Source organism: Pangasianodon hypophthalmus, chromosome 3 (genome assembly GCF_027358585.1).
Source record: "Pangasianodon hypophthalmus isolate fPanHyp1 chromosome 3, fPanHyp1.pri, whole genome shotgun sequence".
Classification (NCBI taxonomy): Eukaryota; Metazoa; Chordata; class Actinopteri; order Siluriformes; family Pangasiidae; genus Pangasianodon; species Pangasianodon hypophthalmus.
The window spans coordinates 508,003-580,091 of NC_069712.1; the positions used below are offsets into that span (position 1 = coordinate 508,003).

Consider the following 72,089-nt stretch of genomic DNA (forward strand, 5'->3'; position numbering starts at 1 on the left):
AACAACTATAAAGGAAACAACAACCGTTCCAACTGTGCCATCCACTACAATATCAACAGATGTTACCACTACAACTATATACATAACAGAAACAACAACAACAACAACAGCACCTACAACAGCAGAAACAACATCATTGACAACTACTACCAATCCAACAAGTACAACTCAGGAACCAACCACTATACAGGAAACAACACCCGGTCCAACTGTGCCATCCACTACAATATCAACAGATTTTACCACTACAACTATATACATAACAGAAACAACAACAACAACAACAGCACCTACAACAGCAGAAACAACATCATTGACAACTACTACCACTCCACCAAGTACAACTCAGGAACCAACCACTACAGAGGAAACAACCTCAGCTGGAATTGTACAATCGACCACAAAACCAACATCAGAATTGACCACTACAACAGTATACACAACACAAAGTCCAACAACCACAACAACAAGAACATCAGAAACGCCTGCACCTACATTGACTACCACTCTAACAAGTACAAGTCAGGAAACAACAACTACAGAGAAAATCACCACAGTGACAACTGGACAATCAACTGCCACAAAACCAATAGGTCTCACCACAAACACTGAATACACAACAACCACAGCACCAACAACAGCAGAAACAACTGCACCCACAACTACTACAACTCCAACAAGTACAATTCAGGAACCAACAACTCTAAAGGAAACAACAACCGTTCCAACTGTTCCATCCACTACAATATCAACAGATTTTACCACTACAACTATATACATAACAGGAACAACAACAACAGCACCTAAAACAGCAGAAACAACATCATTGACAACTACTACCACTCCACCAAGTACAACTCAGGAACCAACCACTACAGAGGAAACAACCTCAGCTGGAATTCTACCTTCGACCACAGAACGAACGTCAGAATTGACCACTACAACAGTATACACAACACAAAGTCCAACAACCACAACACCAAGAACATCAGAAACCCCTGGACCTACATTGACTACCACTCTAACAAGTACAAGTCAGGAAGCAACAACTACAGAGAAAATGACCACAGTGACAACTGCACCATCAACTGCAAAAACAACAATAGGCCAGACCACTAACACTGAATACACAACAACCACAGCACCAACAATGGCAGAAACAACTGGACCCACAACTACTACAACTCCAACAAGTACAATTCAGGAACCAACAACTATAAAGGAAACAACAACCGTTCCAACTGTGCCATCCACTACAATATCAACAGATGTTACCACTACAACTATATACATAACAGAAACAACAACAACAACAACAGCACCTACAACAGCAGAAACAACATCATTGACAACTACTACCAATCCAACAAGTACAACTCAGGAACCAACCACTATACAGGAAACAACACCCGGTCCAACTGTGCCATCCACTACAATATCAACAGATTTTATCACTACAACTATATACATAACAGAAACAACAACAACAGCACCTACAACAGCAGAAACATCACTGACAACTACTACCACTCCAACAAGTACAAGTCAGGAACCAGCCACTACAGAGGAAACAATCTCGGCTGTAATTGTACGATCAACCACAAAACCAACATCAGAATTGACCACTACAACAGTATACACAACACAAAGTCCAACAACCACAGCACCAACAACATCAGAAACAACTGCACCTACATTGACTACCACTCTAACAAGTACAAGTCAGGAAGCAACAACAACAGAAAAAATGACCACAGTGACAACTGCACCATCAACTGCAAATACAACAATAGGCCTGACCACTAACACTGAATACACAACAACCACAGCACGAACAACAGCAGAAACAACTGCGCCGACAACTACTGCAACTCCAACAAGTACAATTCAGGAACCAACAACTATAAAGGAAACAACAACCGTTCCAACTGTGCCATCCACTACAATATCAACAGATTTTACCACTACAACTATATACATAACAGAAACAACAACTACAACAACAGCACCTACAACAGCAGAAACAACATCATTGACAACTACTACCACTCCACCAAGTACAACTCAGGAACCAACCACTACAGAGGAAACAACCTCAGCTGGAATTCTACCTTCGACCACAGAACGAACGTCAGAATTGACCACTACAACAGTATACACAACACAAAGTCCAACAACCACAACACCAACAACATCAGAAACAACTGAACCTACATTGACTACCACACTAACAAGTACAAGTCAGGAAGCAACAAATACAGAGAAAATGACCACAGTAACAACTGCACCATCAACTGCAACAACAACAATAGGCTTGGCCACTATCACTGAATACACAACAACCACAGCACAAACAACAGCAGAAACAACTGCACCCACAACTACTACAACTCCAACAAGTACAATTCAGGAACCAACAACTATAAAGGAAACAACAACCGTTCCAACTGTGCCATCCACTACAACATCAACAGATTTTACCACTACAACTATATACATAACAGAAACAACAACAACAGCACCTACAACAGCAGAAACAACATCATTGACAACTACTACCACTCCACCAAGTACAACTCAGGAACCAACCACTACAGAGGAAACAACCTCAGCTGGAATTGTACCATCGACCACAAAACCAACATCAGAATTGACCACTACTACAGTATACACAACACAAAGTCCAACAACCACAACACCAACAACATCAGAAACAACTGCACCTACATTGACTACCACTCTAACAAGTACAAGTCAGGAAGCAACAACTACAGAGAAAATGACCACAGTGACAACTGCACCATCAACTGCAACAACAACAATAGGTCTGACCACAAACACTGAATACACAACAACCACAGCACCAACAACAGCAGAAACAACTGCACCCACAACTACTACAACTCCAACAAGTACAATTCAGGAACCAACAACTATAAAGAAAACAACAACCGTTCCAACTGTGCCATCCACTACAATATCAACAGATTTTACCACTACAACTATATACATAACAGAAACAACAACAACTACAACAGCAGAAACAACATCATTGACAACTACTACCACTCCACCAAGTACAACTCAGGAACCAACCACTACAGAGGAAACAACCTCAGCTCCAAATGTAAAATCGACCACAGAACGAACGTCAGAATTGACCACTACAACAGTATACACAACACAAAGTCCAACAACCACAACACCTACAACATCAGAAACAACTGAACCTACATTGACTACCACACTAACAAGTACAAGTCAGGAAGCAACAACTACAGCGAAAACGAACACAGTGACAACTACACCATCAACTGCAACAACAACAATAGGTCTGACCGCTAACACTGAATACACAACAACCACAGCACCAACAACAGCAGAAACAACTGCACCCACAACTACTACAACTCCAACAAGTACAATTCAGGAACCAACAACTATAAAGGAAACAACAACCGTTCCAACTGTGCCATCCACTACAACATCAACAGATTTTACCACTACACCTATATACATAACAGAAACAACAACAACAACAACAGCACCTACAACAGCAGAAACAACATCATTGACAACTACTACCACTCCACCAAGTACAACTCAGGAACCAACCACTACAGACGAAACAACCTCAGCTGGAATTGTACCATCGACCACAAAACCAACATCAGAATTGACCACTACTACAGTATACACAACACAAAGTCCAACAACCACAACACCAACAACATCAGAAACAACTGCACCTACAGTCACTACCACTCTAACAAGTACAAGTCAGGAAGCAACAAATACAGAGAAAATGACCACAGTGACAACTGCACCATCAACTGCCACAACACCAATAGGTATGACCACAAACACTGAATACACAACAACCACAGCACCAACAACAGCAGAAACAACTGCACCCACAACTACTACAACTCCAACAAGTACAATTCAGGAACCAACAACTATAAAGGAAACAACAACCGTTCCAACTGTGCCATCCACTACAATATCAACAGATTTTACCACTACAACTATATACATAACAGAAACAACAACTACAACAACAGCACCTACAACAGCAGAAACAACATCATTGACAACTACTACCACTCCACCAAGTACAACTCAGGAACCAACCACTACAGAGGAAACAACCTCAGCTGGAATTCTACCTTCGACCACAGAACGAACGTCAGAATTGACCACTACAACAGTATACACAACACAAAGTCCAACAACCACAACACCAACAACATCAGAAACAACTGAACCTACATTGACTACCACACTAACAAGTACAAGTCAGGAAGCAACAAATACAGAGAAAATGACCACAGTAACAACTGCACCATCAACTGCAACAACAACAATAGGCTTGGCCACTATCACTGAATACACAACAACCACAGCACAAACAACAGCAGAAACAACTGCACCCACAACTACTACAACTCCAACAAGTACAATTCAGGAACCAACAACTATAAAGGAAACAACAACCGTTCCAACTGTGCCATCCACTACAACATCAACAGATTTTACCACTACAACTATATACATAACAGAAACAACAACAACAGCACCTACAACAGCAGAAACAACATCATTGACAACTACTACCACTCCACCAAGTACAACTCAGGAACCAACCACTACAGAGGAAACAACCTCAGCTGGAATTGTACAATCGACCGCAAAACTAACATCAGAATTGACCACTACAACAGTATACACAACACAAAGTCCAACAACCACAACACCAAGAACATCAGAAACAACTGCACCTACATTCACTACCACTCTAACAAGTACAAGTCAGGAAGCAACAACTACAGAGAAAATGACCACAGTGACAACTGCACCATCAACTGCCACAACACCAATAGGTATGACCACAAACACTGAATACACAACAACCACAGCACCAACAACAGCAGAAACAACTGCACCCACAACTACTACAACTCCAACAAGTACAATTCAGGAACCAACAACTATAAAGGAAACAACAACCGTTCCAACTGTGCCATCCACTACAATATCAACAGATTTTACCACTACAACTATATACATAACAGAAACAACAACTACAACAACAGCACCTACAACAGCAGAAACAACATCATTGACAACTACTACCACTCCAAGTACAACTCAGGAACCAACCTCTACAGAGGAAACAATCTCGGCTGTAATTGTACGATCAACCACAAAACCAACATCAGAATTGATCACTACAACAGTATACACAACACAAAGTCCAACAACCACAGCACCAACAACATCAGAAACAACTGCACCTACATTGACTACCACTCTAACAAGTACAAGTCAGGAAGCAACAACTACAGAGAAAATGACCACAGTGACAACTGGACCATCAACTGCAACAACAACAATAGGCTTGGCCACTATCACTGAATACACAACAACCACAGCACAAACAACAGCAGAAACAACTGCACCCACAACTACTACAACTCCAACAAGTACAATTCAGGAACCAACAACTATAAAGGAAACAACAACCGTTCCAACTGTGCCATCCACTACAATATCAACAGATTTTACCACTACACCTATATACATAACAGAAACAACAACAACAACAACAGCACCTACAACAGCAGAAACAACATCACTGACAACTACTACCACTCCAACAAGTACAAGTCAGGAACCAGCCACTACAGAGGAAACAATCTCGGCTGTAATTGTACGATCAACCACAAAACCAACATCAGAATTGACCACTACAACAGTATACACAACACAAAGTCCAACAACCACAACACCAACAACATCAGAAACAACTGGACCTACATTGACTACCACTCTAACAAGTACAATTCAGGAACCAACAACTACAGAGGAATCAGCAACCACTCCAACTTTGCCATCCACTACTACAACAGCAAGAGAATTTACCACTACAACTATATACATAACACAAGTTACAAAAACTACAGCACCAGCAACATCAGAAACAACAGCTTCTACAACTACTACAACTAATGCAAGTACAATTCAGAAACCTGAAACTACAGACACAACTCCATCAGCCACAATTAAAACTGTACGTTCAACTACAACGGCAACAGAATTGACCAATTACATTGTAACCACTACAAAGTCTGGAACAACCACGGAAACCACTGTTCCTTCAACAACAACTGATGAACAAAGCACAGATGTAATCACTAGAAATGTAGCTGAAACCACTCCAATTTCATTCGCAACTACACCTACATTTGCCACACTGTCAAGCACTACAAACCTACTAATTGCAGCTTCTCCTGCAACACCCTCAGTAATGTATGTGCCTTTCAAAAATATATATGAACAAAGAGTTAAATATTCCTGCTGAATTGTCATTGGGAAAATTTGTAATGCTTTATTTTATCAGATCTGGTTCAGCTGTGGTTCAGACCAGGATGGTCTTCAGTTCCTCCTCTCCTGTTCCCACTGAGAGTTTGGTCCTCAGTGCAATTCAGTCTCTTCTGAGTGCTCGACTCACAAACCTCACTGACTCTGTAAAAGTGCTGAACTTCACCTATGAGAGTATGTTTTCTTTACTAATAACACAATTACATACTTTACAAATTATGGTCTCATCAATGTGAATTATTTATCCTTCAATCTACAGCACAATTTATTTGTTCCACAGAAATTTCAGACACCTCCTATGCAGTGAAATTCACATTCAACATCAGTAACATCAGCATGCCAGAGAACCCTGAGCTCAGGAATGACACCTACAAGCAAGTGAAGAGCATCATCAACAACGCTGTGAGTGTACAAGGCCATGTGCATAACACCGCTCTAACTTATTCAGAGATGGGCTCATTACATTTGCAGTGTTGAATAAAAAACACTTGCAAAAATCAAAAATATTCCAAAAGTCATCACAGTAAATACAGGACTATCTGAGGCAGCGCAGACTCACAGTCCAGTAATCAGGCAAAGGTCAAAACACTAGAAAGCAGATGCAGACAAAACAGCAGAGCAGAATAAAAAACAGTAATTAAATATGGGACTGCAATGGGCCGATTGAAAAGGGTCAATAATGCACTATGACAAATAGCGGCACGACTGCAACGACAGACGTCAAATATGCTCCATAAATTAGGACATAAATGAAGGCATTTACCACCAGGTGTGCAATGCAGCTCATATTATAGGATTAGCCTGACCTCATGTGGTCAGTGGGAGAAGTACAGGTAGTGGCTGTTGCTTTCCTGTGTTCAAAATTGATTGTAGTACAACCTGTCTTTAAAAATGTGGTGTATTTCCAAAGCCCAAAATTAATCTAACATTTATACCTTAAATTCATTCTAAAAATCTACTTTAAAATACAACACGATGTCTATATTCTTCAATAGAAAACTTATAAAATAATTTTCAACTGTAACAGGAGAAAGTTTAGACAAACTGTACTACGAATTGTTCCTACATCTCGCATAAAACCTGATTATCTTCCCATCTGCAGCTAAACACTCTTCTAAATGAACCCGGTGCAGAACCATTTGAACCTCAGAGCTCTTTCTTCATGTAAGTTCACAGCAGTATCATCTCTCCTTGGAAATGACGTTCTGTAATTCTTATGGTAAAGTAAATTGTATTGTGAGATTTATACTTCCTTCTACTGATAACAGGAGTTCAGAAAACCAGGTTAATGGTGACATGGAGTACCACTTCCAAGATGGAGACACTAAAACACCAGCAGCCTTCCTCAACAGGCTCATGATACAGAATGGTATGCCATTAAAAATATCTTGTATCACACCTGTTATATTTTCAGTTGCCAGTCCTAGCAGGTTTTATGGACTGTACCTGTTACAAAATTGTTTCTCTTTCAGTGTCGTCTACAACGGCTTCTCCAGCAACTACAAGATATGTCGCTTTGACGTCAGTAGCAACTCCATCAATAGTGTATGTTCATATCCAACATGTGCATGAAATTCAAAATTCAATTTTTATCCTGATTCTGAGAAAATAACAACCATAATAATTGGTCTTTTCAGATCTGGTTCAGCTGTGGTTCAGACCAGGATGGTCTTCAGTTCCTCCTCTCCTGTTCCCACTGAGAGTTTGGTCCTCAGTGCAATTCGGTCTCTTCTGAGTGCTCGACTCACAAACCTCACTGACTCTGTAAAAGTGCTGAACTTCACCTATGAGAGTATGTTTTCTTTACTATTGACATTATACCACTACAACTTCTCACATCAGTGTCCCATCAGTTTCTAATCTATAATTTTGTAACAATTCTAATACTCATTTGATTTGTTCCACAGGAATTTCAAACACCTCCTATGCAGTCATCTTCACATGGAACGTCAGGAACATGAGCATGGCAAAGAACCCAAACCTCAGGAATGACACCTACAAGCAAGTGTCGAGCATCATCAACAACGCTGTGAGTGTACAAGACCCTGTGCATATCAGCTGAACAATATCAAGTTTCTGTGACGTCTATCCTTCACCAGCCTACATTTTTTTAAAATTCCAGATTTACACTATAGGGCTACTGTAGCATTTGAATACTTTATTTTGTTACTAACATATGTATATTTAAGGTAAGTGAATAAAAACCAAAGGAATATTCCTTACACTGACTTACCAGTCTAGTGGGAAGTGTTGTGTTGTTATAGGAAAATGACACACACCGGGGTGATGTTATGAAGTCTGACGTAATGCAGAGGGGTCTGGTTTATAATGGACATATTACTTTGTGTACAGGTGCAGAAGCAGCGGCAGTGCAAGCAGCATTTTTATCTTATTTACAGCTTTCCTGAATTAGCTTAAAGGATTAATAGCAACATTAATTAGATGGCACATGAGAGCCAAACATCCCTGTCTGTTAGGTTTCTAAGTCAAGCTGTAAAATGTGTAGTGATTTCATGTACAGTGCTGTTAAACAAAAGAGATCTGTATCTCATATAAAAAAACTTTCCCCTGTGGTTGTGACTGGTGTTATATAATATTAATTTGTAAAACTTAATGAAACAAAAGAGGAGATTGTGTGTTTTTCTTCTGACCCCCTTTGTAAATCATGCAACTCCACATGATTGGGAATCCCTGCACTAACAAATGTCTAGAGACAAGGTTGGCTCCAACTGCAGAGTTTAATAAAAACAGTTGCAAATATTACACAGTCTGTTATTCAACACTGTACATACAGTGTTGTCTGAGGCAAGGCAGACTCACGGTGGGGTAATCAGGTAAAGGTCAAAAGGCAGACAAAACAGCAGAGCCTATTTAAAAAAAAAGTAATCCAGAATAGTGTCAGACGTGGGACTGCAAATATTACCATGGCAAATTGCCATCAGAGGTGCAAAGCAGTTCAGAATTCAGGATTTGGGTGACCTAATGTGGTCAGTGGGAGAAGTAGTGGCTATTGCCTGTGTTCAAAATTTCTTGTAGTGCAACATATGTGTGTATGTATGTATATACACTTGTGATGTACCGTATTTACAAAAAACAACATGAATTTAACATTTACATCTAAATTTTTTTTCTAAAAATCAAATTTAAAATATAACATGATTTCTAATTTCTTCTATTAAAACCATTTTACTTGTAACAGAAAAGACATTGCACAAATACTACAGAATGTACTCATATCGCACATAAACACTGATTAATTATCTTTCTTTCTCCAGCTAAACAAACTTCTTAATAAACCTGGTGCAGAATCATTCCAACCCCAGAGCTCTTTCTTCACGTAAGTTCACAGCAGTATATATTCCCTTCTGAAAATACCTTTTGGTAATTCTTATTGTAAAATAAACTGTATTGTGACATTTGTGCTTTCTTCTACTGATAACAGGAGTTCAGGAAACCAGGTTAATGGTGACATGAAGTACCATTTCAAAGATGGAGACACCAAAACACCAGCAGCCTTCCTGAATGAGCTTAAAGCACAGAGCACACCTGTGTAAGTGTCCTGATATTAATTTCACCAGTCTGCATTTTTAATCCATGTGTGATATATCTATCATATATAATTAATAACAGATTTGGCTATTTTATTCTAACCTTTCAATTTTCATTCATTGGCTATGATTGGTTATTTACCCTCTTATTCTTGATGCATTTTATTAATTATATCTTATCTTTTCTCCTACTTCAGATTGGGGAATGTCCTGATATACATTCGTCTAGTTTTTAAGAACTTGTCCAGAGTACCTAGTGAGGCTGAGGTTCTCAAAGCTGCAAATGCTCTGCTGGATGCAAAGATCAGAAGAGCACGAGATCTTACAACACAAAAACTGAACGACCCTGTGAGCATACAGAATGTCACCTATCAGAGTGAGTCTCTCTTTTTATTTTTATTAAGCTATTCTTAAATTGTAATTAAAATACATTAAATGTAATGTATTTTCTTAAAAATCTTTTGGATATAATTTTTTTATTATTATCTTCCTTTTAGAAATTGACAACAACTCATACATTATCAGCTTTGGATTCCAAATCAGTGATGTGACCATCTCCAAAGACATTCAGCTGAGGAATGAAACATATGATTTAATCCAAAACACCATCAACAGCCTGGTACGTGTAAGCCATTGTTCTCTTCCCAAAATTACTTTACACAGTAAAATAAGATTTACTTTGACCATATTCATTTCAAATATTTTTTTATCCCCTATTTTTAGCTGAACACTATTCTGAATGATAAACCTGCTACTCCATTTGTCTTCCCACGAGCAAACTACACGTAAGTTACTTCTTTTTGCATCTCAAGTCCAGTGCTGCTTTACAACATAAATTATCCAAAATTGTCATTTTGGATATTATTATTATTGTTATTATTATTATTATTATTATCATCATCATTTTGGATATTGTCTTTAAAGAAGAAAATAAAAGTTATCTTTGATGTACTGATTTAGATAATCTGTCTGTTCTGGAGCCATTACATTAAACTGGAAGGTTTCATTGAGTAATGTGAGCAGATCTTTCATCATTTATGAGAACTGGTGGAACAAGTCTAATTTTAGAATGAGCAGATTGTCAAGAATTTCAGAGATAGAAAGCAAACAACAGAATAGTTTACTAATACAGGTGAAAAAACTGAACATGAACTGTGTTAATATTGTGGGAGAATATAGAGGTTTTTGTACAAGCATGTTGGATGGAAGTGTAAATTTATTGTGTAAATCATCGATACTCAGAAATGTAGAACACAATAAATCTGGACTGGACTGGTCTAAGCTATATCAAACTCTATAACTAGGCAAACAAACTCAAACCCGGGAACATAAGGCACAGTATAAACAAGGCTTAGTAACATCACCCTCAAATGGCAGGAGCAAGACTGCAAAATCATCAGGTGAATGTCTGGGTTATTTAAAGCATTGTGTGTGATTTTGAAAAGGTCTATGTAATCAAAAGCCTGGATGAAAATTGGGGTTTTGGGAATGTCATATGAGCAGTCATGTTAGATGGTTTCTGGTTCTTGGCTGAGGGAGTTCATGGTTTCAGCAAATACATGCTATAAGTGACAAAATACATCAAAACTATGTGAATCTTACATGTAGATGGCTCTAAAACAATTTTCCCATTATATTTTGTCATTATGTGTGACAGACACTGTGTGTATGTTGGAACATACCCGGATCAGCCATAACCTTAAAACCACTGACAGATGAAGTGAATAATGTTGATTATCTTGTTACAATGGTACCTGTCAAAAGGTGGGATATATTGGGCAGCAAGTGAACAGTCAGTTCTTGAAGTTGATGTGTTGGAGGAAAAATGGGCAAGCCAAAGCAGCAGGTCTTGTGGGGTGTTCCCGGTATGCAGTGGTTAGTACCTACCAAAAGTGGTCCAAGGAAGGACAACCAGTGAACCAGCGACAGGGTCATGGGCTCCCAAGACTCACTGATGCGCATGGAGAGTGAAGGCCCGTCTGGTCCGATCCCACAGAAGAGCTACTGTAGCACAAACTGCTGAAAGAGTTAAAGCTGCTCTGATAGAAAGGTGTCAGAACACACAGTGCAGTGCAGCTTGCTGCGTATGGAGCTGCGTAGCTGCAGAGCGGTCAGAGAGCCCATGCTGACCCTGTCCACCACCCAAAGCTCCTACAATGGGCACGTGAGCATCAGAACTGGACCATGGAGCAATGGAAGAAGGTGGCTTGGTCTGATGAATCACGTTATTTTTTACATCATGTGGAAGGCCGGGTGCGTGTGTGTCACTTACCTGGGGAAAAGATGGCACCAGGATGCATTATGGGAAGAAGGCAAGCTGGCGGAGGTAGTGTGATGCTCTGGACAATGTTCTGCTGGAAAATATTGGGTCCTAGCATTCATGTGGCTGTTACTTTTACATGTACCAACTACCTAAACATTGTTGCAGACTAAGTACACCCCTTCATAGAAATGTATTGGCAGTGGCCTCTTTCAGCAGGATAATGCGCCCTGCCACACGGCAAAAATTGTTCAGGAACGGTTTGAGGAACATGACAAAGAGTTCAAGGTGTTGACTTGGGCTCCATATTCCCCAGATCTCAATCCGATCAAGCATCTTTGGGATGTGCTGGACAAACAAGTCCAAGCCATGGAGGCAACTTACAGGACTCACAACTTACAGGACTTGTAGGATCTGCTGCTAACTTATTGGTGACAGATACCAGAACACATCTTCTTGCCAGGTCTTGTGGAGTCCACGTCTCAAAGGGTCAGAGCTGTTTTGGTGGCACAAGGAGGATCAGCACAATATTAGGCAGGTGGTTTTAATGTTATGGCTGATCGGTATATGTGATGTCTCAAGGCAGCTAGGAAATGGTTGCTTTAGTATGTTTGCTTGGGTCCTGGCAAGTCAAGGAGGACATACACTAACAAATACTTTAACAGGAGAGCAGCACCTCTTTCACAGACAAGATCAATAAGAAAAAGTGTCCTAAGAAACCTGCCCCCGTTTGCAAGATAACACTTACACAATATCTTACATTTACATAATATTACACAACATACAACTCAGCAATGTTAACCTGCATTAAATTTTGTCACTGCACCATGCAGGGGTGGCATCAGACCACATTACTGACTGAGATAAAATTACTCTTGGTGATCTCTGATCGATGTACCCAGACGTCACTAACGACATAAATAACTATTTTATTAATGACTATACTTTGAATTTTGCTTTGATGTTGTCACCTTGGCATTTGTAATACCTTGGACTATGGTTGTCTGTGTCTCTATAATCACATTTTGTAAAGTAGAATCACCAGTGTTCATGCAACAGGTGGAAGAGGAGAACCTGCTGGCAATGTGAATTAAAGAGCAGTGTCTCTTTGATTTGGTTTTCAACTATGCAACTGTACACCACTCAGACCATCAGACCCACTTAAACACTTTAACAGCAGTCTAGGCATGAACCCCAACAAGAATTTTATACTGTACATTAGGGTTTGTAGAATCAGAGAAGAGACAAGTAGCGTTCAGGAATGGGCAAAATGTGCCAGATGAATAAATTCATCACTCTGCTTCCAAGACTCTGTGAGAAAGAACATGTTAAGCTTTATATGGGAGATTTATTCACTGATCAGTGGTGCTTTATCAGTGACAGACAGTTCAGAGCTGTAATTTTTAAATAGTTTACAATCAAAGGACTTTGTCTATGAATGCCATGGGGCACAGGACGCCATAGTTAATATATTTATTTTTCAGAACTGAATACAGACTCTTTTTTAAAACTAGAATGGGACAGTCAGTTTGTATTTTTCTTTTCCTCCAGGTTTAATGGTACAGTCGTAGTGGCTGATTCAGAATACATCTTTGTGGAAGGTGAAACCAAGTGGACACCAAGTGGATTTCTTTCTGCAATACTCAACTTTAGCGGCCTGTTGAACTTCACCACTCCTGCTGCTCAAACAACCCCCCCTGTCCATGTAGTCCTGAGGCCCACAGTCCAAGCACACAACACCACCTCTGGGGGAAATGCTGCATGGATCCTGGCCATCATTATCCCCTGCAGTATAGTCATTATTCTCATACCGTGCTGGATTCTGCTCTGCGTAAGTGTCAATTAAATCTCTTCTAAACTCTAAATTTAGTGTGTTATTTGGGAAAAGAATATAAATAATCTTTATATATTTTTGTATTTATCTATATTTGCATCAGTTGCAGGCATTGACTAAAGTTATTTATTTAACTTTAACAATTACAGGAACAAGAATAGCTAATCAGAATCTCTCCTGTATTCCTCCTTGTCTCTCTTTTTTTAACTTTCTCTCTATTTCTCTCAGTGTCTGCTGTGTGGCTGCTGTGCTGGTTTAAGGAGGCGCTACAACAGAAGACGGTCCTACAATGTTCAATACACAACACGAAATGGACTCTTTTAAAAACAGATTGAGTGTAAAATAACAACAAAAACATGACTTGTAAACATTGGAATCTATTTTAACATATAGTTTCTTTTTTCTATTTATTTGTCTATTTTATTTTATTTTATTTTATTTAACCTTCATACCTTCAACCTTCAAATGTATAATAAAGCTTATCAAATTATGTTTCTAAATGGGTATTATTCTACTTTGATTTGTTACGTATGGTCCTCTGAAAGCTCACAGTGACAACTGCTTGGCTAAGGGAGATGTTGAAGATGTCTGTAATCAGCATACTCTCTGAGCACCTGGCCAGTTGTCAGGACCAACAGCTTTCCATTTGTTAACTTGGGGCAGAGTTTTCCTGACATCCACTGCATACAGACAGAGTACTTGGTCGGTGCACAGAAATTGTTCAGTGTGTCTGGGAGTGAGGCATGATCATCATCACTTTCACATGATGAAGCTTTTTAGTCCATGATGGACTGGATACCTTGCCACATACAACAAGTGCATAGTTGCACTTTGCCTCTTTGATAGCCCGGGACAGACTGACCCTTGCCGTGTGAAGGGCTGCCTTGTCATCAGATCTGAAGGTAGCCTCTCAGCTTTTTAGTAGTGAGCGCACGTCACCAGTCATCCACGGTTTGGATGATGGTCCACACCATGGTGCGGTGATGATCCTGAAGCAAGACACATCATCTATGCACTTGCTGTGTATTCCTCCAAGTCTGTGATGTGGTTTGCACTTGGATCAACTTACACCACTGTTTGTACATACTGCACAGCCCTAGAACAGAGACACATATACATTACAGCATACATATTCTTTGCATGTTCTAGCTTGCTAGGATGTTGGAGTCAGCCATGATACAGCACCCCTGGAGCAGAGAGGGTTAGAGACCTTACTCAAGGGCCCAACAGTAGCAGCTTGGCAGTGTTGGGGTTTGAACCCCCAGCATTCTGATCCCTGACCATCAGTCACCCAGAATCATGGCCTTAACTGTTAAGCCACATCCCTATTTCTCTACATGGAATAACTTTAAACATTTTGGACATACTCCTAACTGCACCTTATATTCAGTTGTACTGTTGTGTCTACTTAATTTATACTACTTGCTGTTTTGCACTTCTGATTAGATGACTCTGCTCAATGGCAAAAAGCAGAGTCTAACGTAAAATGGGCAACATATGGGAAAGATTAAGGTTAGGGAAGATAGCCCTTAGAATCAGCCAATACCGAGACATGCTATCAGCCCATTTAGAGCTAAGCCTGCCAATTTGGAGTTATTCTCACATATTTGGAGATAACTGCAGTATCACAGACAATGAATGTGGGCATTAGACTGTACCAGAATGCTCCAAGCCTTGGGGCGCAAAAGCCAAAATAGCATGATAATTAGCTTGTACTGCTCACAAAAAGGTCCTTCACCACGTCACAGTATCTAGCTTAGCAGAGTGATAAGCTACAGAGCATTATAAGGCACCATAATCTCAGGCATGATGTCATGAATCCACAGTCTTTATGTGCAAAGAAAGTGAAAGATTTGTGCTCTGCCTGAGAGAAGGCTGTACAACTCTTTTCTGATAAAGATAGAGACAAACACAGCAACAAATTAGTTTAAAGCAATTGGTTGATTGCCAGTGACTGCTCCACAAACAGCTTTCGAAACTAATAATACCTGTGGTTCAGATATCTCATCCACTGAGCTCTCTTCTGGGTGATTGGGACCGGTTTTTGAGCTGTCTCCTGTCTGCACATGTATAGCAGCAATAGCTGGAGTAGGGTGTTGTAAATCAGTATCAAGATGGTAAAGTTCCAGCTTTTACCATTTGGCCTTTTGCCACTTTGGCACTGTAGTTTCTAGTGCCCAATGGAGATCTGGCCTTAATGAATCAACCAGCTGCATAAAGTAAGGCCCTACCTCAGAATATTCAGTGTTATCAATAATGTAATTTCCAATGATAGAATGGTGGAGAAAAGTTCTCTCAAACTGCTCACAAAAAATCTGTGACCACATTTTCTAATGACTTATTTTCCCAGTACATTCTAATGATATAAAGGTATTCTTCATTAGAGTCATGCTTGATAGCATGCTCTAAACCCTTTTTACACCCATCAAGTGTCCATGCTCTGTTGTTGTTCTTTCAGCTGCTCCCATTAGGGGTAGCCACAGTAGATCATTTGTCCACATATTTGATTTGACACAGTTTCTACACCATTTTTACACCCTTCCTGAGGCAACCCTTCCCAATTTTATCTGGGATTGGGACCGGCACTGGGAGTGCACTGTCTTGTGCAACCCCAGTGTCTGGGTTGGTTTCCTGGCTGGGAATCGAAGCCAGGCCATGGCGGTGAGAGTGCAGAGGCCTAACCACTAGTCCTCCAGGGACCCCAAGTGTCCATGCTCTGCCCATGGGAAATTCTTTAGAAGAAACTTTTTTTTTCCTTGTGAACATGCTTTTTCATAAACCCTATCTATTATCTCATTAAATTCAAACTCAGTCCAATTCTGTGCCTCACTTAATTAATTTACTGGATTTATAGTAAAGAGGCTCCCAAGAATATTCCCCTAAATTCACTGGTTCTAGGCCCTGGTCATAGTGAGGTAACAGCAAACAAGCCTGGCTACAACAGCAATGAGCAGGAGTTAACACACTTCTACCAGAGGATATAACCACATGCCTATTAGGATGGCTGGGCTGAAGCTTTATGATCCAGAACTGAAAGAAGAAGTAATTATTATTATTATTATTATTTTAATTTATACTGCACATTTCAATTGAGGCAAATCCCAAAGTGATCAAAGGTAAAAGATAGTACAGGCGAGACTATAAAACTTGCATAAAAAGGTAAAAGATACTGTAAGCCAGAGAGCAATGCAAATTAACAACTCATAAAAATAATAAATGACATGCCACTGTAAAAAGAAATGTTTTCTAATTTGTGTGATGCCCACAGGTAATCTGGGAGAGATGGTCCACAGGGGAGGTGCTGCAGAATAGAAGGCCCGATCGCCCCATTGTGCAAAGTCTGGTCCTAGGGGTACAAAGTAGGAAGCCATTGTTGGATTGCAGGTTGTGGGTTGGGGTCATGGTGTAAACAGTTCTTTAAGATAGGCTGGACCTTATCCTTGGACACAGTGATGGGTCAAGAGGAGGAGTTTATATTGCATCCTATAGTAAATTGGCAACCAATGAAGAGTGCAGAGAATGGGAGTGATGTGGACATGTTTTCAAACCCTTATTAGGATCCTGGCAGTGCTATTTTGGATGCACTGAATTTTATGGAGGCTCTTAGCAGGGATCCCATTGAATATTGCATTACAGTAATCCAACAGACAAGTTTGTCTGCATCCAGCTGATTTATGATGGGATGGATTTTGGAGTTATTTTTGAGGTGGAAGTAAAAAGTTTTGCACGGATATTTGATACGGGCATTGAAGGTTAAAAGGGAGTCAAACCTTATACCCAGATTGCAGACTAATGCAGAGAGAGGTATATTTTGGCCAGAGAAGTTTATATGTGTAATGCGAGACTGCTGCAAGTGCTGAGGGGTGCCAAAAATAGCCTCTGTTTTGGAGCTATTAAAGAAGAGAAAGTTGTTTTCCATACAGTTCTTTATATCATCAAGGAAGGAGATTAGTACTTTAGTGGTTGCAGTGGGGGTTGGACCAGTTTTTGTGAACAATTGGGTGTCATCAGCATAGCAGTGAAATGAAATGATAATGTTTGATCATTCAATTCAATTCAATTCAATTTTATTTGTATAGCGCTTTTAACAATGGACATTGTCACAAAGCAGCTTTACAGAAATAAATGGATTCACAAAAATATATTGTAAATATTTAAATTTATCACTGTGAATTTATCCCTAATGAGCAAGCCAGTGGCGACGGTGGCAAGGAAAAACTCCCCGAGATGATATGAGGAAGAAACCTTGAGAGGAACCAGGCTCAAAAGGGAACCCATCCTCATCTGGGTGCAACGGATAGTGCAATTATAAATAAATCCCTTCTATTGTGTACTATATGGACAAATAGTGCAATTGTGCAACCAATAAATTCATCACAGTATTTGCAAGAGGTCCGGCTGGTTAAAATCTATCCACTGTCCACTGATGGAGTCCTGAGTACGAAGCTGCTCGTGGCAACTGCAGCCCCAAAGCCACTACAGCAATCGCAGTCCCAAGCCATTACAGTACAGCTCCCCATATGTGATCCCCAAGCCATCTCCACAGCCCCCAGGTGGCACCATCCCCAGCAATCCAAACAGTTCTTCAGGCAGTCCATATGGGGCCACCCCCAGCAGCAGCGAGCGAACTCAACCGATGAGAACTCCAACCAGAAGTAGGGCATCAGGATGGGTCAGGCAGCGAGGAGGAGCAGAAGGGGTCAGGATCACTGGCATCACTGGCATCTCAGAAGTAGCATGTGTAGCTCGACAGAGAGTGAGGGAGAGAGAGAGATGGAGAGAAAGGAAGAGATTGTTAGGTGAGCTTTTGTCCTCTAATGGTTAAGCACGATGTACTTTGCATGCAGAGTGCAAGCAGGGACTCCGGCAAGACTAGCTATGACAGCATAACTGAAAGGGAGAGCCAGAAGCTAACACAGACATGAGGGCACCCTGGGACATAAGGCAGCCAGCCACTCCACCGTCGACAAACCTGAGTGAACGTGTGAGAGTGGGGGGGCGACAGCATCCAAACATCCCATTTCACCACAACACTCTATGCCTGTGAAACCCTCCAGACCTGCCCCTGTACCTAAGAAAACTATTCACAAAAGGCTTGACTAAACAAATATGTTTTCAGCCTAGACTTAAACACTGAGACTGTGTCTGAGCCCCGAACACTAAGTGGAAGGCTGTTCCATAACTGTGGGGCTTTGTATGAGAAAGCTCTACCCCCAGCTGTAGCCCGCATTATTCGAGGTACCAACAAATAGCCTGCATCTTTTGATCTGAGTAGGCGTGACGGATCATAAAAGACCAAAAGTTCGCTCAGGTACTGTGGCGCGAGACCATTTAGTGCTTTATAGGTCAATAGTAGTATTTTATAATCAATACGAAATTTGATTGGGAGCCAATGCAGTGTGGATAATATAGGGGTGATGTGGTCATATCTTCTGGTTCTAGTAAGGACTCTCATGACATGTCTGGGAACATATACATAGAGAAGAGGATGGGCCCAAGAACTGATCCTTGTGGCACACCAGAGGAGAGGAGATGATGAGTATATGTGTAGATAAGAATCTCAGTCACATAAGGAAACACACTCAGGCCTTCCTTCTAAATAGGACAGCAACCATCTCAGGGCCAACTGGGAGAGCCCGGACATATTCTGGAGGTGCTCAATGAGGATTTTGTAAGCGACTTTGTGAAAGGTTGAAGAAATGTCCAGTAAAACAAGGATGAAAGGTGAATCACCATCAGCTGCCATCAGCAGGTCATTTATGAGCAGAGCCTGACTTTTCATACAGGTCATTCAGCTTGAGATGATCCTGCAGCTAAGTGGCAACAGCTTTCTCCAGCAATTTAGACAGAAAAGGGAGATTTGTAGTTGGGCAAAATTTCTAGATCTAATATGTCCTTCTTGAGAAGAAGCCTGATGATAGCAGTTTTAAGCAGTAATGGAACCAAGCCTGATTGTAGAAAGTTGTTCACAATTTGAGTGATGAGGGGACTTAGAATGGGGATAAACTATTTCGATATTGCTGTAAGAAAAGGATCCAGGGCAGAGGTGGATGACTTCATGCTTCAGATGATATGTTCGGTTTCACCCTGTGTAAGCTCATCAAAAGAATGGAGAGGCATGCAACCCTGTGGAGTGTCAACAATAGTATGTACTGGTAGACAGTTTTTCTTTAACTGTGAGCAAATGTTGTTCACTTTAGTAGTAAAAACGTCCCTAGGATTATTACACTGCTCCACCATGGTTTTCATTTTCTGTGCTGCTTGTGGTTTCAGAATATGATTAATATTGGACAATAATTGCTTTGGATTCCCTGAATTATTATTGAAAATTGTAGAATAAAACTGAAAATGTGCTTCTTGGAGAGACTTTGACCACATCTTTTGGTGCTCCTTTTTTTTAATTTGTGGACAGTGTGAGAATGTCTAGCATGTCACTCAAGAACACGACCAGCTGCTTTCATCTTTCTCAGCTTGGTAATGAACCAGGGGGCTGAACAAGAAAACCTGACCATTTGAGGTCTCACGGGGGCATGGAGATCAAGGATATCATGGAGTGGGTTATTGTAATGTTGCACCAAGTTATCAACTGATGTGAAGCTTGGAGTGGAAACAGATTGAAGATCAGATGCTATAATTTCCAGGTTGATGTTTTTTAGATTTCTGAAGGATATCTAATATTTTGGTGGACGATAAATAAATTGTAGTCTTAATGGGATAGGAGGTTTGCTTCTGAGTTCAAGACATTCAAAAGACTACGAGCTTTCTCAGTGTACCTATAGCCTAGTGGACAGGATTCATTTAGTGCTGAGTAAAACCTTTGCTGATGAAGTTTCTTTTAGGTACATAAAGTCAGCTCCTTTGCTGAATATGTAGTCATGGATAAGACATGATTTATTTGTGAATGTTAAGCAGTGCCATAATCAACACAGGGGGACTGGGATGTGTGCTTCGCCATACAGGTCATAATAGTCAAATCCTCTGTGAATGTAGTGGGGCCTATTTCTTCCTTAAAGTGAAAAAATGATTCTTTAGTTATGGCAGCTGTGCGCTCTCATAGTCTCGCAGTTGAAGGGCTGTGTATGAAATCATAGTGAAGTGGTTGAGTAAGTTTCGGTAAAAAGCTGTTGAGCATTGACTGTTGTCAGTTTGCCAGATAAATCCCAGATCTAATGGAGCATGGAGCCAAACAGCAACTCCTCAAACAACAGGACTGCCATGATCACGATGCCAAAAAGGAGTATAAAAGTAAGTCCAGTAAGTCCCTCATTCAGGAGAAATGATTTCAGTGGTCTGCAGTGTGCTGGTGTCAGTTTGGTGTTCTTTCTTTTCACACAAACCAAGCACAGAACAAAGCTTCCTTCCTTATATTGGAAAACACTTCTGTCTATACTAAATGTTTTCATGCTTACCTAAAAAAATCAGGCAGAGCTTTCCAGTTGTCAGCACTTCCCAAGTTCTCTGTTTGACATACTCACACAGCATGTCCTTCCAGCCTCCATTAAACAGCTATTACTCTTCCTAACTACAATCTGCATATGTTGCTGTTCCAGTACTGCGCTCCCTACCTTTCCAGCTTGACCACCTTCTTACATTTCTCAGCTATTTTTTCAACAAGTGCTGCTCATGTCAGATTTCAAGTCTTTGACTATTGTAATATACCCATGTTTATGTATAAAGTATACATAATCTTTAAAATGACCAAAACATAATACAACTTAAGAAATTTTGGATTAATAATGGGTTAAGAATGAAAAAAAATAAATCCTTGAAATATGCAAAATTATCTGCCATTAGAATGAGACAATTTCAAGCAAATAAAAATTATATATATCAGCATCTACATGGCCATGGGTGCGGGAGGTGTGGGCAGGCCTGGGCATTACGGCAAGCCTGAGAATTTTTAATGCCATTCACCTCCATCACATGGCATTGGTCCAGGTCCCTGACATGCCGCAGGCTTCCCCCAAGCAAGCTGGGACATACTATATACCTGTGAATTTTCTAGGGGTATATACCACGCATTGGTGGATTTGGGCTATAATCAAACTTCAATTCACCAATGCTTCAAGGTGAGGCATTGGATAGAGCATGACACGTGAAGGTGAGGTGTGTGCATGGGGATATGCACAAATATCCAATAGTTTGGTAAATGATTTAATTTCATATCTTTATTAATATGTTAATAATTTATCTATTCATTATTTCTTTATTATCATTAGTTAATCCTTCATTATACTCATATACTTTCATATATGTGCACTCTGCACGCAAAGTACATTGTCCTTTATGGGACAATAAGCATACCTAATAATCTCTCCCTCTCTCTCTGTCTCTCCCTCTCTCTCTGAGCTACACATGCTACTCCTGAGATGCAAGTGATGTTGACCCCTTCTGCTCTCCAGACCTGTCTGATCCATCCTGATGCAAGTCACTTGCTGCTGCTGAGGATGGCCCCACATGGACAGCCTGAAGATCTCTGGGATTACTGAGGATGGTACCACTCAAAAACCATACAGATGACTTTAGACCACAATTCATATGAACCGTTATGCTATGATTGCTTAGGACTGCAATTGCCATGAACAGTTTTGCACTCAAGTCTCCATTAGTGAACAGGGGCTAAGTTCAACAAACAGACTTCATGTGGAATCTGTAATGAATTTCATGGTTACACAATTGCACTATTTGACCATGTAGTACACAGTTATAGAAGGGATTTATTTATAATCGCACTATCCGGTGACACCCAGCTGAGGATGGGTTCATATTTGAGTCTGGTTCCTCTTAATGTTTCTTCCTCATATCACCTCAGGGAGTTTTTCCTTGCCACCATCACGTCATACATTTAAAATTTATATCTTGAATGTATTTATTCCAGTAAAGCTGCTTTGTGTCCATTGTTAAAAACACTATACAAATAAAATTTAATTGAATTATATTCTGTAGTTTCACATTTATGTTGGTAATCAGAAGTATACCGCCTCTTGTTATTTAGGCTTGTGTGCCGTTTTTTCATTTTTTCGAAGAAGGCTTTTGTTTTTTGTCTAAAGACAGTGAGCAGAGGCCATCCACAATGTTTAAAATAATATAAACAAATCTTCGACTAAGGTATGTTAAATAACATGGCAAACATTCAGCTTGTTTGGTGCATTGAGTGCGGGATGTTTAGTCATTCTTCCTCAGTCGTTAGTAATAGCTTTATTTGTGCTAATAGTATATTAACTCTCTGACAGAGAAAGTCTGGATGCGTTAGATGGAGTTAGCAATCCCCCTACTCCTGCATTAGAGCCCTCACAGCGGGGCGAATGGGTGACGACTCAGCGGCATGATTGTAAAGCCAAAGGTAACGCTAAGGCTTGCCCACTGGAGAACCACTCCTCTCCGCTTCACGTGTCTAAAAGGTTTGCAGCACTAGTAAGGTGTATACCAGGAGCCAGGGTGCCAGACATAGCAGGTAAGCTTAGGGCAAGAATAGGTTTTTAAAGATAGTTATTCATGTAAGAGCTAATGATATATGCCTTCCTCAGTCAGAGATTACTAAGAGTAATATTGTAGAGGTGTATCAATTAGCGAAGGTGATGTTTGATGCAGTAGTATGCTCTGGCCCCATCAGAATGCAGCATGGCGATGTAGCTTACAGCACCTTATGGTCGCTGAACTGCTGGATGTCCAGGTGGTGCTCCAAAAACAATCTGGGCTTTACAGATAATTGGAGTAGTTTTGTAGTCCTTGTAGGCCTGATTCAAGGCATAGGCCTACACCATTGGGACTGATTTAAGACACCTGTGAGAAGTGAAGTTGGGATCATGTCTTCCTTCACTTGGAGTGGTTTCACTTGACAAAGTTCCTGTGAAGTAGAGGAACTGTTTAGAATCGTTCGCCAGGAGTTTCTTGCCTGCATTGGTGTTTAAACTATACTGTGGGCAAGGCTGGCCTGTTAGGGCAGGACGGTATCCATCCCACTTGGGAAGGTGCTGCTCTCATTTCTTGTAGCATAGCATATAGTCTCAGAACAGGCCTAGTTAATCAGTGGCAATCCAGAGCCAAGGCCAGGGAGCAGACAAGCAGGCTAAACCGACCGTCTGCTAGCTGCACTGAGTCGTCGCTCAGGTTCCAACATATTGAGACGGTGTCTGTTCCCTGAGCTAAACAAAAAGCACCTTTGATCTGAAGCTAGGACTGCTAAATATTAGATCTCTTATGTCTAAAGTGCTTATTGTTAATGAAACTATTACTGATCAGGAGTTTAATGTACTGTGTTTAACAGAAACGTGGAATAAAACAAAGGAGTATGTAGCATTAAATGATATAGTCGTTTATAGATGTATATTGTAACCATCCCCCCTCTCTTTCAAAGAAGAAGCCGCTACAAAATATTTTGAGGGAGGGGACCACCAACCACTCTTTAATATATGTACCTTAAATAATATTGAATCAAGATAGAAGCTTTAAGGAAATATACTGTCTGCACAAAATCCAAATAAACACACAGATGGAGGATTACAAAATTATTATTGAAAAGTAGAAAATGGCATGAATAATAAGGGCAAATGATAAAAAAACAAACAAAAGAAATCAGCAGGCTCAAAACTTGTATAAATGGACCCAGTTGGCATCAAAGCAAACAACATAGCAAAAGATGCGAATTATGGACAGATAAACCTGCACCTTGTCCAATGTGAGACACGACTGTCTTTTGATGAATGTCTATTATACTTATTGTTGATGATGATGATGATGATGAAGATACAAAGGTCAATGAGAATCCAATGGTTGTCCAAACGAACCACCATCCACCATGTGCTTCCAGGCAAACATTTTAGTCTTGAGTGATAGGGTGTGAACTAGAAGTCTTAGCATAGGAATGCTTCCTGTATTCACACAATGAGCATATCATTAGTAAAACTACCAATATAAAAGAGTCCTTATTGATTGAGCTTGAAACACAAACGTTTCTCAATCTGGACTCTTCAGCATTGCAGGTAGCATGAGAAGAAGGCCATGCTTCCTCCTAACCAAACAATACTCTCACTCTACTACTACACCTGTAGTTAAGTTAGAGGAGGAGAGCAGCTCGGAGCCCCTAGAGGGCTGTAGTAGAACTGCAACCTACTATAAATCCACAGTAACAGCACTATGAGCTGTTACAATATAACTGGATACAGTTATATACTTCAGCCCCATCTAACTGGCAGAGGAGGAGGCATCGCAGCTATTTATAATGATAATCTAGGCATCACACAAAAACCTAGTCATAAATTCAATCCATTTGAAGTTCTTCATACCAGCATAACATACGTGGCCACTAAAAATAAGTCTATCCAGACGATTCTGCTAATTATTATTTACGGACCCCCAGGGCCATATTCTGAATTCCTTTCATCTCTAACCTGGTTGTTTCTTTAGAAAAAGCATTAATTGTTGGAGACTTTAATATTCATTTGATAATCCAGAAGACCCTCTAAAAACAGAGGTTGTGTCCATTCTTGATTCAGTAGGGGTTAATCAGAAGGTATTAGGACCCATTAGGTGGCCACGTTCTTTATTTAATCCTAACATTCCAATAAAATATAGAAAATATAGTCACATTTCTGCAGTCTGAAGCTATCTCAGATCATTATCTCATCTCATTTAAAATGCGTCTTAATCATAATATATGCACCTTGACATGCTTCCGTGTTAAAGGTACATTCAAGTCAGCAACTGCACAGAGTTTTATCAGTAATATCCCAGATTTATCAACCACGATTGGATCACCGTCTGTTGCCACAGTACTAGTACTAGTACACAGTACTGCTGGGGGTGGCCCCACATGGACAGCCTGAAGATCATTGGGATTGCTGGTGATGGTGCCACTTGGGGGCCATGGAGATGGCTTGGGGATCACATGTGGGGAGCTGTACTGTGGTGGCTTTGGGGCTGCAATGGAGCAGTTTTGCACTCAGGTCTCCATCAGTGGACAGTGGAGAGGTTCAACAAACCAGACTTCATGTGAAAACTATGATGAATTTACTGGTTGCACAATTGCACCATTTGTCCATGTAGTACAAATTAATAGAAGGGAATAATTTATAATCGCACTATCCGGTGTCACCCAGAATAGGATGGGTTCCCTTTTGAGTCTGGTTCCTCTCAAGGTTTTTTCCTCATATCATCTCATGGAGTTTTTCCTCACCACCAGCGGCTCTGGCTCGCTCATTAGAGATAAATTCACACATTTACAATCTATTTTGATTCCATTTATTTTGAATGTATTTATTTCTGTAAAGGTGCTTTGTGACAATGTCCATTGATAAAACTGCTATACAAATAAAATTGAATTGAATTTTAGCACAGCAGTTATGCTCGTACCTACATAGGAATAACATTCTTGAAATGTATAAGTCAGGATTTAGGCCTCATCATAGCACAGAGACAGCTGGTTAACCTATAGATAAAAGAGCAATGGGCCTAGAGCAGAGCGTCGTGGAACACCAAACTTTACCTTACTATGTGTAGAGAAGTCACCATTTACATCTACAAACTGATAATGATCAGTCAAATAAGACCTGAGCAAGAAGAGGGCCATTACCTTAAAGCCTACAACATTTTCTAGTCTATCGAGGAGAATAGCATGATCAATGGTATCAAAAGCTGCACTAAAGTCAAGAACGGAACAGAAGACACAACCCTGATCAAAGGCCAGTAGTATGTCATTTACCACTTTAACCAGTGCTGTCTCTGTGCTATGTTGAGGCCTAAATCCTGACTCATGAATGCCATGAATGTCATTCCTATGCAAGTATTAGCTGTTGTGCTACAACCTTTTCTAGGATCTTAGATATAAAGGGGAGATTTGCTATTGGTCTAGTTACTGGTTAGTGCAAACGTGTGCAAACAGCACAAGACATTACAACCTGACTCTAAACACCTCAAAAACAAAAGAGCTCATTCTGTACTTCAGGAGGTGCAGCGCTGACCCAGCCCCACGCTACGTCAATGGGGAATGTGTGGAAAGGGTCCACACCTTTAAATTCCTGGGAGTCCATATATCTGATGACCTCTCTTGGTCTGCTAACACCTTAGCAATCATCAAAAAGGCACAGCAATGGCTACATTTCCTCAGAGTGCTCAAGAAAAACAACTTGGAGTGCAAGCTGCTGGTGGCCTTTTACCGCTCCACCATCGAAAGCATGCTAGTATACAGCATTTCGGTGTGGTACTCCAGTTGCACTGCAGCAGACAAGAGAGCCCTCCAAAGAATAATCAATACAGCCCAAAAAATCACTGGCCGCTCACTACCCTCCCTGGAAGACATTGCCTGCTCCCGCTATCTCACTAGGGCCAAAAACATCATCAAGGACACGTCACACCCAGGCCACCACCTGTTTGATGATCCTTAAGAACAAGGACCACTCGCTTTCAGGACAGTTTTTTCTCAAATGTATTAAGGACTATAAACTCATAAATGCACTAAACGTTAATTGTTAATGTACAGTTCAGATGTTGGAGATGGCAGGAGGGTGAAGAGTGTGCGTGAGGGGTGCGTGGAGTCATCCACAATGCTGGTGGCTTTGCGGATGCAGTGTGCGGTGTAAATGTTTGTGACAGAGGGAAGAGAGACCCAGATGATCTTCTCAGCTGTCCTCACTATCCGCTGCAGGCTTTTGCGATCCAAGATGGTGAAATTTCCAAAACAGGCAGTGATGCAGCTGCTCAAGATGCTCTTGATAGTCCCCTGTAGGAAATGGTGAGGATGGGGTGTGGGAGATGGGCTTTCCTCAGCCTTCGCAGAAAGTAGAGACACTGCTGAGCTTTCTTGGTTATGGAGCTGGTGTTGAACGACCAGGTGAGGTTCTCCGCCAGGTGTACACCAAGGAATTTGGTGCTGTTGATGATCTTCACTGAGGAGCTGTCGATGTTCAGCAGAAAGTGGTAGCTCTGTGCTCTCCTGAAGTCAACAGCCATCTCTTTAGTTTTGTCCATGTTCAGAGACAGGTTGTTGGCTCTGCACCAGTCCTCTCTGTATGCTGACTCATCGATCTTGCTGATGAGACCCACCACAGTCATTTCATCAGCAAACTTGATGATGTGATTCGAGCTGTGCGTTGCTACACAGTCATGAGTCAGCAGAGTGAACAGCAATGGACTGAGCACACAGCCCCGGGGGGCCCCAGTGCTCAGTGTGGTTTTGCTGGAGATGCTGTTCCCGATCCGGACTGAGGTCTCCCAGTCAGGAAGTCCAGGATCCAGTTACAGAGGGAGGTGTTCAGGCCCAGCAGGTTCAGCTTTCCAATCACTTACTGAGGAATGATTGTGTTGAATGCTGAACTGAAGTCTATGAACAGCATTCAAACATACATGTCCTTTTTGTCCAGGTGGGTGAGGCCCAGATGGACGGTGCTGATGATCATCTGTTGAGCGGTTGGGATTATAAACGAATTGCAAGGGGTCCAGTGAGGGGGGCAGCAGGGTCCTGATGTGCCTCATGACGAGCCTCTCAAAGCACGTCATGATGATGTAAGTGCAACGGGACGGTAGTCATTGAGGCAGGACACTGGATACTTCTTAGACATGGGGACGATGGTGGTGGCCTTGAAGCACGTTGGAATGATGGCGCTGCTCAGGGAGATGTTGAAGATGTCCGTGAAAACTTCCACCAACTTGTCTGCACATCCTCTGAGCACTCTGCCAGGAATGTTGTCTGGTCCAGCAGCCTTTTTGTAGAATTTTCCTCACATCAGTCGTGATTAGACACAGTTTCCATCAAAACAAAGATGCAGCAGTCTGCGTAGTTTGCTGGAGTCAGATATAGTCCAATTTATTGTCCAGGGAACAGACATTGGAGAGCAGGATGGACAGGAGAGCCAGCCAGCCAGGGTTTGTTTTTAGCCTAGCCCCAACCCCCGCCCTCTTGCCATACTTCCGCTTCCTCGCACACCGCTTATGTCTTCCCCATCGTTCCCTCATTTTAATACAGTTAATACATTTTAATACAGTTGTTCCTTAAGTAGGAATTATATAAAACTCTTGCTGAACATGTGTCACGGACTTGGTCTTCCTTCTTGACACTGACTGCATGCCAGACTCAATCTCTGGCCGAACTCGTGATCCCCCAATGAATACACGGACACAACTGGTTGTTGATGTAACTCTGTTTACTGGTAAAGAAAATAAATCATCCTCTGAGTGGATATATTCCGCTGCAGACAGAGATTATCCACAGCGTGCACTACTCTTTGCAACTACTGTGTTGCCTAATAACAGAGTACTAACATGAAGTACATATAATCCAACATTAGCATCACAACATGTGAATACACTTTGCATGAAACGTAACTATCGTAATAACACACACAACCATACAGAAAAGGACATACTTGGTAAAGAAAATAAATCATCCCCTGAGTGGATATATTCCGCTGCAGACAGAGATTATCTAAATAATATAAAATATAAAATAAAATTAACAACCCTGAGGCCTTTCTAACGAGCGTGCTATCCAATAAAAGGTCATATAAGTTATAAAATATACGTTAATTCTCGAGTTAAATGGTCAAAAGATTAGCTAAACTAAATCACAAAACTAAAATACTTAAAAACCCGACTTAATTTGCAGTATAATTAAACAAATATCACCAAATCAAGACGGGGCACGAATATACATACCCACAGCGTGTACTACTCTTTGCAACTGCTGTGTTGCGTCATCCTCCGTCTAAACATTTTACCTGTCTGCAGTCCCCACAAAAACCACATGAGGGCACTACTACAGAATAAAATTAACTGCTGCTGATTTCAGAAGAATTCACATTAATTAAAAAAAAAAAAGAAGAATTAAAATCCTAACTCTGTTACACGTGTAACAACGTTGGGATTTGTTACACCAAAATATCAGTCTTTTGGACAGAGTGTGATTTCTTTTTCTTATTTTTATTTTCAACCTGGAAAATTATAAAATATTTAATATTTAATTTAATATTTAATTTAAAGTTCCTCTCATAGTGATATGATACAGTCTACAGCACACTCCATGTCCATATCAGTGGCTTGAAAAACACAGGACAAATTTCACTTTGTGAACACATTATTAGTGTTTCAGTATATTCTGAATAGTAATAACAGTGCATGAACATTAATGGATATTAATGATTATTAGTGTTGATTTCATTGTGTGAGTAGTGGCAATGGTGCATGTGACTAAGTTGTCTTGAACACGTGTCCCCAAAAATTTTTTGACAGCTGGATCACAAATGTCATCTATTTGTTTATAAGTAGTTATTTTGCTGCTGCAGATAATCTCAAATCTCACCTAACAGGATGGCAGGTGTAAAATCTGGAGTGACAGCTGAGTTCTTTTGAGATCATGTATGATGTCAGAGAGGATTGTAGAACAATAGGTCTTCTAATAATAAGCTGGGTTGGTTTTGTCTTTTTACAAGTTTCGCTACACCAAATGTTCAACCTTTGTGTAATATTCTACTCTCCTAAATTAAAGCAAAGTGGCCTGTGGTGAAGGAGTTTGCTATGAGAGATGCTATGGTGTTTACAGCTTGGATTTCTCAAACTGTAGCTTTTTTTTTTACCTCACTTGGCTTTTGGGTCATTTTCAAAACAGAACAAAATGCACTTTGCAGTCACACAGTAGGTATAAATCTTCAGAAAGTCAAATAATTATCACTATGAGCATTAAGAGTCATATTCATAGTTGGAGACTTGAGTTCAAAAGTTATATTAATATTTACTCTTGGACAATTTTAAGGCTTGTCTTACACAAGTGCCCCATTCCAATTTTTCAACTAAATTCAGTTTTATTTAAAAAGTGCTTTTAACAATAGACATTGTCACAAGGCAGTTTTATAGAAAACTGAATGTAGCTTTAGATTCCTGATGAACAAACCAGAGATTAGCATGGCAAGGAAAAAATCAGATAGTGGGATTAAAAAAAATTATTTTTCTTTTCCATAGTTTAGTACTATGAAGGAAAATACCTTAAGTCATATTTAAAAATGTATTGTCCTATTCAACTGACATCCCAACTGGCAATCCCTAGAGACAATTAGTAAGCTGCCAGGGTGTGCAGTTTGTCTTTGGAAGAATGCAGCTGTTTAAACACTGTGGTCCTTTAATAGCATTTCTGTCACAGGGAGTGGCAGTGCATCATCTCCCTTCTATTCAAGTGTTAATCATTAATATAAAACCTGTTTTTCCTGCCTGTTGAACTTCTGCCACCCCCATGTTTCATTCACGTACTGTAGTTCTCATAACAGGAAACTTTGATTGTTGACACATGTACAGGTTCAAAGGAAATTAATTTATCTGTAAATATACAGAAGCAAGTATCAACAACCTGTGTCACACTCCAGTGTGCTTTTTATCTCAAGCATGGCATTACTTTGTGAATGTTGGTTTTGGATGTAATCTGACTTGCTGTGTTATGCACATGCTTCACTGGGTTTCCCCAATTCTGTGACGGAAGAAATCTTTAGGTTTTTCTTTTTATCTGGATTGTGTGGAATAAGATCCATATCAATGTTTCCATGTTGGGCCTTCTGCAAACTGTTTAAAGCACACAACTGTAACGGATAGCTTTGAATGCTGTAGCATTACAATCTCCCTTCACTGGAACTAAGAGGCCCACCCTTAAATTTTAAAAAAGTGCATATGAGTATGATGGTCAGATATCCACAAAAGTTTGGCCAGGAACCACTGAACTAAGCAGGTGGGTCACCTAGCTCAATGATGCCTGGTTAATAATACTGCACTGAAGGTCAGTAAGACCTAGGAGATGGAGGTGGATTACAGGAAGCAGCGAACATGAAACTATTCACCATTAATCACTGATGGGACTCCAGTGGAAAGACTGACCAGCTTCAAATATCTTGATGTGCATATCATCAAAGACCTCTCCTTGTCAACTCAAAACACAATGAAGAAGGCAAGGCAATGATTACCATTTCAGACAACTTCAGAAGTTCAACGTCTTCTCCCACATTTTTAAGATATTTTATACCTGGGGAGTGGAGAGTATCCTGACAGTTAACATTATTGTATTGCAACTTCTCTCTTTATGACCACCATGCCCCGCAGAGAGTAGTAACTTCAGCAGAATATATGACCATAACTACACTTCTCTCCCTGCAGAATGCCCATATCAGGAAGGTCAGTCTGTAAGCCCTGAAAATCTTCAAGGACGCTGCCCACCCAAGGCACAGACTGTTCAGACTGCTGAGGTCAGGCAATATCTCAGGCAATATACTGAAAGGTTCAGGAGGGGCTTTTATCAACAGGCCATTAGGATCCTGAACTTTCACTAACCAGACTCTCATTACTTTGCACATGCCACTTTAGTGCACCTGCATTTTAGATTATCTGTCTGCTGCCTTTAGATACACTTCCTCTATTATGCACTATTGCATACTACACCTGTTATTGCCTAATTTTATTTATCATATTCTTTATCCAAGTGCGGATAAAATTGTGGGGGGGGGGGGGGGGGGGGGGTTGGGTTGAGTCTGGAAGGGCATCCATAAAACAGCATAAAAACTGTGCCAAATCAAACATGCGGACCATAGATCTGTTGTGGCGACCCCTAACAAGAGCAGCCGAAAGAACAACAACAACAACAACAACAACAACTATCTTATGTCTGTGTATGTTTTATTTTAGATTTTATATTGCCTTTATTAATCTTACCTTTGCTTATTTGCACAATCCCAGTGTCAAACCCTCTGCATTTCACTAGGCGTTGTACCCTGTATAACTGTGTACAGTCATGGGAAAAAGAAAGTACACCCTTCTTCAATTCTATGTCTTTATTTATCAGGGCCTAAATAACAACTGTGTGGTCTTCAACTTCTATAAACAAACAAATAACCTCAGATCACAACAAAAAAACTACAACAGATTTCAATATGTAGTCATGTTTCCCAAAAAGTAAACCAAGATTTAGAACCCAAGTGGGAAAAAATAACTATACCCTTCCTGCTGAAGCTTTAGATAATGCTATGGCTGATGCTGCAGCCAAAGCTTTATGCAGTCATCCTTCTGTAACACCATACTTATCCCAACAAATCCACAGTCTAAGACATGTGGGTGTTCAGAGTATGGTCACTGATTTTCTTCTACATGGTTTAACCCTGAGTTCTCTGCACATGCATTCAACATTGTGACAAGCTGTGTTCTGTGCCAGGCTAACAAGAAAAAGCAGCTGGGGTGCCAACTCCTACAGTTCACACCCAAGCACCTACAGGGCCATTAAACACCTGCAGGTTGACTACATCACCCTTGCCCATGTCAAGGAAAATGGGATATGCTGGTGTTTGCTGATAAGTTTTCACATTGGGTTGAAACCTCTCCAACTAAAACAGGGGCAGCCATGCACACAGCAAAATCACTGGTCAAAGATTTCTTCCCTCACTGGGGGATTGCTAAATGCATTTATTCAGACCACGGAACTCACTTTTCTGCCCAAGTCATACAGGAAGTCATGAGAATGTTGAATGTTCAGACCTCAGGCTCTTACAGACCTCAGGCTTCTGGACAGATCAAACGTCAAAATCAGAATCTGAAACAGCAATTGTCAATTGCACCATAGCGGGAAGTCATGGGTGGATGCGTTGTTAGTTCAATTTCAAGTTCAAGTGGAGTTTATTGTCATTTCAATTCAATTCAATTCAATTTTATTTGTATAGCGCTTTTAACAATGGACATTGTCACAAAGCAGCTTTACAGAAATAAATGGATTCACAAAAATATATTGTAAATATTTGAATTTATCACTGTGAATTTATCCCTAATGAGCGAGTCAGAGGTGACGGTGGTGAGGAAAAACTCCCCGAGATAATATGAGGAAGAAACCTTGAGAGGAACCAGACTCAAAAGGGAACCCATCCTCATCTGGGTGCAACGGATAGTGCGATTATAAATAAATCCCTTCTATTATTGTGTACTATAAGGACAAATAGTGCAATTGTGCAACCAATAAATTCATCACAGTTTTTGCAAGAAGTCCGGCTGGTTAAAATCTATCCACTGTCCACCGATGGAGTCCTGAGTATGAAGCTGCTCGTGGCAACTGCAGCCCCAAAGCCACTACAGCAATCGCAGTCCCAAGCCATTACAGTACAGCTCCCCATACAGTATGTGATCCCCAAGCCATCTCCACAGCCCCCAGGTGGCACCATCCCCAGCAATCCAAACAGTTCCTCAGGCAGTCCATATGGGGCCCCAGCAGCAGCGAGCGAACTCAACCGATGAGAACTCCAACCAGAAGTAGGGCATCAGGATGGGTCAGGCAGCAAGGAGGAGCAGAAGGGGTCAGGATCACTGGCATCACTGGCATCTCAGAAGTAGCATGTGTAGCTCGACAGAGAGTGAGGGAGAGAGAGAGAGATTGAGAGAGAGATGGAGAGAAAGGAAGAGATTGTTAGGTATGCTTTTGTCCTCTAATGGTTAAGCATGATGTACTTTGAATGCAGAGTGCAAGCGGGGACTCCGGCAAGACTAGCTATGACAGCATAACTAAAAGGGAGAGCCAGAAGTTAACACAGACATGAGAGAGTCCTGGGACATAAAGCAGCAGCCATTCCACCATCGACAAACCTGAGTGAACGTGTGAGAGTGGGGGGGCGACAGCATCCAAACATCCCAGTTCACCACAACACTCTATGCCTGTAAAACCCTCCAGACCTGCCACTGTACCTAAGAAAACACAAAAGGCTTGACTAAACAAATATGTTTTCAGCCTAGACTTAAACACTGAGACTGTGTCTGAGCCCCGAACACTAAGTGGAAGGCTGTTCCATAACTGTGGGGCTTTGTAAGAGAAAGCTCTACCCCAGCTGTAGCCCGCACTATTCGAGGTACCAACAAATAGCCTGCATCTTTTGATCTGAGTAGGCTTGACAGATCATAAAAGACCAAAAGTTCGCTCAGGTACTGTGGCGTGAGACCATTTAGTGCTTTATAGGTCAATAGTAGTATTTTATAATCAATACGAAATTGGGAGCCAATGCAGTGTGGATAAGATAGGGGTGATGTGGTCATATCTTCTGGTTGTAGTAAGGACTCTCACTGCTGCATTCTGGACTAACTGGAGCTTGTTTATGCATCTACTGGAACATCCAGACAGTAAGGCATTACAATAATCCAACCTAGAGGTAACAAAAGCATGAACAAATTTTTCTGCATCGTGTAGTGACAATATATTTCTTATTTTAGCAATAATTCTGAGATGGAAGAAAGCAATCCTAGTTATATTATCTACATGAGCTTCAAAAGAAAGACTAGAGTTGATAATCACACCAAAGTCTTTTACTGCTGCAGATGATGAAACAGAAAGGTCATCCAGGGTTATTATGTAATCAGAAAGCTTACTTGTAGCTGCAAGTGGTCCTAGTACAAGTACTTCTGTCTTGTCAGAATTAAGTAAGAGAAAGTTAAGAAGCATCCAATTTCTAATGTCTTTTACACATTCCTCAACTTTATTAAGCTGGTGTCTGTCATCTGGCTTTGCTGAAACATGCAACTGTGTGTCATCAGCGTAACAGTGGAAGCTAATACCATGCTTACGGATAATTTTACCCAGAGGTAGCATATATAGAGAAAAGAGCAGTGGGCCAAAAACAGAGCCTTGCGGGAGACCAAACTTTACCTTAGTATGAGAAGAGAAGTCACCATTTACGTTTACAAACTGATAACGATCAGTCAAATAAGACCTGAGCCAGGAAAGGGCCGTTCCCTTAATGCCTACTACATTTTCTAGTCTATCGAGGAGAATAGCATGATCAATGGTATCAAAAGCTGCACTAAGGTCAAGCAGCACCAGCAAGGAGACACAACCCTGATCAGAGGCCAGTAGTAAGTCATTTCAGCCATATGCAAGTACATAGTGAAACGAAACAACGTTTCTCCAGGACCAAGGTGCTACATAAGACGACACCACAGAACAACACAGAACTACAAGGGACTACATAATTTATACATAAAGTGCACAAGTGCAAACATGTGCAGACAGCACAAGACAGTACAAGACAGTACAATGACTACTGGGATAGACAATGGGCATAGTAAGTCCCGGTGCAGTGCCGACCAGTACACAGTTCTGTTTAAAAGTGAACCTAGTGACAATAGTGCAAATAGTACAAGAGTACAATACAAGTAGCTGTTAGATGTTAGATGTTAGATGTTTTGTGTAGTGTTTGGTCCAAACCCACGAAAAAGGTTGGTCTCAGCCCATACGAGATCATTACGAGTCGACTGATGGCCCTGGAGACAATCAACCTAAGATGAGCAGATATGCGTCTTACCTCTGATGCATTAGTGAAGTATTGTGAAGAGCTCACTGAAGCTTTTAGCTCTGCTCAACAGTGTGTCCAGGAGCAGTGGACCTCACCTCAAAAGGAGGGACATGCTTTTGTGCCAGGACAGTGGGTAATGATCAAAACCCACAAAGCTGGTCCATTAGAGGCAAAAAGAAAAGGCCCTTTCCAAGTCCTCTTAGTAACTGATTCAGCAGTGTTGTGTCAGGCATGTAAGACTTGGATATATGCCTCATACTGAAAAGTGGTGCTACTGCCACATGAGTCAAAATAACATTCATTTGTACCTCTGAGAAATTTCTTTTTTGCCATTTAGTTGGATCTTACTAAAATGCAAAGGAGATGTAGCATCATTGTGCTTTGCGCTTCATGGGTGTTTGACCTTCATCAATATAGATACATGAGTACGAAGAACATTAGGCTTTCCTTAACTTTTGTAAATCCGGGAGGCATTTTTAGTTCGGCAAGGCCGATTATTAAAATATTTACACACAACTTTACTAAATTATTGATAAATGAGGCCCAGAGTCTATTGTTAGTCCTTTACACATTGCTTGATTTTAAACTGATGCCTGTCATCTGGCCTGCTAAAACATGTAGCTGTGTGTCATCAGCATAGCAGTGGAGATTAACACCAATATTTTTTGCATAAGACACACTAGCCTGGCTTGTAAGATTACACAAGGGAATAACTGTAGCTAACGATTGAGACCCAGATGAAGGAGCTGTGCATCTTAATCCAAAGCTTCTACATTCTATTTAATTCTGCCTTCCTTCTTAGGGCTCTAAATGTTTTTAGTGCCACCGTAACTCTTGAAGCATTATAGTCCACTCAGAGATTAACAGTTGCTAATCCTGAGATCAGGGATTAAAATAAAAATAAACTATCTCCATATTTAGAATTCTAAAGGTAGTTATACTTTATGTCACAATAACATGTCAATATCTTTGTGCAGTTTGTCATCCTAATTACATAATAAGTGCATAGAATAATAAATTATTTAAAACTTTATGCAAAATCTTTAATGCATAATTGCATAACTGCTTTTAATGATTGTTAGGTGCTTAGAAAGGGTGTGTATGTGTAAGAGAGATACATTCACTCTACCTCACACACTCTTAACTAAAGCTCTAATTTTACCTCAGGCTTGTTTGCGAACAAAGTGTAAAGTAACGGTTAGTCTGAAATGACCCATTAACACTGCTTCAGCACATATATTAGTTTGTACTCTCTGAATATTCTGATTTTTATAGTACACTAGATTCAGACACCTGGTATTTAATTAAGCCTCGCAAATACACTTTAAATACACAAACACAATAATAAAAACACAATGGTCAGGACAAAAACTGACAATGACCAAGTTTACTTAAATTATGACTATACATCAAAAGCATTGAAATATATTTATACTGAAAATACTATATTATAAATCTTGCTATATGTACAAATACAATGTTTTAAAAATTTTGTGAATGGTAAAAAAATTCAGGAAACATAACTGCGTCCTGTTACTGTTATGAAATCTACCTGTGAGTAGTGTTTTTTTAAAGAAATTTAATGAAATATATAATATATTTAATAATATAATTTTTAATTAAAATAGAAGGTTGTTACTATACAAGGAGCATCCAACGTGTCGACAGAAATGTACAGCATATAATAGTACATGCGTGCAGTATTCACTACAATGTTCCTTAGGGAAAAAAAATATGTGGGTCAGAACTCATTACACCACAGTATTTATATGTGTGAAATGGAGAATTGTCACTGTGTGAACTTCTGTAAGGATGTAAGTGTGTGTAAGACAGAACAAGAAATAGGCAATGAGACATGTGGACCCACCCTGAACAACACATAGCTGTTACTGCATTTATAAGATACTTTTAATGTTTGTGTTTGTGGGTGTATGACTAAAATAGGTAGATAATCTTTGCATGTCTGAAAAAGGTGTATCTTCAGCTGAACCTACAAACTAAACATTGGGCCGTGAAACACGCTAACAACATTCCAGTACTGGGTGAATCACTTTTCAGGTAAGATGGAATCATTTGACCTTTGTATTGTATGCATGTAGTGTAAAATAGTGATGTAGAACAATGAGAGAGACATTTGGGTGTAACAAAGGGATTTATAGCCAATACATCAACAAGCTGCAGATTGTTTTTTTTTTTTTTTAACTTTAACATTTCATATACTACTTTCTTATTTTTATTTGATATCACCTGTTGGTTTAACTCTACATACATCTCCTGTTCTTTCTTATTAGTCCCTTCCCTGAATTTGTTGTCCAAAATTGAAGTGGAAAAGATCTTCTTTCAAAACAATTATTAACCTAAGAAAACTATCAATAAACAGTTTTTTAATAGCCTAAATAGATATTTATGATAGAATGGAATAGATAGAAAGATTTTCTAACAATCTTTAGAGAACATTTTCATTTTATAAATAGACAGTACTGCACTGTAAGACCAAAGGTTTGTGGACACCTGACCATCACACCCATATGTGGTTCTTCCCCAAACTGTCGTCACAAACTCAGAAGCACACATTTGTATAGAACGTCTCTGTGTGCTGTAGCATTACAGTTTCCCTTCACTGGAACTAAGAGACTCAAACCTGTTCCACAATGACAATGCCCCTGTGCACAAGGCGAGCTCCATGAAGACATGGTGTGTGAAGGTTGGAGTGGAAGAACTCGAGTGTCCTGCACAGAGCCCTGACCTCAACCCCACTGAACACCTTTGGGATGAACTGGAACACCGACTGCACCCCAGACCTCCTCGACATCCCAACATCAGCGCCTAACCTCACTAATGCTCTTGTAGCTGAATGAACTCAAATCCCCACAGCCACGCTCCAACATCTAGTGGAAAGCTTCCCAGAAGAGTGGAGCTCATTATAACAGCAAACACAGGGGAATAAATCTGGAATGAGACATTCAACAAGCACATATGGGTGTGATGGTCAGGTTTCCACATACAGTTGACCTTATAGTTTAGTTCCAAAAAGTTCTATTTGTTTTAAATATTTTATATGCACCAACTAATATAAAGTTATATAGGTGAATTTATAGGGGAATTATATTTGCAATAATGCTTTGTAATTAAAGTATAAAAATTATTAAAGTGTACAAAATGAGCTAAAAATTTTGCTGCACATTTACAATATTTTTTGTTTGCTTGCTGAAAGCAGATAATATTTAAAATAAGTGAATCATGGAGGAAGCCTTTGCAGCAAAGAACAGAGTGCATAAGTGTTGTCATAGAATAACACTGATTAAACTAAATTGGGGCATAATAATATAATACGTCAATGTATAGTTATCTTACCTCTAATTTCATCATGAATTATTGAATTCATTGCAATAGTTACATTGGATATAAAATGCAGTATGATATCATGCAATAATTGAATCATCCAAATATGTTTTTATTCAAACATAGCTGATGGTACCACAAAACACTTAATAAGAAAGCAATGGGTGAACTTCTTGAGAAGGCTAAAAAAATTTGGCATGCCAACCAAAATTCTTTGCAACTTCTAACGGTAAACCATTGAGAGCTCACCAGCAACATCACATTCGGTCCATTCGGCCCACAATATCATTATGGATAGAACCACATGGCTAAAGAACAGTGAAAAGCACACACTGACTGGGGTTCTACAATGTTTTTACCCACAGGCCGGCTTGTCAATGACTGTCACCCACCGCAGCTCCCACCATCGCATACTCTGTTCCAGTGAGGTGCTGGGCTTAATTCCCTAGACACGCACAAACCCAACTATACTGCTGCAATCAAACCTTGCGAGTTTTTTTTATGCACAATGCAATTTTCGACCATGGCCTATTGCACATACAGACATAACATCTTGTACCACTGGTGTGTAATTGCACTATATGTATAAATAAAATGTACATACATGGTATTCGCACACAGTACCTCAAGACAGAGGCCTATGGGGTGACTCCACTACCAGACTCTGGCAAGGGAGTCATTGCTCTGCCACCAGTATTGTTATATATTCCCCCTCTTGCCACACGCTGCAGGTCTCAGCTGGCATCATAGGGTTTGATCCTACATCCAGGGTTTCATGTGTTTGTTTACATTGCCATGTGCATTTTGTTCTATTCATTTAGATGTATGGATAAGGGTGTCTGCCAAATGCCATATCCTTACATTTATCTCAATTATACCACTGAGCAGTTGAGGTTAAGGGCCTTGCTCAAGGGCCCAGCAGTGACATCTTGGTGTTACTGAGGCTTGAACTCACAACCTCTCAATCAGCAGGCCAATGTCTTAACCACTGAACCAGCACTGCCCCTGTTCATGTCTTGTCTTGTCATTGGTTCTCTCTTCTTGATTATACTTTGAGATCTTGTTATATTTAAGACCTTGTGTTTCTTTGTCCAGTGCTAAGTATACCCTCAGTGTTTTTCATACCTGTCATTACCAATCTTTGTTCATAGTTATCATCTATGTTTTTCAATCCTTTTTTCAATCACCCCAACTCACACCGACCAAGTACTTTGTCTGTCTACAGTAGATGTCAAGAAATCTCTGTCCAGGAAAACTGCATGTCCTGACAACATACCTGGCCGGGTGCTCAAGGAATGTGCTGATCAGCTTGCAGATGTCCTCACAGATATCTTCGACATTTAACCCAGTCATCCCTGTGTGCTTTAAGATGACCACCATCATCCCTGTTCCAAAAAAAACATCTGTGTCCTGCCTGAATGACTATTGGCCAGTATGCCTAACGTCCCAACCGCTCAACAGAGGACAACATATGGTGAGACCCTTGAGCAAGGCACCGAACCCCCAACTGCTCCCCGGGCGCCGCAGCAAAAAAGGCTGCCCACTGCTCCGGGTGTGTGTTCATGGTGTGTGTGTATTCACTACTGTGTGTGCACTTGGATGGGTTAAATGCAGAGCACAAATTCCAAGTATGGGTCACCATACTTGGCCACATTTCACTTCACTTTACTCATATCTGCTACCATCCACCTCTCTCTGACCCATCTGGACAAAAAGGACAACTATGTAAGGATGCTGTTCATAGACTTCAGTTCAGCATCCAACACAATCATCCCACAGAAACTGATAACAAAGCTGAGCCTGCTGGGTCTGACCATCTCCCTCTGCAACTGGATTCTGGACTTTCTGACTGGGAGACCCCAGTCCATCAGGATCAGCAACTCCACCTCCAGCACCAACACAATGAACATCGGCACAATGAACATGAGGGCTGTGTGTTCAGTCCACTGCTGTACACACTGCTGGCTCATGACTGTGCTGCAAAGTTCAGTTCTAATCACATCATTAAATTTGCTGATGAGATGATTGCTGACTTCAGGAGGACTCAAGTGGACCACTAACCACTGCACATCAATGGAACAACTGTGGGTAGTGTCAAGAGTTCCAAGTTGGCCAGGTGTCTCACAGTGTGGTAAGGGAACCGCACAGTCTCCGACTGCAAGACCCTACAGCAGATTGTGAGAACAACTGAAAATATCATCGGGGTCTCTCTACCCACCATCAACACCTCATACAACAACTGCTGCATCTGAAAAGCCACCAGTATTGCAGAGGTGTTATATCCACCCCTCTCATGGACTCTTCACCCTCTTTCCATCTAGCAGAAGGTACATGAGCATCCATGCCACCACCAGCAGACTCCACAACAGTTTCTTCCCTGAGGCAGTCAGATTACTCAACACTGCACACCTGCACTTTGCAAAGCTGCAACAGACACTTTTATATTATGCAACGTGTTTTTGCTGCTACACTTGTGCTGCTACATCACACAATAGTTTACAGTTTACAACCCATGCTCTGTGTATTTATTGTTCTGTGTATTTATTTTCTTGCACTTGTCTGACACTGTTGTGTATTTGCACTTTATGTAGTCTTGCGTACTGTTCTGTGTTGCACCATGGTCATGAAGAAACGACATTTCATTCCAATGTCTACAAGCTTTATAGAGGAATGACAATAAAAACTCACTTGACATGACTTTTCTGGTTTCCTGGTTTTTGCTCAGTCTTGACTTGTTCATGTTATTTGTTATTTGCTTGACCCTCACTTGTTTACTGTTCATGATTCTGCCTTGCCCTTTGAATTTGTATGTCTGCAATTTAAATAAAATGTCAGTTACCTGCACTTGTGTCCGTCCTTACCACCTGACACCAACCAATTTATAACACTTTATTACAGTGTTGATGGTTTATCAGAAGGAATGCAGAGTAGGAATTTCATTTCAGTGTAAGTGTCTGTTTTACTGTGTGTATGACGCTTGAAACCTGAACCTAGAATCTTGTTTACAGTCTGCCCTGAACTTATACAATTTTTGACTGGGGAGAATCATCTGCCTTTATATTCAACTATATCTTGATGAGGCTCTGGTATGTTGTATTCTAATAAAGGTTTTAAGATGCAGTAATGAATATACTAAATTATAAAGGTAACACTTTATTTTAAGCAACTCATATTAGGGGTTAATTAAGGTATAGATGTTTTTGTTCAATAAAGCCCAAAATAGAGACATGTAGATAGTTTATTCACTATGTATTTATTCATAAGCAGTTGTTTTGGTTAATAAATGGTGATCAGTTAGGGGAAAATGTCTAGAAAATCAATTATTGGGATAGTGTGCAATGAATTCTTTGTTAAGACATTGTGTTTAACATTACTTAAGTATTTAACAATAATTAATTATCTAAATTAATCTTTTATTAATGTGTAACTGAACATGTTATATCTGTAGACTGTATCATCAAATGATCTGCAGTTTATTTTAAGGACTTAGAAATGCTCTTAAAATAAAGTCACTTATACTACACTAATACTACAAGTCACTAATACTACAACTTGTGCTCCAACTTGTAGTAGAGTTTAAGTTATCACTAATTAGAAGCAAGAAAGCACTAAACAAGTTTTCTGTTAGTTAATTCTCATCCCAAATTCTAAAATCAAGATCATTTCATGTGTTTTTGGTAGCAAAATAGGCCAGTATAGGTTGCATCCATAAAACAGAGGCCACCAAAGCTGAAATAACAATTATCATTTCTCTAATGGGGAAAAAAAGAAAACATGTGGAGCATTAACTAAACAGTATTTGTATTTTAATGTAAAGAATTAAAATCAAAATGTATATAAAACTAGATTACTAGTTTTACTAGTAAATGTTAAAAAAAAAACTAGATTACTAGTAAATGTATATAAAACTAGATTACTAGATGAACATATTTTTTCTAATTATCTAATATATATAATTATCTATAAGTATCTAATCTGGGATTTTGAACAAAGAATAAGACATTATTTAACCCTGAATGTGTCAGTTAAATATAGTGCTACAATTACAATAAATAACACAATTTGATATTGAGAGTATGAATAATGCAGTATGTAGTCCATTAATGAACTGCATAATCAATGCATAATCTCTAACAATTGTACGATTTATACATAAAAATCAAATCACACTTTAAAAGTGCATCTGTTGTTAAACTGACAAGTCAAGTAATTTGCTGTAGTCTGCATTACTAATTTTATAGGTGAATACAGTATCAATTTTTTTGTCTTAAAGCCACTGCTAATGTATTAAACTGATTTACAAAATTCTGTTTCTGATCATCTCAGTATGAAGAAACACCCATTATTGTCAGGTTGCATTAAAAAAGCTTTTGTCACAAGAAGGTGAAGACGCCTCCTGAGCTACACCTATAACCACACCTTACAAAGTCAGCGTACATTTTGGGTAAATCATTTTACAAGACAAAACCTGTTGTCATTAAGGCTATTGTTGAGAGTGTTACAGAGAACAAATTCTCCTTTGAGATTGGAAAATTATGACTTTAAAGAAAGAAAGAAGGTAATATATCTCTTTCTGATTTTTACTTACATTTTTAATTTGTTCATATTTAGTGCATTTAAAAAAAAGTTAAATTTAAAAGTTAAATTTGTTGTTTCTTGAATCAAATAGATAGTATTTGACAAATCCAACTAAAATTCTGATGTGATCTTACTGCATATCAACAGGTTTGCATTTTCCAAATATAATGGCATCAGTTACACTACACTCCTTACTATATGTAAGTAGACCTGATATTTCATTTTAAGACTGAATGTATGGTTATCGAATATTTACAACATAAGTACAAAACTTCATGCGCATATTCTTCTTCTTCTTATTATTATTATTATTATAGAGTGCATATTAAGTACTTTTGCACAAACAGTACATCAATCATGTTTTAATGTTTTTTCATGTTTTTAAAGCAAAAAAAAAAAAGCTTACATATGCAGAAAACAGATATATTATCCATTTCTTTTTTTAAGGATATATATTCTCCCAAATACACTAAATTTAGGAATAGTGTGTGTGTGTGTGTGTAATCCAACTATGGCCAGAAGAAATAATAAAATACTTAAAAGGCTCAATTTTATAAACGGGAATTTTAATTTAACAGGCCGTGGTGTAATGTTGATGTGGAGGAATAATCTGAATGCAACTTCTGACACATGATGTAAAGACTGCCAGAGAGAGAAAAATTTAGATGAATGACAATTAATTATTAATAAATGTATTTCAATGCATTAAATAATGAAATTCTATATTTGTAACAGTATGGCTCTGGCTGGTGCTTAGTGTATACAAAACAAAAGCGACAGAGAACACAACTGCACCTACACTGACTACAACTCTAACAAGTACAATTCAGGAACCAACAACTGCAGAGAAAATGACCACAATGACAACTGGACCATCAACTGCAACCACATCAATAAGCTTGACAACTACCACTGAATACACAACAACCACAGCACCAACACCAGCAGAAACAACTGCACCCACAACTCTAACAAGTACAATTCAGGAACCAACAACTCTAAAGGAAACAACACCCGCTCCAACTGTGCCATCCACTACAACACCAACAGATTTAACCACTACAACTATATACATAACAGAAACAACAACAACAGCACCTACAACAGCAGAAACAACATCATTGACAAGTACTTCCACTCCAACAAGTACAAGTCAGGAACCAACCACTACAGGGGAAACAACCTCAGCTGCAATTGTAGCATCAACCACAAAACCAACATCAGAATTCACCACTACAACAGTATACACAACACAAAGTCCAACAACCACAGCACAAACAACAGCAGAAACAACTGCACCTACACTGACTACCACTCTAACAAGTACAAGTCAGGAAGGAACAACTACAGAGAAAATGACCACAGTGACAACTGCACCATCAACTGCAACAACAACAATAGGATTGACCACTACCACTGAATACACAACAACCACAGAACCAACAACAGCAGAAACAACTGCACTAACAACTACTACCACTCTAACAAGTACAATTCAGGAACCAACAACTACAAAGGAAACAACAATAACAACAGCACCTACCACCACAGGGGAAACAACCTCAGCTGCAATTGTACCATGGACCACAAAACCAACATCAGAATTGACCACTACAACAGTATACACAACACAAAGTCCAACAACCACAGCACAAACAACAGCAGAAACAACTGCACCTACACTGACTACCACTCTAACAAGTACAAGTCAGGAAGCAACAACTATAAAGGAAACAACACCCGCTCCAACTGTGCCATCCACTACAACACCAACAGATTTTACCACTACAACTATATACATAAAAGAAACAACAACAGCACCTACAACAGCAGAAACAACATCATTGACAACTACTTCCACTCCAACAAGTACAAGACAGGAACCAACCACCACAGAGGAAACAACCTCAGCTGCAATTGTACCATCGACCACAAAACCAACATCAGAATTCACCACTATAACAGTATACACAACTCAAAGTCCAACAACCACGGCACCAACAACAGCAGAAACAACAGCACCCACAACTGCATCCACAACTCTAACAAGTACAATTCAGGAACCAACAACTATAAAGGAAACAACACCCACTCCAACTGTGCCATCCACTACAACACCAACAGATTTTACCACTACAACTATATACATAACAGAAACAACAACAACAACAGCACCTACAACAGCAGAAACAACATCATTGACAACTACTTCCACTCCAACAAGTACAAGTCAGGAAGCAACAACTACAGAGAAAATGACCACAGTGACAACTGGACCATCAACTGCAACAACAACAATAGGCTTCACCACTACCACTGAATACACAACAACCACAGCACCAACACCAGCAGAAACAACTGCACCCACAACTACTACAACTCTAACAAGTACAAGTCAGGAACCAACAACTCTAAAGGAAACAACACCCGCTCCAACTGTGCCATCCACTACAACAAAAACAGATTCTACCACTACAACTATATACATAAAAGAAACAACAACAACAGCAGAACCTACAACAGCAGAAACAACATCATTGACAACTACTTCCACTCCAACAAGTACAAGTCAGGAAGCAACAACTACAGAGAAAATGACCACAGTGACAACTGGACCATCAACTGCAACAACAACAATAGGCTTCACCACTACCACTGAATACACAACAACCACAGCACCAACACCAGCAGAAACAACTGCACCCACAACTACTACAACTCTAACAAGTACAATTCAGGAACCAACAACTCTAAAGGAAACAACACCCACTCCAACTGTGCCATCCACTACAACACCAACAGATTTTACAACTACAACTATATACATAACAGAAACAACAACAACAGCACCTACAACAGAAGAAACAACATCATTGACAACTACTTCCACTCCAACAAGTACACGTCAGGAAGCAACAACTACAGAGAAAATGACCACAGTTACAACTGGACCATCAACTGCAACAACAACAATAGACCTTACCACTAACACTGAATACACAACAACCACAGCACCAACAACAGCAGAAACAACTGCACCCACAACTCTAACAAGTACAATTCAGGAACCAACAACTCTAAAGGAAACAACACCCGCTCCAACTGTGCCATCCACTACAACACCAACAGATTTAACCACTACAACTATATACATAACAGAAACAACAACAACAGCACCTACAACAGCAGAAACAACATCATTGACAAGTACTTCCACTCCAACAAGTACAAGTCAGGAACCAACCACTACAGAGGAAACAACCTCAGCTGCAATTGTAGCATCAACCACAAAACCAACATCAGAATTGACCACTACAACAGTATACACAACACAAAGTCCAACAACCACAGCACAAACAACAGCAGAAACAACTGCACCTACACTGACTACCACTCTAACAAGTACAAGTCAGGAAGGAACAACTACAGAGAAAATGACCACAGTGACAACTGCACCATCAACTGCAACAACAACAATAGGATTGACCACTACCACTGAATACACAACAACCACAGAACCAACAACAGCAGAAACAACTGCACTAACAACTACTACCACTCTAACAAGTACAATTCAGGAACCAACAACTACAAAGGAAACAACAATAACAACAGCACCTACCACCACAGGGGAAACAACCTCAGCTGCAATTGTACCATGGACCACAAAACCAACATCAGAATTGACCACTACAACAGTATACACAACACAAAGTCCAACAACCACAGCACAAACAACAGCAGAAACAACTGCACCTACACTGACTACCACTCTAACAAGTACAAGTCAGGAAGCAACAACTATAAAGGAAACAACACCCGCTCCAACTGTGCCATCCACTACAACACCAACAGATTTTACCACTACAACTATATACATAAAAGAAACAACAACAGCACCTACAACAGCAGAAACAACATCATTGACAACTACTTCCACTCCAACAAGTACAAGACAGGAACCAACCACCACAGAGGAAACAACCTCAGCTGCAATTGTACCATCGACCACAAAACCAACATCAGAATTCACCACTATAACAGTATACACAACTCAAAGTCCAACAACCACGGCACCAACAACAGCAGAAACAACAGCACCCACAACTGCATCCACAACTCTAACAAGTACAATTCAGGAACCAACAACTATAAAGGAAACAACACCCACTCCAACTGTGCCATCCACTACAACACCAACAGATTTTACCACTACAACTATATACATAACAGAAACAACAACAACAACAGCACCTACAACAGCAGAAACAACATCATTGACAACTACTTCCACTCCAACAAGTACAAGTCAGGAAGCAACAACTACAGAGAAAATGACCACAGTGACAACTGGACCATCAACTGCAACAACAACAATAGGCTTCACCACTACCACTGAATACACAACAACCACAGCACCAACACCAGCAGAAACAACTGCACCCACAACTACTACAACTCTAACAAGTACAAGTCAGGAACCAACAACTCTAAAGGAAACAACACCCGCTCCAACTGTGCCATCCACTACAACAAAAACAGATTCTACCACTACAACTATATACATAAAAGAAACAACAACAACAGCAGAACCTACAACAGCAGAAACAACATCATTGACAACTACTTCCACTCCAACAAGTACAAGTCAGGAAGCAACAACTACAGAGAAAATGACCACAGTGACAACTGGACCATCAACTGCAACAACAACAATAGGCTTCACCACTACCACTGAATACACAACAACCACAGCACCAACACCAGCAGAAACAACTGCACCCACAACTACTACAACTCTAACAAGTACAATTCAGGAACCAACAACTCTAAAGGAAACAACACCCACTCCAACTGTGCCATCCACTACAACACCAACAGATTTTACAACTACAACTATATACATAACAGAAACAACAACAACAGCACCTACAACAGAAGAAACAACATCATTGACAACTACTTCCACTCCAACAAGTACACGTCAGGAAGCAACAACTACAGAGAAAATGACCACAGTTACAACTGGACCATCAACTGCAACAACAACAATAGACCTTACCACTAACACTGAATACACAACAACCACAGCACCAACAACAGCAGAAACAACTGCACCCACAACTCTAACAAGTACAATTCAGGAACCAACAACTCTAAAGGAAACAACACCCGCTCCAACTGTGCCATCCACTACAACACCAACAGATTTAACCACTACAACTATATACATAACAGAAACAACAACAACAGCACCTACAACAGCAGAAACAACATCATTGACAAGTACTTCCACTCCAACAAGTACAAGTCAGGAACCAACCACTACAGAGGAAACAACCTCAGCTGCAATTGTAGCATCAACCACAAAACCAACATCAGAATTGACCACTACAACAGTATACACAACACAAAGTCCAACAACCACAGCACAAACAACAGCAGAAACAACTGCACCTACACTGACTACCACTCTAACAAGTACAAGTCAGGAAGGAACAACTACAGAGAAAATGACCACAGTGACAACTGCACCATCAACTGCAACAACAACAATAGGATTGACCACTACCACTGAATACACAACAACCACAGAACCAACAACAGCAGAAACAACTGCACTAACAACTACTACCACTCTAACAAGTACAATTCAGGAACCAACAACTACAAAGGAAACAACAATAACAACAGCACCTACAACGGCAGAAACAACTTCATTGACAACTACTTCCACTCCAACGAGTACAAGTCAGGAACCAACCACCACAGATGAAACAACCTCAGCTGCAATTGTACCATCGACCACAAAACCAACATCAGAATTCACCACTATAACAGTATACACAACTCAAAGTCCAACTACCACGGCACCAACAACAGCAGAAACAACAGCACCCACAACTGCACCCACAACTCTAACAAGTACAATTCAGGAACCAACAACTATAAAGGAAACAACACCCACTCCAACTGTGCCATCCACTACAACACCAACAGATTTTACCACTACAACTATATACATAACAGAAACAACAACAACAACAGCACCTACAACAGCAGAAACAACATCATTGACAACTACTTCCACTCCAACAAGTACAAGTCAGGAAGCAACAACTACAGAGAAAATGACCACAGTGACAACTGGACCATCAACTGCAACAACAACAATAGGCTTCACCACTACCACTGAATACACAACAACCACAGCACCAACACCAGCAGAAACAACTGCACCCACAACTACTACAACTCTAACAAGTACAATTCAGGAACCAACAACTCTAAAGGAAACAACACCCGCTCCAACTGTGCCATCCACTACAACAAAAACAGATTCTACCACTACAACTATATACATAAAAGAAACAACAACAACAGCAGAACCTACAACAGCAGAAACAACATCATTGACAACTACTTCCACTCCAACAAGTACACGTCAGGAAGCAACAACTACAGAGAAAATGACCACAGTTACAACTGGACCATCAACTGCAACAACAACAATAGACCTTACCACTAACACTGAATACACAACAACCACAGCACCAACAACAGCAGAAACAACTGCACCCACAACTCTAACAAGTACAATTCAGGAACCAACAACTCTAAAGGAAACAACACCCGCTCCAACTGTGCCATCCACTACAACACCAACAGATTTAACCACTACAACTATATACATAACAGAAACAACAACAACAGCACCTACAACAGCAGAAACAACATCATTGACAAGTACTTCCACTCCAACAAGTACAAGTCAGGAACCAACCACTACAGGGGAAACAACCTCAGCTGCAATTGTAGCATCAACCACAAAACCAACATCAGAATTCACCACTACAACAGTATACACAACACAAAGTCCAACAACCACAGCACAAACAACAGCAGAAACAACTGCACCTACACTGACTACCACTCTAACAAGTACAAGTCAGGAAGGAACAACTACAGAGAAAATGACCACAGTGACAACTGGACCATCAACTGCAACAACAACAATAGGATTGACCACTACCACTGAATACACAACAACCACAGCACCAACAACAGCAGAAACAACTGCACTGACAACTACTACAACTCTAACAAGTACAATTCAGGAACCAACAACTACAAAGGAAACAACAATAACAACAGCACCTACAACGGCAGAAACAACTTCATTGACAACTACTTCCACTCCAACGAGTACAAGTCAGGAACCAACCACCACAGAGGAAACAACCTCAGCTGCAATTGTACCATCGACCAAAAAACCAACATCAGAATTCACCACTATAACAGTATACACAACTCAAAGTCCAACAACCACGGCACCAACAACAGCAGAAACAACTGCACCCACAACTGCACCCACAACTCTAACAAGTACAATTCAGGAACCAACAACTATAAAGGAAACAACACCCACTCCAACTGTGCCATCCACTACAACACCAACAGATTTTACCACTACAACTATATACATAACAGAAACAACAACAATAACAGCACCTACAACAGCAGAAACAACATCATTGACAACTACTTCCACTCCAACAAGTACAAGTCAGGAAGCAACAACTACAGAGAAAATGACCACAGTGACAACTGGACCATCAACTGCAACAACAACAGTAGACCTTACCACTACCACTGAATACACAACAACCACAGCACCAACAACAGCAGAAACAACTGCACCCACAACTCTAACAAGTACAATTCAGGAAACAACAACTATAAAGGAAACAACACCCGCTCCAACTGTGCCATCCACTACAACACCAACAGATTTTACCACTACAACTATATACATAAAAGAAACAACAACAACAGCAGTACCTACAACAGCAGAAACAACATCATTGACAACTACTTCCACTCCAACAAGTACAAGTCAGGAAGCAACAACTACAGAGAAAATGACCACAGTGACAACTGGACCATCAACTGCAACAACAACAATAGGCTTCACCACTACCTCTGAATACACAACAACCACAGCAACAACAACAGCAGAAACAACTGCACCCACAACTGCACCCACAACTCTAACAAGTACAATTCAGGAACCAACAACTCTAAAGGAAACAACACCCGCTCCAACTGTGCCATCCACTACAACAAAAACAGATTCTACCACTACAACTATATACATAAAAGAAACAACAACAACAGCAGAACCTACAACAGCAGAAACAACATCATTGACAACTACTTCCACTCCAACGAGTACAAGTCAGGAAGCAACAACTACAGAGAAAATGACCACAGTGACAACTGAACCATCAACTGCAACAACAACAATAGGCTTCACCACTACCACTGAATACACAACAACCACAGCACCAACACCAGCAGAAACAACTGCACCCACAACTACTACAACTCTAACAAGTACAATTCAGGAACCAACAACTCTAAAGGAAACAACACCCACTCCAACTGTGCCATCCACTACAACACCAACAGATTTTACCACTACAACTATATACATAACAGAAACAACAACAACAGCACCTACAACAGAAGAAACAACATCATTGACAACTACTTCCACTCCAACAAGTACACGTCAGGAAGCAACAACTACAGAGAAAATGACCACAGTTACAACTGGACCATCAACTGCAACAACAACAATAGACCTTACCACTAACACTGAATACACAACAACCACAGAACCAACAACAGCAGAAACAACTGCACCCACAACTCTAACAAGTACAATTCAGGAACCAACAACTCTAAAGGAAACAACACCCGCTCCAACTGTGCCATCCACTACAACAAAAACAGATTCTACCACTACAACTATATACATAAAAGAAACAACAACAACAGCAGAACCTACAACAGCAGAAACAACATCATTGACAACTACTTCCACTCCAACAAGTACAAGTCAGGAAGCAACAACTACAGAGAAAATGACCACAGTGACAACTGGACCATCAACTGCAACAACAACAATAGGCTTCACCACTACCACTGAATACACAACAACCACAGCACCAACACCAGCAGAAACAACTGCACCCACAACTACTACAACTCTAACAAGTACAATTCAGGAACCAACAACTCTAAAGGAAACAACACCCACTCCAACTGTGCCATTCACTACAACACCAACAGATTTTACCACTACAACTATATACATAACAGAAACAACAACAACAGCACCTACAACAGAAGAAACAACATCATTGACAACTACTTCCACTCCAACAAGTACACGTCAGGAAGCAACAACTACAGAGAAAATGACCACAGTTACAACTGGACCATCAACTGCAACAACAACAATAGACCTTACCACTAACACTGAATACACAACAACCACAGCACCAACAACAGCAGAAACAACTGCACCCACAACTCTAACAAGTACAATTCAGGAACCAACAACTCTAAAGGAAACAACACCCGCTCCAACTGTGCCATCCACTACAACACCAACAGATTTAACCACTACAACTATATACATAACAGAAACAACAACAACAACAGCACCTACAACAGCAGAAACAACATCATTGACAAGTACTTCCACTCCAACAAGTACAAGTCAGGAACCAACCACTACAGGGGAAACAACCTCAGCTGCAATTGTAGCATCAACCACAAAACCAACATCAGAATTGACCACTACAACAGTATACACAACACAAAGTCCAACAACCACAGCACAAACAACAGCAGAAACAACTGCACCTACACTGACTACCACTCTAACAAGTACAAGTCAGGAAGCAACAACTACAGAGAAAATGACCACAGTGACAACTGGACCATCAACTGCAACAACAACAGTAGACCTTACCACTACCACTGAATACACAACAACCACAGCACCAACAACAGCAGAAACAACTGCACCCACAACTCTAACAAGTACAATTCAGGAAACAACAACTATAAAGGAAACAACACCCGCTCCAACTGTGCCATCCACTACAACACCAACAGATTTTACCACTACAACTATATACATAACAAAAACAACAACAGCACCTACAACAGCAGAAACAACATCATTGACATCTACTTCCATTCCAACAAGTACAAGTCAGGAAGCAACAACTACAGAGAAAATGACCACAGTGACAACTGGACCATCAACTGCAACAACAACAATAGGCTTCACCACTACCTCTGAATACACAACAACCACAGCAACAACAACAACAGCAGAAACAACTGCACCCACAACTGCACCCACAACTCTAACAAGTACAATTCAGGAACCAACAACTCTAAAGGAAACAACACCCGCTCCAACTGTGCCATCCACTACAACACCAACAGATTTAACCACTACAACTATATACATAACAGAAACAACAACAACAACAGCACCTACAACGGCAGAAACAACTTCATTGACAACTACTTCCACTCCAACGAGTACAAGTCAGGAACCAACCACCACAGAGGAAACAACCTCAGCTGCAATTGTACCATCGACCACAAAACCAACATCAGAATTCACCACTATAACAGTATACACAACTCAAAGTCCAACAACCACGGCACCAACAACAGCAGAAACAACTGCACCCACAACTGCACCCACAACTCTAACAAGTACAATTCAGGAACCAACAACTCTAAAGGAAACAACACCCGCTCCAACTGTGCCATCCACTACAACAAAAACAGATTCTACCACTACAACTATATACATAAAAGAAACAACAACAACAGCAGAACCTACAACAGCAGAAACAACATCATTGACAACTACTTCCACTCCAACAAGTACAAGTCAGGAAGCAACAACTACAGAGAAAATGACCACAGTGACAACTGGACCATCAACTGCAACAACAACAATAGACCTTACCACTAACACTGAATACACAACAACCACAGCACCAACAACAGCAGAAACAACTGCACCCACAACTCTAACAAGTACAATTCAGGAACCAACAACTCTAAAGGAAACAACACCCGCTCCAACTGTGCCATCCACTACAACACCAACAGATTTAACCACTACAACTATATACATAACAGAAACAACAACAACAACAGCACCTACAACAGCAGAAACAACATCATTGACAACTACTTCCACTCCAACAAGTACAACTGGACCATCAACTGCAACAACAACAATAGGCTTCACCACTACCACTGAATACACAACAACCACAGCACCAACACCAGCAGAAACAACTGCACCCACAACTACTACAACTCTAACAAGTACAATTCAGGAACCAACAACTCTAAAGGAAACAACACCCACTCCAACTGTGCCATCCACTACAACACCAACAGATTTTACCACTACAACTATATACATAACAAAAACAACAACAGCACCTACAACAGCAGAAACAACATCATTGACATCTACTTCCATTCCAACAAGTACAAGTCAGGAAGCAACAACTACAGAGAAAATTACCACAGTGACAACTGGACCATCAACTGCAACAACAACAAAAGGCTTGACCACTACCTCTGAATACACAACAACCACAGCAACAACAACAGCAGAAACAACTGCACCCACAACTGCACCCACAACTCTAACAAGTACAATTCAGGAACCAACAACTCTAAAGGAAACAACACCCGCTCCAACTGTGCCATCCACTACAACACAAACAGATTCTACCACTACAACTATATACATAAAAGAAACAACAACAGCACCTACAACAGCAGAAACAACATCATTGACAACTACTTCCACTCCAACAAGTACAAGTCAGGAAGCAACAACTACAGAGAAAATGACCACAGTGACAACTGGACCATCAACTGCAACAACAACAGTAGGCTTCACCACTACCTCTGAATACACAACAACCACAGCAACAACAACAGCAGAAACAACTGCACCCACAACTGCACCCACAACTCTAACAAGTACAATTCAGGAACCAACAACTCTAAAGGAAACAACACCCGCTCCAACTGTGCCATCCACTACAACAAAAACAGATTCTACCACTACAACTATATACATAAAAGAAACAACAACAACAGCAGAACCTACAACAGCAGAAACAACATCATTGACAACTACTTCCACTCCAACAAGTACAAGTCAGGAAGCAACAACTACAGAGAAAATGACCACAGTGACAACTGGACCATCAACTGCAACAACAACAATAGACCTTACCACTAACACTGAATACACAACAACCACAGCACCAACAACAGCAGAAACAACTGCACCCACAACTCTAACAAGTACAATTCAGGAACCAACAACTCTAAAGGAAACAACACCCGCTCCAACTGTGCCATCCACTACAACACCAACAGATTTAACCACTACAACTATATACATAACAGAAACAACAACAACAACAGCACCTACAACAGCAGAAACAACATCATTGACAAGTACTTCCACTCCAACAAGTACAACTGGACCATCAACTGCAACAACAACAATAGGCTTCACCACTACCACTGAATACACAACAACCACAGCACCAACACCAGCAGAAACAACTGCACCCACAACTACTACAACTCTAACAAGTACAATTCAGGAACCAACAACTCTAAAGGAAACAACACCCACTCCAACTGTGCCATCCACTACAACACCAACAGATTTTACCACTACAACTATATACATAACAAAAACAACAACAGCACCTACAACAGCAGAAACAACATCATTGACATCTACTTCCATTCCAACAAGTACAAGTCAGGAAGCAACAACTACAGAGAAAATTACCACAGTGACAACTGGACCATCAACTGCAACAACAACAAAAGGCTTGACCACTACCTCTGAATACACAACAACCACAGCAACAACAACAGCAGAAGCAACTGCACCCACAACTGCACCCACAACTCTAACAAGTACAATTCAGGAACCAACAACTCTAAAGGAAACAACACCCGCTCCAACTGTGCCATCCACTACAACAAAAACAGATTCTACCACTACAACTATATACATAAAAGAAACAACAACAACAGCAGAACCTACAACAGCAGAAACAACATCACTGACAACTACTTCCACTCCAACAAGTACAAGTCAGGAAGCAACAACTACAGAGAAAATGACCACAGTGACAACTGGACCATCAACTGCAACAACAACAGTAGACCTTACCACTACCACTGAATACACAACAACCACAGCACCAACAACAGCAGAAACAACTGCACCCACAACTCTAACAAGTACAATTCAGGAAACAACAACTATAAAGGAAACAACACCCGCTCCAACTGTGCCATCCACTACAACACCAACAGATTTTACCACTACAACTATATACATAACAAAAACAACAACAGCACCTACAACAGCAGAAACAACATCATTGACAACTACTTCCATTCCAACAAGTACAAGTCAGGAAGCAACAACTACAGAGAAAATGACCACAGTGACAACTGGACCATCAACTGCAACAACAACAATAGGCTTCACCACTACCTCTGAATACACAACAACCACAGCAACAACAACAGCAGAAACAACTGCACCCACAACTGCACCCACAACTCTAACAAGTACAATTCAGGAACCAACAACTCTAAAGGAAACAACACCCGCTCCAACTGTGCCATCCACTACAACAAAAACAGATTCTACCACTACAACTATATACATAAAAGAAACAACAACAACAGCAGAACCTACAACAGCAGAAACAACATCATTGACAACTACTTCCACTCCAACAAGTACAAGTCAGGAAGCAACAACTACAGAGAAAATGACCACAGTGACAACTGGACCATCAACTGCAACAACAACAATAGGCTTCACCACTACCTCTGAATACACAACAACCACAGCAACAACAACAGCAGAAACAACTGCACCCACAACTGCACCCACAACTCTAACAAGTACAATTCAGGAACCAACAACTCTAAAGGAAACAACACCCGCTCCAACTGTGCCATCCACTACAACAAAAACAGATTCTACCACTACAACTATATACATAAAAGAAACAACAACAACAGCAGAACCTACAACAGCAGAAACAACATCATTGACAACTACTTCCACTCCAACAAGTACAATTCAGGAACCAACAACTCTAAAGGAAACAACACCCGCTCCAACTGTGCCATCCACTACAACACCAACAGATTTAACCACTACAACTATATACATAACAGAAACAACAACAACAACAGCACCTACAACAGCAGAAACAACATCATTGACAAGTACTTCCACTCCAACAAGTACAAGTCAGGAACCAACCACTACAGTGGAAACAACCTCAGCTGCAATTGTAGCATCAACCACAAAACCAACATCAGAATTGACCACTACAACAGTATACACAACACAAAGTCCAACAACCACAGCACAAACAACAGCAGAAACAACTGCACCTACACTGACTACCACTCTAACAAGTACAAGTCAGGAAGGAACAACTACAGAGAAAATGACCACAGTGACAAATGGACCATCAACTGCAACAACAACAATAGGATTGACCACTACCAGTGAATACACAACAACCACAGCACCAACAACAGCAGAAACAACTGCACCCACAACTACTACAACTCCAACAAGTACAATTCAGGAACCAACAACTACAAAGGAAACAACAATAACAACAGCACCTACAACGGCAGAAACAACTTCATTGACAACTACTTCCACTCCAACGAGTACAAGTCAGGAACCAACCACAACAGAGGAAACAACCTCAGCTGCAATTGTACCATCGACCACAAAACCAACATCAGAATTCACCACTATAACAGTATACACAACTCAAAGTCCAACAACCACGGCACCAACAACAGCAGAAACAACTGCACCCACAACTGCACCCACAACTCTAACAAGTACAATTCAGGAACCAACAACTATAAAGGAAACAACACCCACTCTAACTGTGCCATCCACTACAACACCAACAGATTTTACCACTACAACTATATACATAACAGAAACAACAACAACAACAGCACCTACAACAACAGAAACAACATCATTGACAACTACTTCCACTCCAACAAGTACAAGTCAGGAAGCAACAACTACAGAGAAAATGACCACAGTGACAACAGGACCATCAACTGCAACAACAACAGTAGACCTTAACACTACCACTGAATACACAACAACCACAGCACCAACAACAGCAGAAACAACTGCACCCACAACTCTAACAAGTACAAGTCAGGAAGCAACAACTACAGAGAAAATGACCACAGTGACAACTGGACCATCAACTGCAACAACAACAATAGGCTTCACCACTACCTCTGAATACACAACAACCACAGCAACAACAACAGCAGAAACAACTGCACCCACAACTGCACCCACAACTCTAACAAGTACAATTCAGGAACCAACAACTCTAAAGGAAACAACACCTGCTCCAACTGTGCCATCCACTACAACACAAACAGATTCTACCACTACAACTATATACATAAACGAAACAACAACAACAGCAGTACCTACAACAGCAGAAACAACTTCATTGACAACTACTTCCACTCCAACAAGTACAAGTCAGGAAGCAACAACTACAGAGAAAATGACCACAGTGACAACTGGACCATCAACTGCAACAACAACAATAGGCTTCACCACTACCTCTGAATACACAACAACCACAGCAACAACAACAGCAGAAACAACTGCACCCACAACTGCACCCACAACTCTAACAAGTACAATTCAGGAACCAACAACTCTAAAGGAAACAACACCCGCTCCAACTGTGCCATCCACTACAACAAAAACAGATTCTACCACTACAACTATATACATAAAAGAAACAACAACAACAGCAGAACCTACAACAGCAGAAACAACATCATTGACAACTACTTCCACTCCAACGAGTACAAGTCAGGAAGCAACAACTACAGAGAAAATGACCACAGTGACAACTGAACCATCAACTGCAACAACAACAATAGGCTTCACCACTACCACTGAATACACAACAACCACAGCACCAACACCAGCAGAAACAACTGCACCCACAACTACTACAACTCTAACAAGTACAATTCAGGAACCAACAACTCTAAAGGAAACAACACCCACTCCAACTGTGCCATCCACTACAACACCAACAGATTTTACCACTACAACTATATACATAACAGAAACAACAACAACAGCACCTACAACAGAAGAAACAACATCATTGACAACTACTTCCACTCCAACAAGTACACGTCAGGAAGCAACAACTACAGAGAAAATGACCACAGTTACAACTGGACCATCAACTGCAACAACAACAATAGACCTTACCACTAACACTGAATACACAACAACCACAGCACCAACAACAGCAGAAACAACTGCACCCACAACTCTAACAAGTACAATTCAGGAACCAACAACTCTAAAGGAAACAACACCCGCTCCAACTGTGCCATCCACTACAACACCAACAGATTTAACCACTACAACTATATACATAACAGAAACAACAACAACAGCAGAACCTACAACAGCAGAAACAACATCATTGACAAGTACTTCCACTCCAACAAGTACAAGTCAGGAAGCAACAACTACAGGGGAAACAACCTCAGCTGCAATTGTAGCATCAACCACAAAACCAACATCAGAATTGACCACTACAACAGTATACACAACACAAAGTCCAACAACCACAGCACAAACAACAGCAGAAACAACTGCACCTACACTGACTACCACTCTAACAAGTACAAGTCAGGAAGGAACAACTACAGAGAAAATGACCACAGTGACAACTGGACCATCAACTGCAACAACAACAATAGGATTGACCACTACCACTGAATACACAACAACCACAGCACCAACAACAGCAGAAACAACTGCACTGACAACTACTACAACTCTAACAAGTACAATTCAGGAACCAACAACTACAAAGGAAACAACAATAACAACAGCACCTACAACGGCAGAAACAACTTCATTGACAACTACTTCCACTCCAACGAGTACAAGTCAGGAACCAACCACCACAGAGGAAAAAACCTCAGCTGCAATTGTACCATCGACCACAAAACCAACATCAGAATTCACCACTATAACAGTATACACAACTCAAAGTCCAACAACCACGGCACCAACAACAGCAGAAACAACTGCACCCACAACTGCACCCACAACTCTAACAAGTACAATTCAGGAACCAACAACTATAAAGGAAACAACACCCACTCCAACTGTGCCAACCACTACAACACCAACAGATTTTACCACTACAACTATATACATAACAGAAACAACAACAATAACAGCACCTACAACAGCAGAAACAACATCATTGACAACTACTTCCACTCCAACAAGTACAAGTCAGGAAGCAACAACTACAGAGAAAATGACCACAGTGACAACTGGACCATCAACTGCAACAACAACAGTAGACCTTACCACTACCACTGAATACACAACAACCACAGCACCAACAACAGAAGAAACAACTGCACCCACAACTCTAACAAGTACAATTCAGGAAACAACAACTATAAAGGAAACAACACCCGCTCCAACTGTGCCATCCACTACAACACCAACAGATTTTACCACTACAACTATATACATAACAAAAACAACAACAGCACCCACAACAGCAGAAACAACATCATTGACAACTACTTCCATTCCAACAAGTACAAGTCAGGAAGCAACAACTACAGAGAAAATGACCACAGTGACAACTGGACCATCAACTGCAACAACAACAATAGGCTTCACCACTACCTCTGAATACACAACAACCACAGCAACAACAACAGCAGAAACAACTGCACCCACAACTGCACCCACAACTCTAACAAGTACAATTCAGGAACCAACAACTCTAAAGGAAACAACACCCGCTCCAACTGTGCCATCCACTACAACAAAAACAGATTCTACCACTACAACTATATACATAAAAGAAACAACAACAACAGCAGAACCTACAACAGCAGAAACAACATCATTGACAACTACTTCCACTCCAACAAGTACAAGTCAGGAAGCAACAACTACAGAGAAAATGACCACAGTGACAACTGGACCATCAACTGCAACAACAACAATAGACCTTACCACTAACACTGAATACACAACAACCACAGCAACAACAACAGCAGAAACAACTGCACCCACAACTCTAACAAGTACAATTCAGGAACCAACAACTCTAAAGGAAACAACACCCGCTCCAACTGTGCCATCCACTACAACACCAACAGATTTAACCACTACAACTATATACATAACAGAAACAACAACAACAACAGCACCTACAACAGCAGAAACAACATCATTGACAAGTACTTCCACTCCAACAAGTACAACTGGACCATCAACTGCAACAACAACAATAGGCTTCACCACTACCACTGAATACACAACAACCACAGCACCAACACCAGCAGAAACAACTGCACCCACAACTACTACAACTCTAACAAGTACAATTCAGGAACCAACAACTCTAAAGGAAACAACACCCACTCCAACTGTGCCATCCACTACAACACCAACAGATTTTACCACTACAACTATATACATAACAAAAACAACAACAGCACCTACAACAGCAGAAACAACATCATTGACATCTACTTCCATTCCAACAAGTACAAGTCAGGAAGCAACAACTACAGAGAAAATTACCACAGTGACAACTGGACCATCAACTGCAACAACAACAAAAGGCTTGACCACTATCTCTGAATACACAACAACCACAGCAACAACAACAGCAGAAACATCTGCACCCACAACTGCACCCACAACTCTAACAAGTACAATTCAGGAACCAACAACTCTAAAGGAAACAACACCCGCTCCAACTGTGCCATCCGCTACAACACAAACAGATTCTACCACTACAACTATATACATAAAAGAAACAACAACAGCACCTACAACAGCAGAAACAACATCATTGACAACTACTTCCACTCCAACAAGTACAAGTCAGGAAGCAACAACTACAGAGAAAATGACCACAGTGACAACTGGACCATCAACTGCAACAACAACAGTAGACCTTACCACTACCACTGAATACACAACAACCACAGCACCAACAACAGCAGAAACAACTGCACCCACAACTCTAACAAGTACAATTCAGGAAACAACAACTATAAAGGAAACAACACCCGCTCCAACTGTGCCATCCACTACAACACCAACAGATTTTACCACTACAACTATATACATAAAAGAAACAACAACAACAGCAGTACCTACAACAGCAGAAACAACATCATTGACAACTACTTCCACTCCAACAAGTACAAGTCAGGAAGCAACAACTACAGAGAAAATGACCACAGTGACAACTGGACCATCAACTGCAACAACAACAGTAGACCTTACCACTACCACTGAATACACAACAACCACAGCACCAACAACAGAAGAAACAACTGCACCCACAACTCTAACAAGTACAATTCAGGAAACAACAACTATAAAGGAAACAACACCCGCTCCAACTGTGCCATCCACTACAACACCAACAGATTTTACCACTACAACTATATACATAACAAAAACAACAACAGCACCCACAACAGCAGAAACAACATCATTGACAACTACTTCCATTCCAACAAGTACAAGTCAGGAAGCAACAACTACAGAGAAAATGACCACAGTGACAACTGGACCATCAACTGCAACAACAACAATAGGCTTCACCACTACCTCTGAATACACAACAACCACAGCAACAACAACAGCAGAAACAACTGCACCCACAACTGCACCCACAACTCTAACAAGTACAATTCAGGAAACAACAACTATAAAGGAAACAACACCCGCTCCAACTGTGCCATCCACTACAACACCAACAGATTTTACCACTACAACTATATACATAACAGAAACAACAACAACAGCAGAAACAACTGCACTCACAACTACTACAACTCTAACAAGTAAAATTCAGGAACCAACAACTACAAAGGAAACAACAATAACAACAGCACCTACAACGGCAGAAACAACTTCATTGACAAATACTTCCACTCCAACGAGTACAAGTCAGGAACCAACCACCACAGAGGAAACAACCTCAGCTGCAATTGTACCATCGACCACAAAACCAACATCAGAATTCACCACTATAACAGTATACACAACTCAAAGTCCAACAACCACGGCACCAACAACAGCAGAAACAACTGCACCCACAACTGCACCCACAACTCTAACAAGTACAATTCAGGAACCAACAACTCTAAAGGAAACAACACCCGCTCCAACTGTGCCATCCACTACAACAAAAACAGATTCTACCACTACAACTATATACATAAAAGAAACAACAACAACAGCAGAACCTACAACAGCAGAAACAACATCATTGACAACTACTTCCACTCCAACAAGTACAAGTCAGGAAGCAACAACTACAGAGAAAATGACCACAGTGACAACTGGACCATCAACTGCAACAACAACAATAGACCTTACCACTAACACTGAATACACAACAACCACAGCACCAACAACAGCAGAAACAACTGCACCCACAACTCTAACAAGTACAATTCAGGAACCAACAACTCTAAAGGAAACAACACCCGCTCCAACTGTGCCATCCACTACAACACCAACAGATTTAACCACTACAACTATATACATAACAGAAACAACAACAACAACAGCACCTACAACAGCAGAAACAACATCATTGACAAGTACTTCCACTCCAACAAGTACAACTGGACCATCAACTGCAACAACAACAATAGGCTTCACCACTACCACTGAATACACAACAACCACAGCACCAACACCAGCAGAAACAACTGCACCCACAACTACTACAACTCTAACAAGTACAATTCAGGAACCAACAACTCTAAAGGAAACAACACCCACTCCAACTGTGCCATCCATTACAACACCAACAGATTTTACCACTACAACTATATACATAACAAAAACAACAACAGCACCTACAACAGCAGAAACAACATCATTGACATCTACTTCCATTCCAACAAGTACAAGTCAGGAAGCAACAACTACAGAGAAAATTACCACAGTGACAACTGGACCATCAACTGCAACAACAACAAAAGGCTTGACCACTACCTCTGAATACACAACAACCACAGCAACAACAACAGCAGAAACAACTGCACCCACAACTGCACCCACAACTCTAACAAGTACAATTCAGGAACCAACAACTCTAAAGGAAACAACACCCGCTCCAACTGTGCCATCCACTACAACACAAACAGATTCTACCACTACAACTATATACATAAAAGAAACAACAACAGCACCTACAACAGCAGAAACAACATCATTGACAACTACTTCCACTCCAACAAGTACAAGTCAGGAAGCAACAACTACAGAGAAAATGACCACAGTGACAACTGGACCATCAACTGCAACAACAACAGTAGACCTTACCACTACCACTGAATACACAACAACCACAGCACCAACAACAGCAGAAACAACTGCACCCACAACTCTAACAAGTACAATTCAGGAAACAACAACTATAAAGGAAACAACACCCGCTCCAACTGTGCCATCCACTACAACACCAACAGATTTTACCACTACAACTATATACATAACAAAAACAACAACAGCACCTACAACAGCAGAAACAACATCATTGACAACTACTTCCATTCCAACAAGTACAAGTCAGGAAGCAACAACTACAGAGAAAATGACCACAGTGACAACTGGACCATCAACTGCAACAACAACAATAGGCTTCACCACTACCTCTGAATACACAACAACCACAGCAACAACAACAGCAGAAACAACTGCACCCACAACTGCACCCACAACTCTAACAAGTACAATTCAGGAACCAACAACTCTAAAGGAAACAACACCCGCTCCAACTGTGCCATCCACTACAACAAAAACAGATTCTACCACTACAACTATATACATAAAAGAAACAACAACAGCAGAACCTACAACAGCAGAAACAACATCATTGACAACTACTTCCACTCCAACAAGTACAAGTCAGGAAGCAACAACTACAGAGAAAATGACCACAGTGACAACTGGACCATCAACTGCAACAACAACAATAGGCTTCACCACTACCTCTGAATACACAACAACAACAGCAGAAACAACTGCACCCACAACTGCACCCAGAACTCTAACAAGTACAATTCAGGAACCAACAACTCTAAAGGAAACAACACCCGCTCCAACTGTGCCATCCACTACAACACCAACAGATTTAACCACTACAACTATATACATAACAGAAACAACAACAACAACAGCACCTACAACAGCAGAAACAACATCATTGACAAGTACTTCCACTCCAACAAGTACAAGTCAGGAACCAACCACTACAGTGGAAACAACCTCAGCTGCAATTGTAGCATCAACCACAAAACCAACATCAGAATTGACCACTACAACAGTATACACAACACAAAGTCCAACAACCACAGCACAAACAACAGCAGAAACAACTGCACCTACACTGACTACCACTCTAACAAGTACAAGTCAGGAAGGAACAACTACAGAGAAAATGACCACAGTGACAAATGGACCATCAACTGCAACAACAACAATAGGATTGACCACTACCAGTGAATACACAACAACCACAGCACCAACAACAGCAGAAACAACTGCACCCACAACTACTACAACTCTAACAAGTACAATTCAGGAACCAACAACTACAAAGGAAACAACAATAACAACAGCACCTACAACGGCAGAAACAACTTCATTGACAACTACTTCCACTCCAACGAGTACAAGTCAGGAACCAACCACAACAGAGGAAACAACCTCAGCTGCAATTGTACCATCGACCACAAAACCAACATCAGAATTCACCACTATAACAGTATACACAACTCAAAGTCCAACAACCACGGCACCAACAACAGCAGAAACAACTGCACCCACAACTGCACCCACAACTCTAACAAGTACAATTCAGGAACCAACAACTATAAAGGAAACAACACCCACTCTAACTGTGCCATCCACTACAACACCAACAGATTTTACCACTACAACTATATACATAACAGAAACAACAACAACAACAGCACCTACAACAGCAGAAACAACATCATTGACAACTACTTCCACTCCAACAAGTACAAGTCAGGAAGGAACAACTACAGAGAAAATGACCACAGTGACAACTGCACCATCAACTGCAACAACAACAATAGGCTTCACCACTACCTCTGAATACACAACAACCACAGCAACAACAACAGCAGAAACAACTGCACCCACAACTGCACCCACAACTCTAACAAGTACAATTCAGGAACCAACAACTCTAAAGGAAACAACACCTGCTCCAACTGTGCCATCCACTACAACACAAACAGATTCTACCACTACAACTATATACATAAAAGAAACAACAACAACAGCAGTACCTACAACAGCAGAAACAACTTCATTGACAACTACTTCCACTCCAACAAGTACAAATCAGGAAGCAACAACTACAGAGAAAATGACCACAGTGACAACTGGACCATCAACTGCAACAACAACAATAGGCTTCACCACTACCTCTGAATACACAACAACCACAGCAACAACAACAGCAGAAACAACTGCACCCACAACTGCACCCACAACTCTAACAAGTACAATTCAGGAACCAACAACTACAGAGAAAATGACCACAGTGACAACAGGACCATCAACTGCAACAACAACAGTAGACATTAACACTACCACTGAATACACAACAACCACAGCACCAACAACAACAGAAACAACTGCACCCACAACTCTAACAAGTACAAGTCAGGAAGCAACAACTACAGAGAAAATGACCACAGTGACAACTGGACCATCAACTGCAACAACAACAATAGGCTTCACCACTACCTCTGAATACACAACAACAACAGCAGAAACAACTGCACCCTCAACTGCACCCAGAACTCTAACAAGTACAATTCAGGAACCAACAACTCTAAAGGAAACAACACCCGCTCCAACTGTGCCATCCACTACAACACCAACAGATTTAACCACTACAACTATATACATAACAGAAACAACAACAACAACAGCACCTACAACAGCAGAAACAACATCATTGACAAGTACTTCCACTCCAACAAGTACAAGTCAGGAACCAACCACTACAGTGGAAACAACCTCAGCTGCAATTGTAGCATCAACCACAAAACCAACATCAGAATTGACCACTACAACAGTATACACAACACAAAGTCCAACAACCACAGCACAAACAACAGCAGAAACAACTGCACCTACACTGACTACCACTCTAACAAGTACAAGTCAGGAAGGAACAACTACAGAGAAAATGACCACAGTGACAAATGGACCAACAACTACAGAGAAAATGACCACAGTGACAACAGGACCATCAACTGCAACAACAACAGTAGACATTAACACTACCACTGAATACACAACAACCACAGCACCAACAACAACAGAAACAACTGCACCCACAACTCTAACAAGTACAAGTCAGGAAGCAACAACTACAGAGAAAATGACCACAGTGACAACTGGACCATCAACTGCAACAACAACAATAGGCTTCACCACTACCTCTGAATACACAACAACAACAGCAGAAACAACTGCACCCTCAACTGCACCCAGAACTCTAACAAGTACAATTCAGGAACCAACAACTCTAAAGGAAACAACACCCGCTCCAACTGTGCCATCCACTACAACACCAACAGATTTAACCACTACAACTATATACATAACAGAAACAACAACAACAACAGCACCTACAACAGCAGAAACAACATCATTGACAAGTACTTCCACTCCAACAAGTACAAGTCAGGAACCAACCACTACAGTGGAAACAACCTCAGCTGCAATTGTAGCATCAACCACAAAACCAACATCAGAATTGACCACTACAACAGTATACACAACACAAAGTCCAACAACCACAGCACAAACAACAGCAGAAACAACTGCACCTACACTGACTACCACTCTAACAAGTACAAGTCAGGAAGGAACAACTACAGAGAAAATGACCACAGTGACAAATGGACCATCAACTGCAACAACAACAATAGGATTGACCACTACCAGTGAATACACAACAACCACAGCACCAACAACAGCAGAAACAACTGCACCCACAACTACCACAACTCTAACAAGTACAATTCAGGAACCAACAACAACAAAGGAAACAACAATAACAACAGCACCTACAACGGCAGAAACAACTTCATTGACAACTACTTCCACTCCAACGAGTACAAGTCAGGAACCAACCACAACAGAGGAAACAACCTCAGCTGCAATTGTACCATCGACCACAAAACCAACATCAGAATTCACCACTATAACAGTATACACAACTCAAAGTCCAACAACCACGGCACCAACAACAGCAGAAACAACTGCACCCACAACTGCACCCACAACTCTAACAAGTACAATTCAGGAACCAACAACTATAAAGGAAACAACACCCACTCTAACTGTGCCATCCACTACAACACCAACAGATTTTACCACTACAACTATATACATAACAGAAACAACAACAACAACAGCACCTACAACAGCAGAAACAACATCATTGACAACTACTTCCACTCCAACAAGTACAAGTCAGGAAGCAACAACTACAGAGAAAATGACCACAGTGACAACTGGACCATCAACTGCAACAACAACAATAGGCTTCACCACTACCTCTGAATACACAACAACAACAGCAGAAACAACTGCACCCACAACTGCACCCAGAACTCTAACAAGTACAATTCAGGAACCAACAACTCTAAAGGAAACAACACAAGCTCCAACTGTGCCATCCACTACAACACCAACAGATTCTACCACTACAACTATATACATAAAAGAAACAACAACAACAGCAGTACCTACAACAGCAGAAACAACTTCATTGACAACTACTTCCACTCCAACAAGTACAAGTCAGGAAGCAACAACTACAGAGAAAATGACCACAGTGACAACTGGACCATCAACTGCAACAACAACAATAGGCTTCACCACTACCTCTGAATACACAACAACCACAGCAACAACAACAGCAGAAACAACTGCACCCACAACTGCACCCACAACTCTAACAAGTACAATTCAGGAACCAACAACTCTAAAGGAAACAACACCCGCTCCAACTGTGCCATCCACTACTACAAAAACAGATTCTACCACTACAACTATATACATAAAAGAAACAACAACAACAGCAGAACCTACAACAGCAGAAACAACATCATTGACAAGTACTTCCACTCCAACAAGTACAAGTCAGGAAGCAACAACTACAGAGAAAATGACCACAGTGACAACAGGACCATCAACTGCAACAACAACAGTAGACATTAACACTACCACTGAATACACAACAACCACAGCACCAACAACAACAGAAACAACTGCACCCACAACTCTAACAAGTACAAGTCAGGAAGTAACAACTACAGAGAAAATGACCACAGTGACAACTGGACCATCAACTGCAACAACAACAATAGGCTTCACCACTACCTCTGAATACACAACAACCACAGCAACAACAACAGCAGAAACAACTGCACCCACAACTGCACCCACAACTCTAACAAGTACAATTCAGGAACCAACAACTCTAAAGGAAACAACACCTGCTCCAACTGTGCCATCCACTACAACACAAACAGATTCTACCACTACAACTATATACATAAAAGAAACAACAACAACAGCAGTACCTACAACAGCAGAAACAACTTCATTGACAACTACTTCCACTCCAACAAGTACAAGTCAGGAAGCAACAACTACAGAGAAAATGACCACAGTGACAACTGGACCATCAACTGCAACAACAACAATAGGCTTCACCACTACCTCTGAATACACAACAACCACAGCAACAACAACAGCAGAAACAACTGCACCCACAACTGCACCCACAACTCTAACAAGTACAATTCAGGAACCAACAACTCTAAAGGAAACAACACCCGCTCCAACTGTGCCATCCACTACAACACAAACAGATTCTACCACTACAACTATATACATAAAAGAAACAACAACAACAGCAGAACCTACAACAGCAGAAACAACATCATTGACAACTACTTCCACTCCAACAAGTACAAGTCAGGAAGCAACAACTACAGAGAAAATGACCACAGTGACAACAGGACCATCAACTGCAACAACAACAGTAGACATTAACACTACCACTGAATACACAACAACCACAGCACCAACAACAACAGAAACAACTGCACCCACAACTCTAACAAGTACAAGTCAGGAAGCAACAACTACAGAGAAAATGACCACAGTGACAACTGGACCATCAACTGCAACAACAACAATAGGCTTCACCACTACCTCTGAATACACAACAACAACAGCAGAAACAACTGCACCCACAACTGCACCCACAACTACTACAACTCTAACAAGTACAATTCAGGAACCAACAACTACAAAGGAAACAACAATAACAACAGCACCTACAACGGCAGAAACAACTTCATTGACAACTACTTCCACTCCAACGAGTACAAGTCAGGAACCAACCACAACAGAGGAAACAACCTCAGCTGCAATTGTACCATCGACCACAAAACCAACATCAGAATTCACCACTATAACAGTATACACAACTCAAAGTCCAACAACCACGGCACCAACAACAGCAGAAACAACTGCACCCACAACTGCACCCACAACTCTAACAAGTACAATTCAGGAACCAACAACTCTAAAGGAAACAACACCCGCTCCAACTGTGCCATCCACTACAACACCAACAGATTTAACCACTACAACTATATACATAACAGAAACAACAACAACAACAGCACCTACAACAGCAGAAACAACATCATTG

The 72,089-nt window shown here is 40.6% G+C and overlaps 1 protein-coding gene and 1 long non-coding RNA gene across 2 annotated transcripts; both read left to right on the plus strand.

The window, feature by feature from the left end:
• Positions 1-9,832: 9,832 nt before the first annotated feature.
• LOC117596915 (uncharacterized) lies at positions 9,833-14,526 on the plus strand. The gene is made up of 6 exons (XM_034303149.2): positions 9,833-9,934; positions 10,130-10,308; positions 10,430-10,551; positions 10,656-10,717; positions 13,744-14,023; positions 14,255-14,526. The coding sequence occupies exons 1-6, from the start codon at positions 9,855-9,857 to the stop codon at positions 14,348-14,350; spliced, it is 819 nt and encodes a 272-aa protein (XP_034159040.2). The 5' UTR covers positions 9,833-9,854; the 3' UTR covers positions 14,351-14,526.
• Positions 14,527-44,108: 29,582 nt separating this feature from the next.
• LOC128317989 (uncharacterized) lies at positions 44,109-45,224 on the plus strand. The gene is made up of 3 exons (XR_008301386.1): positions 44,109-44,206; positions 44,374-44,426; positions 44,962-45,224. It is a non-coding gene; the product is annotated as an uncharacterized LOC128317989 (long non-coding RNA).
• Positions 45,225-72,089: the final 26,865 nt, after the last annotated feature.

Bases quoted from the DNA above. Each gene is read 5' to 3' on its own strand.
- LOC117596915 (XM_034303149.2), top strand. From the start codon at position 9,855: ATGAAGTACCATTTCAAAGATGGAGACACCAAAACACCAGCAGCCTTC. The intron at 9,935-10,129 runs GTAAGTGTCCTG...CTCCTACTTCAG, and splicing joins AAAGCACAGAGCACACCTGT to ATTGGGGAATGTCCTGATAT. The intron at 10,718-13,743 runs GTAAGTTACTTC...CTTTTCCTCCAG, and splicing joins TTCCCACGAGCAAACTACAC to GTTTAATGGTACAGTCGTAG.